Here is a 72,089-nt window from a genome sequence, read left to right on the forward strand (position 1 = left end):
TACCCAGAAGGCATTTGGGGCTCGACCCAGAATTCCAAAGGGCAGGGGGGACTGCGGGAACTGTGGGATAGCTGCCCACAGTGCACCGCTTCCAATGTCGACGCTTGCCCCGTTAGTGTGGACTCACAAAGTCTCACAAAGTCGAATTACTGTCCTTAGTGTGGACACACACGTTCGACTTAGTAATATCGATTCCACATAGTCGAATTAACTAAAATCGAAGTACTCTCGTAGTGTAGACAAGGCCTGAGAAATCTTGTTGTCCTGTTTTACATATGGCAACTGGTTCTGCTTATTGTGGTAGCAGTAATCAGCAGGAGGAAAGGCCTAGTTTATATTTTGAGTCCCCCATGTGTCCTCTGTCACCCTGTCACACAGTCCTGGTTAAAGGCAGCAATGTTTTATACTGTTATGATGAGTCACCAGACGGCACTGTAACAGTCTTAGAAATTCTGTTTCTTAATGCAGGAGCACGGTCTGACTTTAAAACAATGCTGAATGGTTGGTTTTATGATACTCTTTCTTTTTGGGAGGGTGGGGGGGAGCTGTTGCAAGCAGCAAGAGAGTTAGGTCTCTTAAACAGAGTTAGCTCTTGGGACAGAGTTGCTTCCTGGGAAGTAGGCATTTGTTTTTTGGCTGAGATTGCTGAAATAGGGGATTTCCTGCAAGCTGTTAGTGCCCAATTCTGTGCAAGGACTGGTGTTTACAGTGAAAATTAAACAAGTTGCACTATATCCTGACTCTACATCACTGATTTGTCTTCCAATGGAGAGCCAACCTGCAATGCCCTGGAATCTGCCGCTGCTTGGCAGAAGATTACAGTACTAAACTCTAAGGGGGGGGGGGGAATCTTAAGGCTAAGACATTACTTTGGTGAAGGTGCAAGGAGAAGAAATCCATTAGTGTGCAACAGTGGATTCAGTATGACTGCAGAGGTCTTTTGAGATCATCCAGGTATCAAATAAGAGAGATGGTTTGATTACCTGTCTATATTATGCGGCCGCTATTATGGTATCTAAGTGCATTCAAAGTTACAAATAGGAAAACAGCCTGAGGGATGACTTTCTCCCCATATGTTGTATCATGCTGAGAGAGTGTATAGTAATGGGGTTTTCTTTAAGGATTTTATTTTGCAAGAATAAGGTCTTTACTGTGTCTCTTGGCTAAGCAAAAATTGAGTAAGTTACACACGGCCTGTATATTACCCTATAGTTGCAATTGGATATGGATATTTTTCCTTTCCTTTCTTGAACTGTTGGAGAGTGTTACTGTGCGCTGCTGAAAGGCTACTTTTCTACCCCCAGAGGCAGCTGCATTTCAGTGATTGGATTTAAGTTAGTCATGTGTAGACCTCCCTCCACTCCCATCTGGGGTTTTGTTTTAGATGAAGGCACTAAACAGCTTCCGCAACAGCCCAGTAGCAGCTGTGAAAGTAACCTGGCAACCCTGTCTTGCCATTATTCCTCCCTTGCACAGGAACCTGGCAGGAGGCCAGGGTTCAAGCCATGCAAGGACTTTCTTCACTCCAATGGGAAAGATGATACCACAGTTGTGGACTACTATTTGTACTAGGGAAGGTTTGGCATGCTCCGGTACAAAGGGAAGTGGATGGACAGATCACCTCAGACTCGTGGAAGCACTAACTTTTGGTGGCTTTCCCAGCACTAATTGCACTGGTTTCAGAAGGGTGCAAGCTTCAGAGCAGTTGCTCTCTGGCACTTTGTCCCCGGTTCCAGCACCTGTCCCTATTCCCCTATCCAACCCTATGGGATAAGGATCTGTGACTACAGGGAGATGACTTAGTGGGGGCTTCCAGGAAAGGAGTAGCAAGTCGTGTTGCCTCTACTCTTTCCTTCCACTTCTGTTGGGGCTGCTGTGGCCTCTTTTACTTTCCTCTGCCCTCTGCATCCCAGCCAAGGGAAGCCCCGGAGCCATAGTCTGTAGTCGGTTTGTAAAGTCTGACAAGCCCTTCAAGGGCAAAGGGGCTATTTAAGTGGCAGCCGTAATTATTCTCACACCTGAGAAGGTACATCACCACCAACACATCTTGTTCAGAAGAGCCACTGAATTAATGGGTGGTTAGATGGTTAATCTTAGCTACAATAAATATTTACAGTTTCATTCAGTCCAGAGGTGGAAGGGAAGAGGGGGAAAACTGCCAATGAGGGCAACTGTGTCAGCAGGGGCATTCACCCATGAGGTGGGCGGGCAACATGTCCACTGCCAGCCCTCCTGGCATTTTGGCCAGAGGGAGGCTCAGCTGGAGCCCTGCTGTGGAAGTTGCACAGGTGATAGGTTGAATCAGCATGTCTCCTCTCTCCTGGGTGCCCTAGTCACACTCTCCATAAGCAGAGTTATGGGCTCTCTCCAGGCCCCATAGCAGAGCAGGAGTCCTAGTCAGCTTGCACTGCTGTAACCCCCCAGCCTTCAAGCAGACTCTTTATTGGAAGCCTATAGCCCAGGTTCTGCTCATGGGACTAAGAATATAAAAGGAATTCTGTGGATACAGGATACGGTAAGTAATGCCCCCATGGTATTGAGATGAATGTGTTCTGTCTGCCAAACATTAGAAAAGAATTTGGGGGGGCACGCTGCCCTCAATGCACAGCCATCCACAAGGCCAATTTGGACAGCACGAATAAGGTGGCTGTGATAAAGGCAGCATAATTTAGTTAAGAGCTAAATTATAATGCCATCACCATGATATCCTGGAAACAACAAACATGATGGGAGTTGGACTGGATGATCTCCTGAGGTCCCTTCCAACCCTGATATTCTATGATTTCTACGCTACTGTTTGAAACTCTTACTGAGAGGTAAGATCAGAGAACTGGATGAGAGCTTTCATTACACAGTCCTCTTTCATCTTGTCAGATGATGATACTTGATGAAGATTTAGGTATACTGAAAAGAAGAGAGGATGTCTTGCTTTGAGACTGAAGTTTAATAAATATATATTACGAGTTTTCCATTGGCTTTGTCAATTAAAACATAAGAGTTTATATAGAAATCTGAAATCTGTAAATATTTATGTATTTGGTGTAACAGGAAGGTAGATGGCCTGTTCTTGTATGTGTACAAGTAATCCTTTAAGTAATGGCACAGTTACATAACTGCAGAGAAATGTAAAGCTGATCTGTTTGTTCTAACAAATGTAATATTGGTACTCTGTCAGATATGACTCAAGTAACACAACACTATAGCTATATTGAGTTGTGCGTCACCAGAAGTGTTGTTTCATACTGTATTTCGTTACTTGCTGAGGGAAGGAGAGCAGCAAAAACGATTTTGTGAGCTGTGGGTTTCCATTCCCCTTGACTTGGATGTACTGTAATATGATGTGACTGGCTTTCTTATGAAAACATTGCACCTGAGTAACTGTGTTATTCCTAGAAAGGAACTTCAGTGTAAACAGTGTTCTTTACTGTAAGCACAGGCAAGGTAATGAGGTCATAAAAATCAACATGGGGAAAAGGGGCTCTTGGTGGCTGTTTTTTTTAAGCTATTTATTTAGGAAGAGTTAACAAGTTTACATATCCTTGCCATGTAAATATCAGAGACAAAACAATTACAACAGTTAGCTTTTTTTTTTTCAAGAAACATACACAAATACAGTTGTCAGATCAGAAAAAAAGGGTTTTAATGTAAAAAAGGATTTTTCTTTCTCTGTTGACCAATGTGAGAAAATAAACGTTCCCACTCTGCCTTGCTGTTGGTTTTCCTACAGAGGTGTCCTGTCACAGGAGACCTGCCATTGTTCCAGGTCTTAACCGCTGCAAAGCCACTCTGCTGCCGGAACCCCTCAGCCTTATGACAATCCAGAATCTATTTACACTTTTGGTTTTCTTTACTGGATGCTTGTGTCAGCTGCTATTTTAACTGGTATTTTATACTGGACATTTTCTTAAGTTTAATTTTGGAGGGAAAATACCTCTCAATTCTTTCCCACCCATAGTTTTTTAAAGTGAATTTTGTTCTTTCACTCAGACAAAACTGTGAAACGAATGTTTATCCTTGGGTACCTTATTCTGGGGCATGCAACAAAACCTGCAGTCAGTGCTGATGACCAAAAATGGCCCTTCGGGCACTCACATTTCTTCTTTCTTTGCCCTAACAGGAGCTTTCTCACCTTCACAACACAGACACATACTATGGATTGTTACACCAGCTTCTAGTTTATTTAGGTATTTATGAAACCCATATTACTATAGCGTATGAGCATCTCAAACATTATTTATCTTCAGCACCAGCGTGAGATAGGAAAATACTACATCCCCTTTTTATAGTTGGGGAGATGAGACTCAGCAAGACTAAAGGTATGTCTACACCAGAGGTTCCCAAAGTGGGCGATACCGCCCCCTGGGGGGCACTGGAACGATCCAGGGGGGCAGTAGTAGCCTCGGGTGCAATTGGGGGGTGTTGAATAAAAATAAGGGGGCGGTGGAAGCATAAAGAAAGAAGAGAATATAAGAAAATTTTGAAAAACCATTCGTACATGTTTCATCTGTTGTGTAACATAGAGTTAAAGTTGTAGTGATTACTTTATTTTCCAAATAAATTCACAAATTATAACCGATCAGGTGTCAAGTCCGCCAACAGCTCTTAACAAGCAAGTGTTGGCAGGCGAGCGTGTCGCGCATTGTCGGGAAGTCCAGCATGCATCGGCAGGAATATGTGCGTGTAATGACTTGTTTACAATACGATACTATAAATAGGCGACATGTATGAAATCTAATTTAGATTGTTTCTGAATTGTGTAAAAAGCAGTTAACAATAGTGCAATAAGTATTTAAAAATTTTTATTCATATTCGATACCTTCGATCTTTACGGATTACGGATCACATACAAAGCAAATTGTATTATTGTTGTTTCAATAAAACAGCAATTTACACGTGAGTATTTTTATACATTTTCTTACATATCTACCGTATGTTTCTGTGTCTCTAGTGCTTACTAATAATAAAATCGTAGCAGGCTTGTGTCGGTACAGTACTATTTGAAGTGTACAGTCAATATATTTGTCATATTTTTTATTACAATATTAACGAAAACAGGGGAATGAAATCGTAAAAAAACTGTTAACTATTAACATTTATTTATATCTATCGAATCATCTGTGTTAATTGGTGAATAAGGCGTGTGTTAATAAGGAACAATTATTTAAATAAGGGCAAACTAAATTAAAACTATTAAATGATTTTTAATTGCATAATGATTATTTTTTAAATTAATTATTTCTTGATAGATTTAGTTTGATATTTGACAATTTAATATCAAATACATATATCTAATGCTGAGCAAAGAACAAAACCCAGTTTATTAGTTTCATTAGTATTTTAGTGTGGTTGTCTTTTGCCGTCTTACGCAAAAACCACTGTATACCTGATGTCGTGGGCGATATTCTAATAACACATCTTTCTTTACTATCTTGTAGGACGTAGGTAGAAATATAGATACATAAAAGAACGCAAATTTGTCACTGCATCTTTCTGTTTGTTCGCTTAAAGAAGGTAGATTTCCAGCGGGGCGCTGAGTAATTTTTTTTCTGAAAAGGGGGCGGTAGGCCAAATAAGTTTGGGAACCTCTGGTCTACACTATTTTAAAACCCAGGGCAGCTAGTCTCAGAGCCCAGGTCTACAGACTGGGGCTTGTGCTAAAAATAGCTGGGTAGACGTTCAGGCTCAGGTTCTGATGCTCACCCCAGTCCCTGGCTTTCAGAGTCCGAGCTCTGCCCAAGCCCAAATGTCTACATAGCTATTTTTAGTGCTATAGTGTGAGCCCCAGTCTGTAGACCCTGAGATTTGCTGCTGAGGGTTTCTGCTTGCTGTGTAGACATACCCTTAGTGACTTGCAGAGGATCACATTGGAAGGCTATAGCAGAGCAGGAACTGAGGTTTCCTCTCAGGGCCTTAAACACAAAAGCTTAGCCCAGGGATCGGCAACCTTTGGTACACGGCCTGTCAGGGAAAGCCGCTGGCAGACCAGGACGGTTTGTTTACCTGCAGCGTCCGCAGGTTCGGCTGATCACAGCTCCCACTGGCCGTGGTTCACCACTCCAGACCAATGGGGGCTGCGGGAAGTGGCGTGGGCCGAGGAATGTGCTGGCCGCCGCTTCCTGCAGCCCCCATTGGCCTGGAGCAACCTTAGCCCATCCTTCCTTTCAGGGCAGTATGATAAGACAGCTTTACCAGGGGCAGATTGTGAAAAGTTTCACGACCTGTGCAATGTAATTAAGCTGACCTAAGCCCTGGTGTAGACACCACTAGGTCACCAGAATTTGTCAGTCAAACTAGCTACTGCCTCTCAGAGGCAGATTTACTGCAGTGATGGAAGAACCCCTTCCATCACTGTAGTGGCCCAGCTGCAGTACTGTAGAGTTTCTAGTGTAGACATACCCTAAAGGCATGTTTATACTGCTCCACAGTTCAAACTAAGGGAGTGTGAATAGCAATGTGCACTAAAAATGCTTCACTCTAATTCCCTTGTGTGGATCCCGTGGGCACAAATGTAAAGGTCCTGAGTTTGCACTAATGCAGCTAGGACATTTAAGTTTTCACGTGCAGCGTCCACACTTCGGTCACTTCGGTGCATGTTGCTAATCACACACCCCTATAGTCTGACCTGTGGGGCAGCAGTTACGTAGACATGCCTTTAGACCTCCTCTGGTAAATTGTGTTCCCATTCAAATCAATGGCAAAACCACCATTGACTTCAGTGGGGCTAAGATATGGCTCCCTTATTCCCACTTACCAGTGAGTAAGTACACATTATCTTGGGGTTTAGTTCAGTACCTTTTCACTACTATTATCTTAAAAAAAAAAAAAAAGGCAAAAGTTGCTTAAATCGCACCCATAAAATATGCACATGTGCAAACAAGAGATGGTTCATGAAAACAAATAAGGACACTTGTAGGCAAAAACATAACTGTGTTCAAATGTATACTTGTGAGTGAAAAAAACCAGCTGGTTGTGCGGGTGCATATCTTACAGATCCAACTTAAAATTCAGTTCTAAAAATGCCTCCTACTACATTTGTCTGTTGTCAGCCCTGCAGAAGCAACACAGATCTGACAGCATGAATTGTTTGTTTGGTTTTATTTTTTCTGGTTTGGAAATCAGTGAGAGAACTGCCCAGTTTCAGGGCCATCAGTAGTATCACACTGTCTTAGGCCTGGTATACATTACAGAGTTAAGTCGACACAAGGCAGCGTATGTTGACCTCACTACGTACGTCTCTACACTAAAATTTTGCTCCTGTCAATGTAACTGCCCCACTGCACTGACTTAATAACTCCACCTCCACAAGAGGCATAGAATCAAGGTTGATGTAGTTAGGTTGATGCAGTGTCAATGTAGATGCTACGCTGCTTACATTGGCTGTTACTGGCTTTCAGAAACTGCCCCACAATGCCCCACGCTGACAATACGATTGGCACAAGTGCTCCTGGTGAGGATGCTCTCCACTGACACAAGGAGCGTAGCGTGGAGAATTGATTTAATTTAATTGCTGCGGCGGCAGTGTACCGACATAACTTAGGTCAGCCTAATTTATTAGTGTAGACATGCCTTTAATTCTGCCCTTATTTACTCCTGTACAACAACACTGAAGACAATAGATTTGTATAAGTGTAAATGAGGGCAGAATTAGCAGACAGTTGGCTTGCACAGGTGTGAACTGGAGCAGCATATGAGCTGCAATTTTATTTTATTTTTTTAAACTGATGCATAAGCCAGAAAGAGCCCAGCTTGACTCTATTTGCAGGACTGGCATTTAGAAAGAGAAATCAAAAGCTGAGCATGTTTGATCTGGAATCACTGATGCACAATAAATGTGGATCCCCAAAATCTCATTTTTACAGTGACTTATAGAGTAAATACCATTTGAGTACCCTCTTAAAAATATTTAGCTTCAAATCTCTAGCTGGTACATATTGTGATTGCTTGTAACTTGTGACTGAGAAGGCTCTAAAACAGCCTGAGATTTAGCAAGATGACTTAATTGCTAGGAATTACTGTGCTAGGTTATTCCACTGAAGCTTTGAGTCTACAGGTGTCCTATGAGTTTATAAATGGAAGCTCAATGAAAGCAAATTCACACAGATTCCAAGAGCCAAGGCTAAAAGAAAAATTAGAATTAAGGTTGAAAATACATATCAGAGACCTGATTGTTAAAACCTTTACAAAAAATTGTAGCTATCAGCAATGAATTAGTAAAATCTAGGAAATTCTGACGTGAAGTTAAACTTATAGGAAACCAAAGTACATGCTTCTCCTATCCCACTCCTTTGCTTTATATTTTCCCATGAAACATTGTTAACTCTGCAAGGTAATAGCTCTGGACTATATCAGTTCATTCCACTCCAATCACTCATTCCATCCTTGCTTATTCATTCACTGATCACTCATCCACACCATGTCCATTTCATACCCACCCATTAACTACCCACTTCAAAATTACTCACCCACCCAATGATTCAGAGTGCACGCAGAAGTCCTGTGCTCTGAAGGCTGCCCCACTTCTGTTGCAGCTTCTAAACTCCGTGGGGCTTCCTCTCATGTGCTGGGCGTGGAAATCTTGTGGTACTGTAACTGAGGCACTCATCTCTTGAGCACCTCCTGCAGCTGCATGCAGTACTGCAGGCCTTTTGCCACTCTGGTGCCCCCTGTAGGTTGTTAACCTCACTTGACAGGCCTTCAGTGACTCAACATTCCAGCTGGATCATGCAGTCAAAAATTAGCCCCTTCCAAGGTAGTGAAACTCCAGCAAAACTGTTTATTTGCCCTCACCATGGTCTTCAGACCTTCACTTGGGCTTCCCAATGAGCCTTCTCCCCATTCTTGGGGTTTACACCACTTTGCTGGTGCCCGGTGTGGGAAACTCAGGCCCACCGACAACTCCACGTTCCAACACAGGACCCTATAAACAGAAACCACATACTGCTCACTTCAATTTGTTGATGCTACTTCCCTGGGCCTCTTCCCACCTGGCCCCTTTACCTTCACCCCTTACTTCAAGGTTGAAGTTCTCAGGTCTTCTCTCTCCCAACATAAGCAAATACAGCCAGAACCAAACTCTCGTTATCCCTTGAGTTCCTTTGGTGTGGGCCCCAGTTCCCAGCCCCACCCCAACCAGGAACTGAGCTGCTAAACCCCTGCAGCTCCTTTTATCTTAGCTTGCAGGGCTCTGATTGGCTGCTTCTGTGAGGCTTCTCTAGACGGGCCTGGAAGACCCACCTTCATTGCTCCTTTCCTCTGGTGGGGTATAGTAAGATCGCGAGACCTCCTGTAGGGAGCAGCAAAGGCCAGGAATACCCTGTCACAGGTGCTAAGGAGTCATGCAGGGCTGCAGAAACAGTCAGGATTCAGACTTGAAGAGAAGTGAGGATCCATACAGAAACTCCTTATTTAGCATGCAGGAGGAGTGCTACAGTCGATGTATGGGACTCTTCTCATGGAATCACTTAGAACTCTTGCTTCTATGAGGAATTGGATTGCATAGATTGAGGTGACCTTTCTACTGCTAAAGCATCCATGGAAGTTTGGCTCTTGAATGTTCCATCCTTTTGTACTGAGTATGGCTAGTGAATAACTGTCCATTGAAACTTTTTTGACAGAAAATTGTGTTTTCAACTAAACATTTCTGCAGAAAGTGTCTTTCCTTTCTTCACAAAATTTCAACTTTTCAATGAAAAACTGAAAACCAAAACTTTTTGGCTGAAAACAATGAAAAAATGGTGTGGGTTTTTTTTTAAGAAAAGTTGAAATTTTCCACTGAAAATTTTTTTTTTTAGCAGCTCTAGTTCTCAGTTTACCCCATGCTCTCCAAAAGTCCAGAGAGGGCACTAGCCCATACAGAGTCTGGTGATATTTCATATCTTTCTTAAAGTCCCATCTCCCCCACACAGCTGATTACTTGAGAATCTCAGCTTTTATTTTTTAAGAAAGTTCTAGCCTCTGTTTGCAGCGAAAAGCTTGAAAATGTTATCCCCTAAAGGCTTGAAAACCAGAAGGCATATAAAAAGAACCCCAAATGTATCATTTTTAAAATATCGTGATGTTTAAGCCAGTCTTAGAATTTAGGAGCCTAACTCATGATTTTTTGAATGCTGCTCAGGTTGGTAGTGCCAACCCCTAGATAAAGGAAAAGGTCTCCAACTTTAAGTAGTAGTGCGGATGTTTTTAGTTAGCCTTGGCTGTCCAAAATGCAGCTTCCTCAGGGGAAGAAGAAGCCTCACACGTCCATTTGCCGGGGTGCTGAAGTAGGTCTTGGTAGCCTCTTCCCAATGAGCTTGAGGTGACAACAAGCTCTCAGAGGAACTATAAATGTGAAGTACACCCCCGCTCCAGACTCTGGAAAGCTATCACTCTTTCCCAGACACTGGAAGCAACAATGAACTCCTAAAACAGTAAGGGTTGATACATTTTTTTTTGCAAGGTCCAAGCTACAAAATTCCTTTAAACATCTCAGATTTAGTCCTATGCTGTCTATTTCTTTGCATCTCTAAACATTAAAAAAAAAGAAAAAAGTATTTTAAATTCTGATGAGCACATCTATTTCATGTCCTATATCCCAAAGAACTTGTTCAAATAACCTGGGCAAAGAGAATATTTTTTTTAAATGTCCACTAGCACATTTGACCCTGAAACGAATTTCACTGGGAATCTTAGTAAAGGGGCCAAAAATCAGAACTGAATGAAAAGACACAATCTGAACGATAGATTGGATACTCCCTTCATAATTCATTTCTGAAATAGAAAATATAATTCACACTTACGAATCATAAAACTGTCTGCACCACAACCTTTTTGAATAATCAGGTTTGCTTAGAATCAATTTATTGAATGACTGAAGCAAATATATGTCCATCATAGTCAATGTTATGATATACTTCACATCTGTTGACAGAAGAGAGAACTCACATTTACAGATTTTAAAATGCAGGCTTCGGTATATTTCCAGGTAAAATGTATATCTAGATTTGTGATTGCTTCAGCTCATAAATATGCTGATGAATCACTTCGAGGGATCACGAGCAACATTTAAAGTTGATTTATAGATATATAAAAATAGTTTTAAAAAGCATCCTTAAAAATAGCAAAGTAGATTAAGCTCATACATTTTCCTCAGCATGGTGGCTGTGTTACATGTAGCATGTACATGTACACTGGAGAAAGGTTAATTAGCCACTAGGCACACGCCTGTTGTGGAGGCGATGGGTGTGGGGGTCTAGTGCCAGCTTTACCTTATACACAAACACTATCGGTGCCTTGGGTGGCAGGAGTCAGAAAAATAAACCAACTTCTTCCTGTATCTCCCCCTCTCAGTAGGAGCACCCGTCTCCAGCATTTGCCTGTTTCCTCCTCTCTGCTCTCCCTCCAACCTGGGTAGTCACTACACAGCCTCACTCCCCACAGCCTCCCAACTGCAACACCTTCTGCCACCCTCAACACAGACCCAAGCAGAGCCTGTGCTCAGCACCTAGTTATTCTGAGACTGAACCAGCTAGAGCAAGCTGAGCCCTTGGCCCCAGACAAGCTGCCTACATCAGGGACTGCAAGAAGGGTGATTAGAACCTGTCACCTGAGGATTTCCCTGTCCATAGGTAGATGGATCCACCAGGTGTCTGGCTCTTTTTACTGCCAGAGCAATGCAAATCTGCTGTGTGGGAAGGATTTAGCCCAATGATGTTTTTTTTTTAAATGTTACATAATTAATTGTAAAACGTAATGCCAAAATATTACATTAAATAAACCTATAAAATAGTAAAGCATAGGTTAGAATATTGCAGTTTGCCTGGGGCAGCAAAATGTCACAGCCAACTCTGTTAGAGCTCTGTGTAGGGAAATTCACCACAGAAGAGTCTCTAGTCAGTATGATAAATCACATAATAGCTTTGTGAAATGTGCAGAGAGTGAGCAATGTCCAACTGATATAAGCTTGGCACAACTCTTACTAGACCAGCCAGGAGATGTGTCTTGTTTAGCTCACCTGGTAGAACTGCTGTCTATGGACTCTATGTCTATGCTGCAATAAACGACCTATGGCACGGTGTGGGAAGGTCTCAGAGGCCAGGTTCCAGCCCAAACATCTACACTGCAATTTTTAGCCCCACAGCCCAAGCCCCATGAGCGCAAATCAGTTGACTTGGGCTCTGAGGTTTGGTGCTGCAGGTTTTTGTAATGGTGTAGATGAACTGAGGGTCCTAGTTTGACTCTTGGCCAAGATAACTGCACACTGTGAGTTGCCACCAAATGAGGACTCTGCCAAGTCCCGTCTGGTGTCTAGCCAATGGTGGGCAGATGTAAATGGCTCCTTAGCTGGAGGGTGACCATGGCATTCAAAGCCAACAGACACTCAATGTATATTTTAGTTCTCTAATATAAATTGTGGGACATTTGCAGCGAATTATTTGCTAGGATTTAAGAATAAAAACTGACTTCAGCACTTTCATCATTCTTTTTTTTTTTTTGTCTTTCCTAAAATACAATATTGATCTGGTTTTGGCCTTGAACAGTTCACATTTTATTTTTTATTTGACATCTGGCAGAACAAATTGGCTGCTGCTACTTCATATATGACCATAAGAAAACCTTTGTTTCCCAAGCAAATGTTTTACCTCTCACATATATGTGTAGTATTAGCAGAGGGCCTGATTCTGCAAGGCGCTAAGTGCCCTCCATCTACACTGGCTTCACTTGGAGTTGAGGGCATTCAGCACCTTGTGAGATTAGGCCCATAATTGTGAATGGTAGACACTATGGATTGCATATTGCAGCACTTACTGGGAGTTTTGCTGAGTCAAAGACTGCAGAAATGAGATCTATATTTACACTTCGTTATCTCTAAAATGTGGACAGTGATACTGACCTCCTTTGTTCAGCACTTTGCAGTATAAAGAGCTAGGTAGTATTATTTTATTACTATTATGGGAACACAAGTGTAAAACTAGCAAAGGTGAGAGTAGAATTTGGCTCAATTTCCAGCTTAAGAAAAAAAAAAAGTACAGAACCTGAAAACTAATCCAATGAGACATTCCTTAACAGTGCAGGTGATGTGGTTATTATTTTTTCTCCTTGATGAAAAGAATTCTTCAACTCTTACACTTTATTATCCACCTTTCTCCTTTTAAAATCTAAGTTATGACATGTTGACAGGGTTTATATGGGTTCAGTAAATGCATCAGCTTTAAATTGTTCATGTTCTTGTTGGTATTCTCATGGCACTGTAATTATAATTCCCTTTTTTTATTCCTTCCTGTTGATAATCTTGACATGTGAGACGAGGACAACAAGCTCTAGAAAGTACAATTATAGCCTACAGGCAATCTTTTGATACATGAAAGACAGCTCCAACTCATTCAAATTAAAGGGGAATGGGATACAAACCCATAGGTAACTTGCAATTCTATATGAACAGTGCCCTCAGGGTTGGTAATATTTATTTTTTATGTCTTATTTATTTGAATTTTCTATTTTGTAGTAGTATTGAAAATGACATTCTCCTAGTGTGTATGCAGTACTAACATTATGAAATTACTTTATAAATACTCTAATTTAAACAATACACTAATTATCCTAACTCAAATCATGCTGCAAGGAAGATATTGGGTTTCATGTCTGCCCAGGCCAGAACAAAGAGAGGGCTGAAAGACAGGTGGCTGGCTCTCGGATTCAAGTGAACAATCCCACAATGGCTAACTGCCTCAAAATGGGTTCTGTCTCTTCCCTGCACTGGGGATCTGCCAGGACAATTATGCAAATGTGATGGGTTTTTCTAGACATATACATTTTGTATTTTTTTTTCAAATTATGGGATCTGTCTTACCACTGAAATCTAAATGAAGAATAGTTTCAGTTTTTAACCGGTCCAAATATTCACGATTTGAATTGGTTGGTGTATCACAAGAAATCTAAATGGTGAATTTGGAGATTAAAGGCCATATATTGCCATTGATTTTTAGGCAAAATTCTCATGATTTAATGGGATTTCCATGCATGGACTAATAACAGGATATTATAGACAGAGAGTTATCTAGAATTCTCCCTTCTTCTAATATATGTTCTTTGAGAGACTCGTCCAATGCCCATTAAACTCAATGGAAATAATTCCACTGACTTCAATTGGCTTTGACCAGGGCCTGCATTTCTCTTTTCTCTGAGGCCTGATCTACATGGGGTGGGGGGGGATCGATCTAAGATACGCAACTTCAGCTACGAGAATAGCGTAGCTGAAGTTGATGTATCTTAGATCGACTTAGAATCACTTACTTCGCGTCCTCACGGCGCGGGATCGACGGCCGCCACTCCCCCGTCGACTTTGCTTCCGCCTCTCGCCAAGCTGGAGTTCAGCAGTTGATGGGAGAGCGATCGGGGATCAATTTATGACGTCTACATTACACGCGATAAATCGATCCCTGATAGATCGATTGCTACCCGCCGATCCGGCGGGTAGTGTAGACGTATCCTCAGAAACATCATGTTTGGTCTGTCTCAGTGAGTTAACTGCAGAATCCATGGCAGTTCTAACCTTGATTTAAATCTATTATCAACAGATAATCAGAATTACAGATGAAAACCTCTGGGTCAAATTCTCCTCTCAGTGGTTCCAGTGTAAATCCACAACCATACTGTGACACTAGGTGCCCCGAAGGGACACTCTGCACCCCATATTCAGTATGGTGATATGATTATGATATGATATGCCTTGTAAGGTATCATTCTAAAAGCTTTGATCTGTTGAACATCAATATCCTGTTGGACTGTCTGTGTTATCATTGTATGTGAAGTTATGACGTTTTGCTATGGATGTATTACTGAAAGATGTTGTGAAGTTGGAAACACCCACAGCTAGCCTTTAAAGTACAACAATGAAGAAGCTAGACAGTACTAATGGCCCATCAGCAAAAACAATGGACCATGGAAAAAGTTTGTCCTCACCTGGGAATGCTTCAGCCAGCCTATGAATAATGGCTGCTATGACTGAGCAAGGCATGCAAGGGCATGTGACCAAACCACATGACACTGAACTACATTTTGGTACCTTTGGTGCCTTTCCACAAACTGGGCTGGAAACATAGCGTGGAACAAAGAGTTCCCCGCCATATGGAGAAACTATATAAGGTGGGGAGTGACATTGTGTCTTGTCTTCACTCCCCCACAACCAACACCTGAAAGAAGCTCTGGAAGACACAGGACTCTGAATGAAGGAGGGGAACCCAAGCTGCAAGGCAGATGCAGCTTGTGCCTCAAGAATCTGGAAGCCTGTCTGTATCATCAGACAGGGTGAGATATTGCTGATTCAAATCTTACCTAGTCTGTATAAGGCTTAGTTTGCAATTTTGTTTATTTACTAGGTATTCTGCTTTGATCTGTTTGCTGTCACTTATAATCACTTAAAATCTATCTTTCTGTAGTGAATAAACTTGTGTTATGTTTTATCTTAACCTGTGTGTTTTTGAGTGAACTGTCTGGGAAAATCTCAGCTCAGCTAACAAAGGCTTGGTACACATCTTTCCCACATCGAGGAAGAAGCGAACTACATTAATAAGCTTGCCGTGTACAGATCCCTGTGCAATGCAAGACAGTGTAATTTTGGGTTTATACTCCAGCAGGGGTTCCAGGCTGGGAGCTGGGAAATTGGCTGGTGGTGTTGACTGGATTTTATACCTTGGCTGGGGGAACCAGTCTGAGGTTCGTCTCCCTACCCCTCGTCTATCCATGGGTTTGTTTACCCCAAAGAAAAACTTACAAAGGATAAGGCTCAGAAAAAGGGAACAGTTTATTTAACACACAGGCAACAGTTAAACACAGGTAAGTATGAATAAAAACTATAAGGACTTCCAATTGTAACACAAAAGGGGACCAAATACAAATAGGCAAGGCTATAACAGGACAAAGGCCTTGAAGCCCAGACCCAAGAACATCCCAACCCAGGTTAGGCTAGTAAAGGAAAAGATGTTGCTCCTTTACCATATTCTTGCAACTTGATGGACAGTTTACACCAGGCTGGACTCCAGATCCAGATGTCACCAACAGGTACTGGAAACAGGACCTCAGGTCAGGTAGATGACCACTCTGTTCTCTTCTTTGTAGATCTTCTCTCCCTGCGCCGTCATGGGTGGATGTGAGCTGAAGAATCAGGACAGCAGATGACAGGCTGTCCGTGCGTGCAAAGTAAGTAACCCGCCCAACAACCCTGGTGTGGTACTATGGCCTACCTATCTATTCAATAGCAGCACTAGCTATCTGATAGCAGCAGCACACGCTACCTCCAAGCTGGGCAGCCCCGCCTGACTGGTGAATTTATCTTATATACTGTCCCAGTTGCTGGGCAGACTCTCAGTCAGGTGGCCTGCCACTTTCCCACCTTTGGATGGGAAAAGGCGCCAAAACTAAAGGGGATGGAGAAGAAGGATGCCCAATATGGATTCCGAGTTGTTCTTAATGGGAATCCAAGATGGTGTTTAGGTTAACAGTGAAAATGAAAGAAAAATACCCTTACAGTTTTCCATTGCTGATCTATGAGTGGCTTAGGTAAAGCACTCAGGTAACTTGGTTGGGTGTGTGGCACCAACCTGTTGTTGTGTTGGGTGATAACAGTCCCTGAAGAGGCTGGCTATAAGCAGAGCAGTGTGAGAAATGCCAACCCAGCTGAATTGTTAGGAGGCACAGTGGTTCCAACGGCTCCCACATTGCACCCCGGGGGGTACAACCCGTCACACGTGTCTCTCAGTTGCCCAGATTTTGAGAAATAGGATTTATTTTAATCCCAAAGTTATCTATGTTTCACACAAATTTAGTGTCTCCTTGCTTTTTTGTTGAAAACTGTTTACAACAGAAATAAAGAATCACGAGATGGTTACAGAAAGAGGTTTTTATGTTAAAAAATGAATCCCATATCATGTTTCCTACCTTAATATTTTTCTGCTCCTCAATTTGGGTTTCATTTGAATCTTTGCCGTGCACTATGTCCCACTTCGGAGCCTTGGCAGGTCAAAAGGTGCAGAAGGAGGTGAGAGGTAAATCAGTTGAAAGACTCTGAATAAAGATAAAAGGGGCGAAAATAGGCGTGACTTATAACTACCCAGACATCTCTTGGGATATAAATATGGAAAACATAAAATTTTCAATATATCCTTGTAATGTATTGAGTACAACTTTTTGTTTGAGAAAATGGAAGAAGTAACTAGGGGGACAGCCATTTTAGACTTGATTCTCACCAACAGGGAGGAATTGGTTTACTTGGTCCTGTCTCATTACATGTCGTTGGATTTGATAACCTCTTGAGGTCCCTTCCAGCCCTACATTTCTATGACACTATTATTCTAAAGGTATGTCCATAAGGAGTTACTCTGGATTTCCATCAGTATACGTGGAATTTAGAAACCTCACCTCTCAATTTTAAACTATTACCAATGAAGCTGTGAATGATAGCCATGGAAGTGACTAATGCTCATATGCCAGTTGGCTCATCTGAGTTAGAGACCAGCACAGCACGTTGACCTTCTGTTAATTTACCAACAAAAATGTAAACAATGGAGTTTGTGATCCAAGGCATCCCAGGAATGGGAGCCACTGGAGAAGAATTTGTTGGATATTTTATCTTATTTATAACCTCCCAAGTCATCTAAAGAAATAAAACTGTCTTTCACTTTTTTTAGGCAATTGCTTTCATTAATTGTTTTTTTTTTAAACAAGACTCCGTGTTCAATGTACATAGTATTTAAATTGTAGTATTTAAACCTGAAATGTACAGTTCTTAGTAACAATAGTTGTATGTGAATATGCATCATGAAAGTTTAATTTATGCAGTTGTATCACATACATTCCCTAATACTTTCTGTATTTGGGGGAAAACAGATAATAAAGGCTCATCATATGGTCATAACAATTTTTTCCCATTCCACTATTATTTCTGGGGGATGTTAGACAGAAGCTACTAAGGTTAGACATTTTTTATATTAGCAGGTTCAGATAACTTGCATCTAACAGTCTTAAAAGAGCTGGCTGAGGAGCTCACTGGACTGTTAATGCTGATTTTCAACAAATCTTGGAGCACTGGAGACGTTCCAGAAGACTGGAAGAAAGCTAATGTTGTGCCAATTTTTTAAAAGGGTAAGCAGGATGACCAGTGTAATTATAGGCCTGTCAGCCTGACATCGATCCTAGGAAAGATAATGGAGCAACTGTTATGGGACTTGATTAATAAAGAACTAGAGGAGGATAATGTAATCATGCAAATCAACATGGATTTGTGGAAAATAGATGATGTCCAACTAACTTGATGTCTTTTATTGATGAGATTACACGTTTGGTTGATAAAGGTAATAGTGCTGATGTAATATATTTAGACTTTTGTAAGGCATTTTACTTGGTACCACACAACATTTTGATTAAAAAGCTAAAATGTAGGGCTGTCGATTAGTCGCAGTTAACTCACGTGATTAACTCAAAAAATTAATCATGATTAAAAAATTAATTGTGATTAATTGCATTGTTAAACAATAGGATGTTTTTCTACGTTTTCAAATATATTGATTTCTATTACAACACAGAATACAAAGTGTACAGTGCTCACTTTATATTATTATTTTTGATTACAAATATTTGCACTGTAAAAATGATAAACGAAATAGTATTTTTCAATTCACCTCATAAAAGTACTGTAGTGCAATCTCTTTATTGTGAAAGTGTAACTTACAAGTGTAGATGTTTTTTGTTACATAACTGCACTCAAGAACAAAACAATGTAAAATTTAGAGCCTACAAGTCCACTCAGTCCTACTTCTTGTTCAGCCAATCGCTAAGACAAACAAGTTTATTTACATTTACGGGAGATACTTCTGCCTGCTTCTTATTTACAATGTCACCTGAATGTGAGAACAGGCATTCACATGGCACTTTTGTAGCCTGCATTGCAAGTTATTTACATGCCAGATATGCTAAACATTTGTATGCCCCTTCATGTTTCGGCCACCATTCCAGAGCACATGCTTCCATGCTGATGATGCTCGTTAAAAAAATAGTGCATTAATTAAATTTGTGACTGAACTCCTGGGGGAAGAATTATATGTCTCCTGTTCTGTTTTACCTGCATTCTGCCATATATTTCATGTTATAGCAGTCTCGGATGATGACTCAACACATGTTCATTTTAAGAACACTTTCACAGCAGATTTGACAAAATGCAAAGAAGGTACCAATGTGAGATTTCTAAAAATAGCTTCAGCACTCAAACCAAGGCTTAAGAATCTGAAGTGCCTTCCAAAATCTGATCGGGACGAGGTGTGGAGCATGCTTTCAGAAGTCTTAAAAGAGCAACACTCTGATGCAAAAACTACAGAACCCGAACCACCAAAAACAAGAAAATCAGCCTGCTGCTTTGGATTGTTATCAAGCAAAACCCGTCATCAGCATGGATGCATGTCCTCTGGAATGGTGGTTGAAGCATGAAGGGACATGTGAATCTTTAGCAGGTCTGCCACGTAAATATCTTGTGACGCCGGCTACAACGGTGCCATGCAAACACCTGTTCTCACTTTCAGGTGACATTGTAAATAAGAAGCAGGCAGCAGTACCTCCTGCAAATTTTAACCAAACTTGTTTGTCTGAGCGATTGGCTGAAGTAGGACTGAGTGGACTCGTAGGCTCTAAAGTTTTACATTGTTTTATTTTTCAATACAGTTATTTTTTTTGTACATAATTCTACATTTGTAAGTTCAACTTTCATGATAAAGAGATTGCACTATAGTACTCATATTAGATGAATTGACAAATACTATTTCTTTTGGTTTTTACTGTGAAAATATTTGTAATCAAAAATAAATATAAAGTGAGCACTGTACACTGTATTCTGTGTTGTAATTGAAATCAAGATATTTTAAAATGTAGAAAACATCCAAAAATATTTAAATAAATGGTATTTTATTATTGTTTAAGAGCACGATTAATTTTTGTAATTGTGCGATTAATCATGATTAATTTTTTTAATCGCTTGACAGCCCTACTAAAATGACATAAAATTAACATGGCACACATTGAATGGATTAAAAGCTAGCTAACTGATAGGTCTCAAAATGTAACTGTAAATGGCCAATAGTCATCAAGTTGGTGTGTTTTCAGTTGAAGCTAGATAAGTTCAGACTGGAAATAAGGTGGAAATTTTTAACAGAGTGAGTAATTAGCCATTGGAACAATGTATCAAGGTAATAGGTTTTTCTCCATCACTGACAATTTTAAAATCAAGATTGGATGTTTTTCTAAAAGATACACTATAGAAATTATTTTAGGGAAATTCTGTGGCTTGTGCTACACAGGAGGTCAAACTAGATGATCACAATGCTATCTTCTGGCCTTAGAACCTATAATCCTATAAGATATAAGTCATAATGGAAGTATTGGTTCAAATTAACTAAAAATCAATGGAAAGATTTTCATTTTCTCCATGGAAATTGGGTCAAGAAGACCTGCGTAAATAATAGGCTAAAAGTTTTCTATATCTGTTGTATGATATAAAAGATTTATTGGCAAGAGTCTGATGATTACATTACTTTCAAATGGCAAAGCCACACAAGTGGTTTGTAGATCATCCCAAATGAGTGCCAGTAAAACTGTTATTAAAGCATAGGATGCATGTTTTATAGCAGGGGTAGGCAACCTATGGCACGCGTGCCGAAGGTGGCACATGACCTGATTTTCAGTGGCACTCACACTGCCTGGGTCCTGGCCACCGGTCCAGGGGGCTCTGCATTTTAATTTAATTTTAAATTAAGCTTCTTAAACATTTTAAAAACCTTATTTACTTTACATACAACAATAGTTTAGTTATATATTATAGACTTATAGAAAGAGACCCTCTAAAAACATTAAAATGTATTACTGGCACGCGAAACCCTAAATCAGAGTGAATAAATAAAGACTCGGCACACCACTTCTGTTTTATAGGAAGACTAGTTTGTAAATGTTTTAGAGAGTTCTAAAAATGCTTACTGATATTGATCCTTTAAACTGTCCCTTGATTGGCTTAGTATCATGAATATGTGTATATTATGTATCTCCAGTAAGTCTCCAAAATAATTTTTCAACTAACTGCAATAATGCATTTTTAAGGTTCACTAGCTCATGATGATATTACTATGTGTATATATGTAGAGAGAAATAGCAGCCTGTAAGAAAAAACATTCACAATTGGGTATATTATCAGTGTTCCTAGTATAACATGCTAATTTTGGCTAAATTTTTCTAAAACTAGCAGTGTGAAGTCAAGCTTCTAAATCCATATTTAAGTGACCAGTTTTACAAAAGTACAGAGCACCCAGCAATTTCCATTACGATCAATGGGAGCTTCTGGGTGCTCAGTACCTCTGAAAATTAGGCCATTTACTTAGGTGCATAAATATGGATTTAGAAGTAGAACAATATGTACCGATTTCTGAAAACCTGATGTATTTTCCTTCCAATGGCTGCCCCACAGATAGGATAATGGTACTTACTACTGTAGTTGGCTAGTGGTGATATCCTTTAGTTCAAATGGTAAATGCCTGTGGTTTTTTGAAGCTAAAGGACCAGTCTGTGTGATTCATAGTGTGACAAAGTTCCTCCTCAATCTTGGTGGGTCCTGCGCTTATTGGCGGATTTTCTTGCCTCAGAGATTCACCATGTGGGTTGGGGAACAGCCCAGAGACCTTCCCCTCTGGAAGAACCCACGGTCCAGGTCAATTGGGAGATTTGGGGGGAACCCGGGCCCGCCCTCTACTCCGGGTTCCAGCCCAGGGCCCTGTGGACTGCAGCTGTCTATAGTGCCTCCTGTAACAGCTGCATGACAGCTACAACTCCCTGGGCTACTTCCCCATGGCCTCCTCCAAACACCTTCCTTATTCTCACCACAGGACCTTCCTCCTGGTGTCTGATAATGCTTGTGCTCCTCAGTCCTCCAGCAGCACACCCTCTCACTCTCAGGGTACGTCTATACTTACCTCCGGGTCCGGCGGTAAGCAATCGATCTTCTGGGATCGATTTATCGCGTCTTGTCTAGACGTGATAAATTGATCCCGGATCGATCCCGGACGTGCTCGCCGTCGACGCCGGTACTCCTGCTCCGCGAGAGGAGTATGCGGAGTCAACGGGGGAGCCTGCCTGCCGCGTGTGGACCCGTGGTAAGTTTGAACTAAGATAGTTCGACTTCAGCTACGTGAATAACGTAGCTGAAGTTGCGTATCTTAGTTCGAAGTGGGGGGTTAGTGTGGACCAGCCCTTTGCTCCTTGCGCCTCTGGCTCCCAGCTCCTCACACTCACACCACAAACTGAAGTGAGCTCCTTTTAAAACCCAGGTGCCCTGATTAGCCTGCCTTAATTGGTTCTAGCAGCTTCTTCTTAATTGGCTCCAGGTGTCCTAATTAGCCTGCCTGCCTTAACTGGTTCTAGCAGGTTCCTGATTACTCTAGTGCAGCCCCTGCTCTGGTCACTCAGGGAACAGAAAACTACTCATCCAGTGACCAGTATATTTGCCCTCTACCAGACTCCTGTACCCCACTGGTCTGGGTCTGTCACAATAGTAACTGTCTATAATCTGCAGAACATGAATCTATTTCAGCAGTTTAAAGACTATATTGTGATACACAAATATATTTCAATATACTGATATACTCTCACTTTCTTAAACACTTGCATGCAAACAATGTGAGGTTTTGTTGCAGTTTTCAGAAAAGATAAATCAATTGCTTACATATTATATGGTTTTTAGTACAAAGCAATCAAATTCTATCCCCTGGGTATGTATTCAGGTTTAATGCTTAAGTACAATACTGTGTAACTGATTCCGTTGATCTAACTTGCTGTAATATGGTAAGCAATTGACTTAATATCAAATGATTCATTCTGTACTGTATGTGAAGTACAGATAGAATTCGGGAACACAGCACATAATGTTCCCGGATTGTAAAAGTAGCAAAAGTTCTGAAGCCGGAAAGGGTTTCATAAGTAAGCACAAAAGTGTTTTAAAACAGGATTATGAAGTGGCAGGCGTAACCACTTCATATTTAAGGTTGCTGTGACTGAAGTAGAAACTGACCCCTGCCATTTGACAGGCGTGTACCTTTTCTATACCTGGCCTATGTCAGGTGACTAGGTCCAGGAAAGAGTCTTTCAGCTGTCCTGTGTACCATGCCTTTATTACAGTTGCACCTGAGTTTCTATGATGAACCCAATTTTGCCCTTTCTAAAGTCCATGACAAATAATATCTTTCTCAAAATTGCTACATTAAGTCTGTAGCAATTTTCCTACCAAATTTTAAGGGAAATGGACAGGTGATCCCTCAGTTATGGACTCTATAAAAATAGAAATGTTCACCAGAATTCAAAGGGGGGGGGAGGGTTATGCCTGTTTTTAGCAAAGAATGCGAGTGATAAAAGTTTGTTTACTGGACTAATCTAGCTGAGATCTAACACAGTTTGACGAGTAATTGAATTCACTTTCATTTTAAAAGCTATTAAGATTTTAAACAGAATATCAAAATGGCTCATCAATCCCAAAGAGTTTAAGACTTATTTGTTACCTGTCACAAGATTCCCAAAGAGTGTACTGAGGAAGGATTTGTTCTCAATAACATAAAAAGGTTCTATAATCCTTTGCCTATTTCTCCCCCCATGAGCCTTTTGGACAGATTTGCAAAAGTAATGGACTAGTGCCTTCTGAGATTGCCCTGTTGGTTATCACATTTTTCAAGCTTGCACTTTCTAATAGACTAGTTCGTAGTCATCAGCAAACTAAGCATGGCTATTTAGATTGAGGTAACAGATCAGGTGAAAAAGGCTCTGCAGAAATGACACGCTTGTTTTCAGGGAATCCTAGTCACCATGCCAGTTTTCATAAACAAACCGTGGGACCATTTGGTACCAACTGGCAGAGGGCATGAAGGTGCCTAAGGGCTACAGGGATCCCCTAGATTTGGTCTCTACATAATAGTTCACGAAAGAGTCATGTACAGTCTCCTGCTGAAAGCCAGTGCCATACTGGTCCTCATAATCGCTGTGAAGTTTATGTACAGATAATATGGAAGGAGTTGTGTATATACTGAAAATTATGTTCTTGAGATCGGTGACAAGGGGCTGGTCACCAAAAGGTCAGAAACAGGTTTTTCAGGGAAGAGATGTTTATCCAGCTACATGTAACCTGACTATTGTATGGTTCATAATAGGTGCCCATTTACAATATGACCCAAATGCTATTCATGTGATTGCAAAGTCTCTAGGGGAGACTCTAGACAGGAAAACACAAGCAGAGGGGATTATCCTGTATGCAAGTCATGACAATGGATTTCTGTACTATAACTGGAGGGGCAGACTCACTCTGTATCTTTCCACTGAGGAGGGAAGAGACGGTGTGATTTCTTATGAACAGAAGGTCACAGACAAGCCTGGCTGTAACATGCAGGATTTTGAGTGAGCTTTGGCTCTGTGACAGGACAATGTCTTTTTAGTTAAGCTGAGGCTCTAGAAAGCATGTTATTTTACATGGCACCATTTGTTTCCATTATTTCTACTTGCTTCTCGAATCTCTTTGTTAAATAAACTTTTTGTTTTTAATGTAAACATATCCAAGTGCTATGTGTTGAGTGGAGCAGTGATCCTGAGGTGCAACTGGTAAGCTGTGTACTATTCCTTTGGCAGTAGCAAATCTGTGAACACTGCGAGTGTCCAGTTGGTGTGTGCCTATCATTAAACTTTAATGAGAGAGTGGGACCTGCAGGGGCCTGGAAGGTAGTGTTTGTGTTCCAGAGGCTGGTTTGGGGGCTGACCCACAGTATGCACAGACACCATCTGCCCTTCTCACGCTAACGGCAGATGGTAACAAGGTGCCCCACAAACCTACATACCTCCAGAAAGCATCACAACTTGAAGATTAGAGAAATATGATCAATAGGTAAGTCCTCCAGTACAACAAAATCCAGAAATAATTCACTTCCATGAGTTCTAGGTTCTGCCACCCTTACTCACATTGCGTAGCATCTTAATCTGCAGGTCCTCTTTGGTAGGGAATGGAGGAGTTGAATAGGAATCTGTACATATGCTATTGAAAAAATAATTCCTATAGGCTTTTTTAGGGGGCTGTTTATTCACAGAGCTTTATGGGTCAGCTGATGCAAACTTACACCAATGGCCCTATAAGGCAATATTTTCTTTGTTCTAAAGGTGCCTTATTAGCTTCTTGCCATTTAGTTGTAATAAACCCAATCTATAAAGATTACAGAAACCCAGGACACCACGGTCATGATTAGTGCAAGACCGTCTTTATTTCCTATTTATGCACTCTGACCTCCTTGCTCTATCTCCCCTAATGGCCACTTTGAATAGTGTCTCTAATTAACAACTAACACCACATCTCCCTTTCTGAAGAGATGGGTGTCAAAACTTTTATCCAAACGTTTCATTAAAGCAGAACATATAACAGGAATGACATATCAACACAAAACAAGAATAAATAGCCCTATCTAGAACAGGAGTCACTGCCTGAACCTTCAGCCTTCTGTTAGGGATATATTCTGCCCTTTTAAGACATTCTACTACTTGTCCTCTGACTTTCTTGAATTCTCAAGATCTTATGTTATCCTCCGGGAATTCAGGAGGCTGTCTCTAGCTGGATATCTCCTTGCAGGGAGAGGATCTGGAGGACAGACTGGCGGTTCTCTGTGGACATACCCATGGACATATCCACTGGGTGTTGTTCACAGATTCTGTCACAGGCTACTGCTCAAGGTGCATTAAATGTCCATCTGGTGACACAAGATGCAATTGGTTGCGACAATGATTTCTACTGGTGCCTTAACAAAGTAGGATTATGGGGTTCCGGCACATCTTGACATCGTCTCATTTTCTTGATAGTCTTTTGCCCAAACAACCTCTTGGATTCAGAACTCTCAAGGATCTGACTATGGTACTTGTCAAAGTCCCTCTTCAGATGTGTTTTATATTGCTCTTCTTTCTTCTGTAGTCTCAAAGTCAGTCAACAAGGGCTTAGTTGGGAAGGGATGGTTGGGATAGTGGACCTCAACTGCCTTCCCATCAACGTTTCTGCGGGGCAGAAGCCATTTGCTACAGGTGTTAACTGGTATACCGATGGGGAAAATCAAGATGTGAGCATTTAGAAAGAAGTTATTTTATTGTCTTTACCTCATGTTCTGCTTGACCATTTCTCTGGGGGAACTAGGGACTAGATGTGGGAAACTGTAGGTACCCACAAACCTCTTAAAGCTCAGAGAAAAATTGATGACTAATCTCACAGATGACTTGCTCTGGAATCCCGAAACAGGCAAAGGTGGGTTTTATCATCTCCACAAGTGCTCTTGATGTGGTGTTGAGCAAGCTGGCAACATCACTGAATCTTGAGAAATAATCAGTCATCAAAAGATAGACAGTATTTTTCAGCTAGAAAAGGTCAGTCCTAACTTTCTGCCATGGTCTGTCTGTCTGGTAAAACAGAGGGTATTAACGGTTAAGGTGGGTGGCTCTTATGAGAGCACAAACATCACATTTATCCATTCTGTTCCAACTGTTTGCTCAGCCAAGGCCACCAAACAGACTGTTTAGCTCTCCCCTTGCATTTTGTAATGCCTTGATGTCCCTCAGACAGTCTGTCAATGATTTCCTGTTGCACTGATGCAGGGAAAACAAGTCTAGATCCTTCCAACAATAGACCGTGGTTTATGGTAAAATCCTCAGAAACAGCCCAAGATGTTTCTAACAGCCCAAAGTTTCCAACTTTGTTTTGTCCAGCCCTCTTTGGAGCATGTCATGACTTAACTCAAATAATTCATCTGCCTCTTTGCTGCTTTTTTCAGGTCTGGAAGGTGTTTTTCTGTGATTGGTACAGCACTGAGTACTGCATCTACAAAACCTTCTAAAAGCAACTCCTCCTGTTTGCTTTTGCTGTGGTGTGTCTGGGATCGGGGACGTGGAGAATGCATCAGTTGTGGTGAGATTCTGCCAAGGTACATGAGCAACTGAAAACTCAGGAGACTCATTAGATTAGAAAACATTGTATCTTAGGTGGTAACTCCTAGGTTTTCTTTGAACTTGGAAGAGTGACTAGCGGTGTGTGATCAGTTGGGTCTTTATTCAATCCCACTCTGACACCACGTAGAGATTACAGAGACAGGACACAGTGGTTGGGGTGAACACAAAATTGCCTTTATTTCCTATTCACACTCTTACCTTCTTGCTCGATGTCCCCTAGTGTCCACTCTGCATAGTGTCTCTAAACATTCACACCACCACACAGTCCTGTTTATAGAGGTACAAACAGTTCTCAATTCTTACTGATGTTGATGGAAACTAAGGGCACTCAGCACCTCAGAACATTGAACCTATGTTTTAGCAACTAAAATGACCCATTTTATGCCCATTCCATACTTATTAGTAACTAGCTCTTACCTTATGCCTTGTTAGCTTCATGACTCATACCGGGGAAGCTGTGAACACTGCCCTTGACCATTAATAAAATAGAGAGTTTTCATCAGTATTTTAACATGGGCAGTGATGAGCCACATTCAGAATGTTTTTTTTAAAACATTGTGTATCTTGTGTTGAATCTGCATGAGCTAATATTATTTTATAGCTACAAGTTGTAGCAAAAGTATATCTATTTAGACAGTTTTATTGATTTTCCTGGTTATAAATTTAGAAGCACAGGACAGCCTATGCTTTTTATAAACTTTACAGCTTATAAAGCTGTTGGAAAACTGGCTTAAATCCACAGCTTCTATGTACTTTATTAATAATTCTCATGCTGCTGTTCTGTGTATCAGGGAGTAGAATTTCTGCCAAATGTCTCCACAAAACAATTAATTTATTTCACATTAACTTCAGTTGTTCTCTACATAAGTTTAGACACAGCCTTAAACTATGCAGTCAGCATTGCCAATGAAGTTTGGCAGCCTCTAATTGATTTGTTTATTTATGGAACTCACTACTTTCCTACAGATTTTTTTCTCTCTCTCTCTCTCCATCTCTCTTTCTCTCTCTCTCAACAATGTACTTAAAACAAACTATTTTGTCTGACCTCTACCCCATTTGGTTGGCATAACTGATCACTGGGAGTGGTATAAACAACGTCTGGAGCTGAATATTCTGAAACCTGTTTTTTTTTCAGTGACAATTAATTTTCAGTGTCTCCGTTTGAGTGGTCAATTTGAGACACCTATAAAGAGTCCTGATTTTGAAAAGAACCTTCTACACTTTCTGAAAATCAGGCTCTGTATGCTGTCTCAAGTCAAGCACCTGGAAACAGAGATGTTCAAAATCACTAGTCACTTTTGAAAATGTAGGTCTCATAGTTCTAGCATTCTGGAGATCATCTTGCACAGTTTTTTCCCTATCATTAACATTAAAATAAACGTTGATCTTTAAACTCGGTGTCCCACTATACTACATAGTTTTAGAGCAAATGTTCTTGGGGTCTCCCTATAATTATGATCGTGGAGTTTAGAAATGATAAATTGTGAAGGGGTGGCAGGCTCAGTGAATTGGTAATGTTAATATAGAACTTTTCACCCCCCAGCAGTGGGATTAGATTAAACTAAAAATGATAGGGACCAACATTTGTTAGCACCGGGTGGGTGCCTTTGTGAAGTTAATTTGGCTGTCTGGATTTGAGATTGTAAACTCTGTGGGATGTGAATCCTCTCTTTGTTATATGCATGTACATTGCCTAACTTCAGGGCCTCTGGATGCTAATGCAATAATTATAATATCATTAATCATGTTATGTTATATTAGTGCCTCGGCACAACCATGATCAGGGCCCCATTGTACTAGATAGCGTACAAACAGTAGATAGTCTGTTTTCCAGTGGCAGGTGTCCATACTGGGGTGGAGGGTGGGTCTGATCCTGCAACTGCTTACTACTGGCCATAGAAGTCAAGGGGGCTTCTGAAATTAGGAAGCACTGTGCTAGGAAGTGTTTTTAGGAACAGGCCCTGAATAGGCATGAAGACTGAAATTCTGTACTGTGTCTCACTCTCCTATAAGGAGAGTTTGTTCCGTCAAGTTGTTGAGGCACACTGGCAGGGTAACCTAGGGGACAGGGAGGCTTGCACTGCCATTGTCCATGCTGTACCTGTTTTGTGGCTAAATAAAGGACGTCAGTTTCCAGGGCTATGTCATCTCCACCCTATTGACATACACTAAAGCTACACTTAGACCAATCATAAATCTTGACTTTTTTTTTCAGAGTGGCTTTGATAAGTCCAAAAAGACACTATCCCCAATTGGGATATACAGAAAAACATAAAGTGTCTCCTCACAGAACAGCTAGATTGTGAATAGTAATGTCCGCTCATGCCTGGTCACACAAAAAATACAATTATCCTCAGCCTTTAATAGAAGAATTACCAGGGCAATTAGAAATGAGTAATTTATTGACATTGATTCTCCTCACAAAAGGTTGTGAATTGATAGCTTTTTTCTGTCAGCTGGAGAACCTCTGCTTAAGGCCCAGTCCCCAAAGGATTTGTACAACATAGTTCTAACTATATCTTCATTAATACCATTAATAAAATCATTAGTCTTTATCTGTGGATTTATAGGACACTTGCAACATGACTGTTCATTATGAGAAAGTTGACACAAATAGATGAAATAATCTGTTTGCAAGTCCATAAGAGATGACAAAAGGATAATGTAAGCTAATGACATTTTACCAAAGATTTTTACAGCTATATGATTAATATAGTAAATGAGTACATGTTTTGAATTACAATTTTACGTGTTGTTGATACTTGTGCTAAATAAAGAAATTACAGATGGGTCACTCAAATGTTGGGTGGTGGAGTTGTTTACTTGACAAACTGATGTCATTAAATGATTAGTCCAGATCACTGGGTAATCATGTAGACTTTTTACAAAGACGACTCATCTCTTTATTGAGTCAGTTGCTAATTCAATTCCTGAATTCATTTAGTTCCAGGTCTTTTTTAAGCACAAGACATTTAAAGGTCCACAAGTGCATTTGATATGCTTGCTACTTTTTGTGTGAAATAAAAGCACAAATGCATTCTTTTGGCCCTCCGATTTTAGGACCTGGTCCAAAGCCCATTGAAGTTGATGGAAAGACTCTCAATGACTTAAGTAATCTTTGGATCAGGTCTTTAGTGCATTTTTACTACTGGGTCTACTTGTATGATATGAATGTTATATGAAATATACGTACTATAGGCTATGATTTTCAGAGCTGCTTAGGGAATCTGGATGCCCAATTTGCATTACATTTAATGGAAACTGAGTGCAAAATCTTTTATAGGGGCTTTGAACATTTCAACTATTTGGTTTAATCTCAAAAGTAAGATAAATGTTGGTTTTGGCTGGTTGAAAGATAGTGCCATAGGTACCATGAAAATAATGTCTATAAATAAACTCTTCCTGTTAAAATATTGCTATGGAACCATAGATATAGCATTAAAATTCATTATTGTTCAAAAAGATAAAATCAACTCATTTCACAAAAATTAGGAACGAGACATACTCAAGCTTCTTTTTGGGGTGTAGCTGTGTCAATTCAAGGCAGTAAGACCAACAGCTAGATTCACAAGGGGGACGTCAGCACCCACCCCCAGGTGAGGGCCCTGACCACTGGGCTGTAGAGTCACTTTCACTCCCTCTCGTTGAAACAGATCTTCAATGGCCCACAACTGGGCGGATTGTTAGTGGTACCAGTGAAAATTTGGAAACAATATGCTTAATGCATAGTAATTTATCTGAGAAAGAATCACACAAGCAGTAAAGGTTACATAATACACATCTCCCTAATAAGCCTCAATTCCCCAAGCATAAACTGTCAGTAACTATGTTGGCCTTATACAGTATCCTGATTGGCAAACAAAGCAGGTATAGCTACCAGTGCTAGATGGAGACTTCTTTTTTTCTTCTTTTCTTTCCCCCTCTCAGGCACTTGGTCTGTCAAATGTCCCCCAAAGCAGGGTCTTGGTTACCCCGAGGCTTCTGTCTCATGGCATTATGGACCTCTTCAGATGTTAATTAGGGAACTAACTAACTAATTTACTCTGCTTAGCATTTACACCTTTAGTTCTCAAAGGAGTCACATGTCCCAGAAATATGCCCTGTGGGCATTCATTACTGGTTTTCTCTAATTAATATTTTAGAAGGGGGCTGCAAAATGGAGACAGACCAAAGCTCAATCAACATTTACCCTCTCATCATTCGTTCACTTGAGCTCCTAGTGTGATGCCATCCAAAAGGGTCATTTTGATCTGGGTCAGCCTGTACCAAGCCCACTGATCACGTGTTTTTATGTTTTCTTTATCTGGTGAGCTGGTCTCCTGGATGATATATTCCAAAGTTCGATGTTGAAACATATCTACAAATTGAGCCATCTCAGCACTTCCAGTAAATTTCCACACCATCTATCTAATGCTAAGAGAATCCTGCTCCCAGAATCCTCTAGCAAATACAGACGTACCAAACCATACCAAACTCATGCTTAACACAGTCATTCATATCAGCCACAGTAATTCATAATTCAGCACCATCACAACACCTGTCTGTCCCAATTATTATTTAAGTACTTTGACGGGATCCCTGGGGTGCAACCTGGAAGGGTGGGACTGCTGTGCCCCCTTATCTCTCCAGCCTTTAAAAAAGGGATAGATAATAAGACAGAAAATATCATATTGCCTCTATATAAATCCGTGGTACTCCCACATCTTGAATACTGCGTGCAGATGTGGTCGCCCCATCTCAAAAAAGATACATTAGAATTTGAAAAGCTTCAGAAAAGGGCAACAAAAATGATTAGGGGTATGGAGCGTCTGCCATATGAGGAGAGATTAATAAGACTGGAACTTTTCAGTTTGGAAAATGGACGACTAAGGGGCGATATGATAGAGGTCTATAAAATCATGATTGGTTTGGAGAAAGTAAATAAGGAAGTGTTATTTGCTCCTTCTCATAACACAAGAACTAGGGGTCACCAAATGAAATTAATAGGCAGCAGGTTTAAAACAAACAAAAGGAAGTATAATAACTTCATAAAACGTACAGTCAGCCTATGGAACTCCTTGCCAGAGGATATTGTGAAGGCCAAGACTATAACAGGATTTAAAAAACAACTTAGATAAATTCATGGAGGATAGGTCCATCAATGGCTATTAGCCAGGATGGGCAGGAATGGTGTCCCAAGTTTCTGTTTGCCACTACATGATTACCTGTTCTGTTCATTCCCTCCGGGGCATCTGGCATTGGCCACTGTCGGAAGACAGGATACTGGGCTAGATGGACCTTTGAATTGTAACTCCATTGATGGACAATGGCTGCTGATGGTTGTTCGACACCAGCCCTGGTGTTGGTTAGCAATCTTGTCCTTGTCTGCAGGGATCTGATATCTGGTCAATTCCCCAACTCGTGGCATATTTAGTGACAAACATGCAACAAATCTCATAACTTCATATGCACTAATGATATACATATTTAGATAGAACAACGGCTTTCAGCAAATCATAACCTGATACCTCACATGGCATAGTTTATGTGAAATATCACAATTATATATAAATGATGAATATGGGGGTTACAGGGCACTCCCCCGACATATAGAGTATCACAAGAATGTCTCACAACATGGAGAAGATTGAACAGGAAACACTGCGAAAGATTCACCCCAAAATATCCTCTTATAGCCACTGGTCAGTACACATAGTCACTGGTCAGTACACTTATCCAGAAGGTGGGAGACCTGGGTTCAAGTCCCTGCCCTGAATCAAGCACCATGGGAATTAGAAACTGGCTATTTGGTATAAGAATGGCATCTCCTCCTCCGGCTGTTTTTTGTGGAGGTGTCATAACTATAAAAGGAAGGGTAACAGCTCTCTGTGTACAGTACTAAAATCCCTCCTGGTCAGAGACTCCAAAATCCTTTTACCTGTAAAGGGTTAAGAAGCTCGGGTAACCTGGCTGACACCTGACCCAGAGGACCAATGAGGGGACAAGATACTTTCAAATCTTGGGGGGGGAAAGGCTTTTGTGTGTGTCCTTTGTTTAAGGGGTTGTTCGCTCTTGGGACTGAGAGGGACCAGACATCAATCCAGGTTCTCCCCATCTTTCTAAACAAGTCTCTCTTATTTCAAAATTGTAAGTAAAAGCCAGGCAAGGCGTCTTAGATTTACTTTGTTTTCTCAACTTGTAAATGTACCTTTTACCAAAGTGCTTATCTTGTTTGCTATACTTTGAACCTAAGACAGAGGGGATTCCTCTGAGCTCTTTAAGTTTGATTACCCTGTAAAGTTATTTTCCATACTGATTTTGCAAAGATGATTTTTACCTTTTGCTTTAATTAAAAGCCTTCTTTTTTAAAACCTGATTGATTTCTCCTTGTTTTAAGATCCAAAGGGGGTTTGGATCTGTATTCACCAGGAGTTGGTGAAAGGAAGGAGGGGGGAAGAGTCAATCTCTCCTTGTTTAAGATCCAAGCAGTTTGGATCTGTATTCACCAGGGAATTGGTGAAAGGTTTCTCAAGGCTTCCCAGGGAGGGAATCCATCAAGAATGGTGGCAGCGGGACCAGAGCTAAGCTGGTAGATAAGCTTAGCAGTTTTCATGCAGGCCCCTACATTTGTACCCTAAAGTTCAAAGTAGGGATACAGCCTTGACAGGAGGGGTAGGCATATATGGAGCACACCCATGGGCATCAGGTAGAAGAGGCCAGGGGAGGCTAAGCCTCCCCAAAGAGGATACACTGCACCTCCGTCTGAAGGCGTGCCAGACCACTGCCTTTGGAACACCACTACCGAATGGGTGCCTGTGAATAAAGGAAGGCTTCTGGACAAGCCACCATTTGGACACCCTCTCTGCTTCTGTCTTCTTTGCTCTTACACAGGCCACTGAGAGACCTTCCTTTTGTAGATACCACTATGTAATTTATTTACAGGGCTTCACCTCATCACTTTTTACATACTCATGCAGGCATGCTATTTACAGAGTCATTCAGCTTAACTACCCCTTCTCCCAAAAGGCGGGAAAGGTCTCTCCATGCACAGAGTTCGCTTTGCCTGTCCGCTTCTGAGTGGTTCCTGCACACTCCCCCCCCCAGCCTGCAGTTCCTTCCTGTGCTCTTTTATCCAGTCTTCTTGTTAATAGGCTAATTAGCTCATTAGCTCCCCAGTCCCAATCTGATCTGGTAATCAAGAACTCCTCTCCTTATTCAGGCCCTCCCTGGGGGCCTAATTGGTTAAATAGTGACCAGAGGGCTGGTCCAGTCGGTGATTCCCAGCACTCTGTCACACCCTTCTATAGGATGGCTTCCCCAGGTGACAAAGAGCTGGTACAGCCAAACCTGCCGCAACACTCCTGCCAGTATTTGACAAAAAGAGGTGGGAATATGGCCAGAATGTTTCTTCAGGCTCTCTGCTGCAAAAACATAAAGAACATAAATTAGAGCAGCCCACTTGTGGAACTCCTTGCCTGAGGAGGTTGTGAAGGCTAGGATTATAACAGGGTTTAAAAGAGAACTGGATAAATTCATGGAGGTTAAGTCCATTAATGGCTATTAGCCAGGATGGGTAAGGAATGGTGTCCCTAGCCTCTGTTTGTCACAGGTGGTGATGGACAGCAGGAGAGAGATCACTTGATCATTACCTGTTAGGTTCACTCCCTCTGGGGCACCTGGCATTGGCCGCTGTCGGTAAACAGGATACTGGGCTGGATAGACCTTTGGTCTGACCCATTATGGCCATTCTTATGTTCTTATGTTCACTAATTGCTCTAGATCAGGGATCAGCAATCTTTGGCACGTGGCCCATCAGGGAAATCTGCTGGCGGGCTGGGCCGGTTTGTTTACCTGCAGCATCCGCACATTCGGCCAATCGCAGCTCCCACTGGCCGCAGTTCGCCTTTCCAGGCCAATGGGGGTTGCGGGAAGTGGCACGGGCTGAGGGATGTGTTGGCTGTCGCTTCCCGCAGCCCCCATTGGCCTGGAACGGCAAACCGTGGCCAGTAAACACACTGTCCTGGCCCACCAGCGGCTTTCCCTGGTGGGCCGCATGCCAAAGGTTACCGATCCCTGCTCTAGATTATTCTGGGCACTGTTCCAATGCCCAGCGGGGTCTAGAATCTGGGGAGCCGCAAATGTATTGCTCCCTTTCCCCCACTCTGAGCAGCACTGAGCTTATCTCAGCCAGGGCTCAGAATCACGGCTACTATTCCTATTGCAGCACTAGCTGATGTGATCATATAAACCAGGAAGTAAATGGGGGTTGGGGGGAGAGAATGTAATCTTAATTTTCTTAGTCCATTAGAAGCATGGGACAAAACCAATCGTTTTTTGAAAAACAGAAGAACAAGTGTTAAACCACAAAGGAATTTAAATTAAAAAGTACTTGGCAGTCCCTTTTCAGAAAGTACAACTGAAAGAACTAAATTATGAATGGCCTAGCTTCTCCCAGGGTTTGTGTTTAAACTTGCATGGGTTTAAACTGCAATGCAGAGCCTCATCCTGGAGAGTCCGCTGAGGGAGGAGGAGGTGTAGCCATAGAAAGTAGTCACAACTCTTCAGTGGAGAACCAGCACATCCCAAAGGAAAAGCACAGCTTGGTGCACTGTGCACTCACTTCCTTAACTTCAGCTGGAGGCACCGGCTACTGTGAACTGCAAGAGAGGCTGATGGCTGGCGTCCTGCACTATCCTGAGGCAAAGTTATTCATTTGGACCTGTGTGTTCATAGGTAATTTACAATGATCTTTAAGTAAAGTGGCATTGATGTGCTATCAGATGGACTATCCCTGCTCTGCTAATAGCTGGCTGAGCTGCATTCCTTTGTGCTTCCTCTATCCACTCCTGTGGGAACCATCTCCCTTGCATTCACAAATGTACAAAACACAGCAGACAAAAATAAGAAAGGGAATGTATTCAGCAGCATTATCACTGACTCTAGGGGGCATCTTCACTTCTCCTTCAGCTTTCAAGAGGCACGTTTTTCTGTTTGTTTTTATCCATTAGAAATTTCACGAATGTCAAGCAAAGTCCACTCCCCCGCCCCCTTTTTTTGGTTGTTGATTTGTTGAAGGAGACTTGGATGACTCAGAAGCATGTATTAGCACTTTCTTAGCCCTTACATGAAGAGAGTGTTGCCCTTAAGATTTAATTAATCAGTCTTCCTGGCTGAGGATGTTAGGGAGAGTCCCAAACCTGAGCCGTCCTTTGTAAGTGACAAATCTGAGGAATTGTCACAGATTGATAAACTTAACAGTAACAAGTCACCACATGGCATTCACCCAAGAGTTCTGAAAGAACTCAAATGTGAAATTGCGGAACTGTTAACTATGGTTTACTTGTGGCACCTTAGAGACTAACAAATTTATTAGAGCATAAGCTTTCGTGGGCTACAACCCACTTCTTCGGATGCATAAAGAAGTGGGTTGTAGCCCACGAAAGCTTATGCTCTAATAAATTTGTTAGTCTCTAAGGTGCCACAAGTACTCCTGTTATTTTTGCGGATACAGACTAACACGGCTGCTACTCTGAAACCTGTAACTATGGTTTGTAACCTGTCCTTCAAATCGGCTTCTGTACCCAAAGACTGGAAGATTGCTAATGTAACACCAATATTTAAAAAGCGCTCTAGAGGTGATCCTGGCAATTACAGACCGGTAAGTCTAACGTCAGTACCGGGCAAATTAGTTGAAACAATAGTAAAGAATAAAATTGTCAGACACATAGAAGAACATAAATTGTTGGGTAAAAGTCAACATGGTTTCTGTAAAGGGAAATCATGTCTAACTAATCTATTAGAGTTCTTTGAAGGGGTCAACAAACATTCGGACAAGGGGGATCCAGTGGACATACGGCTTCTCTTCACTACCTGCCTCGATTGGCGGGTAAAAATCGATCTCTTGGGGATCGAATTATCGCGTCTCGTCCACCAGCCCAGGTAGGAGTAAGCGCCATTGACGGGGGAGCCGTGGCGGTTGATTTGCCGCCGTCCTCACAGCGGGGTAAGTCGGATCGGATACGTCGAATTCAGCTACGCTATTCGCGTAGCTGAATTTGCGTATCTTAAATCGATTCCCCCCCCCCCCAAGTGTAGACCTAGCCATAGTGTACTTAGATTTCCAGAAAGCCTTTGACAAGGTCCCTCACCAAAGGCTTTTACGTAAATTAAGTTGTCATGGGATAAGAGGGAAGATCCTTTCATGGATTGAGAACTGGTTAAAAGACAGTGAGGTGGCAAAGTTTGCAGATGATACTAAACTGCTCAATATAGTTAAGACCAAAGCAGACTGTGAAGAACTTCAAAAAGATCTCACAAAACTAAGTGATTGGGCAACAAAATGGCAAATGAAATTTAATGTGGATAAATGTAAAGTAATGCACATTGGAAAAAATAACCCCAACTATACATACAATATGATGGGGGCTAATTTAGCTACAACTCTTGGAGTCATCATGGATAGTTCTCTGAAGACGTCCACGCAGTGTGCAGCGGCAGTCAAAAAAGCAAACAGGATGTTAGGAATCATTAAAAAAGGGATAGAGAATGAGATGGAGAATATCTTATTGCCCTTATATAAATCCATGGTTTGTCTACACTGGAAAATTTACCAACATAGCTATTTTGGAATAATTATTCTGGAATAGCTATTTGGATAGATTTCCAAGTGTAGACAAGCCCTTAGTACTAAAATGCTCATGCTACTATGTCAGCCACTCCGCCATGTCATATTAGGAACAGTATGGAATAACCTCTACTGTGTCATTCCAGCCATTGGTGATTCAAACAGCAATAGATATATCAAAGCAAAATACAAAGTGCGAAAAACCTGGAATTCATGAAATCACTTGGATCTTTTTCATAGTCTTTGCTGCCTAGTCCTTAGCTATTGGGTTCTTTATTAGGTTGGTGATCTGTAAGGTCCTCTTCTCTGGTTTAAGGCACGAGGAATGAAATCATGTCTCCACTGAAGCCAAGGGTATCCCCATTGGCTTCAGTGGGTTAGGATTTCACCAAAGGAGTAGCCAAATAGCAGGTATGTGGAGTTAGAGTGGCCTCTTGGCACTGCATGGGGCTGGCGTAAGAGATTTTTAAAATAACCATAAATTGTTCATCATTGTAATTTACATGGTAAGGAAATGGGCTAAATGCATTTAAATTAACATTGCTTTTTAATAATGGGTTTAAATTACTATTTAACAGCTGAAAATAATTCAGATTCTAGTCTGTTATTCAGTTACTGTTGCACTGTAATTAAGTTTGTCATCATTGCCTTGCCCTAGAATCTTCTAGAAACACATTTCATCTACTTGACTGGGTGTGTCTTAGTTAACTTTTGTTAGTGTCAAAACTGGCTATGCGAGCAGCCTGAGTTCTTGAAATGCAGAATCTTGCCATATTTCACCCAGAAGATGTTATAACATTCATATTTGCTGTCATTAGAAGTATTAGTTACTTGCCAGTCTTTTCTTCATTGTCATTTTACTGAGGTCAGTCTGAGCTTTAGTCATAAGCAAAGATAATTTAGGTCTCAATATTGCTAGAATTAACTCAACTTAAGACATAATGTACTTGTCAACAGATATTTGAATTACTGTCATAGTTAAATTATTGCAATAATATTACAAAAGCTTCAGAATTGCTCAAGACAATACATTCTGCCCAGTTCCCCATCAAGTTATTTCTACTGAAAACCAATGTAAATGATGTGTGGCATCTGATGACTTAGATGTTTTTCTTTCCTAATGCAAGATTGAATTTCTCATTATTAAATGGTAGCAAACCAGGATAATTGGTGAGATAATGGTCAATTACATTTAAAATTGACATTATTTCCTTTATACTTTCAATAATTTAACAACTAACCCCTTGAACCATTAAGTAGTATTTTGTGTTTCACTGTACTTCACCTCCAATAGTGTGTGATAAATAATTATGAGACTATCTTTTCTGCAATTTTTTAAATAACACCTTTTACTATGCGCATAATCCATTGTTGAATGGAGACATTTAAAATTGTTTAAAATTAAAATTGAATTACCGTATATACTCGATCATAAGCCGGTTCGTTTATAAGCCGACCCCCGCAAGAGGATAAGTAAAAATGGAAAAAAAATTATAACCCGTTCATAAGCCGACCCTATAATTCAGGGGTCAGCAAACTTTGGCTCCCAGGCCATCAGGATAAGCCGCTGGAGGGCCAAGATGGTTTGTTTACCTCGAGCGTCCGCAGGCATGGAGGTAAACCTAAGTAAACAAAGTGTCCTGGTGTGCCAGCGGCTTACCCTGACGGGCCGGGACAGCAACTGATGGGGAAATTTTTTGGGGGGGAGAAGCTGGGTGTCAGGGGAGTAACCCCTATGACCACCCCTCACATGACCCCACCCCTCGCCCGGGACCCCCACACTCTCCCCATCCCATCCCTTCCCACCTTATGTGGGGAGGGCCAGGGGAGGATGTCTCTGACCTGGCTGGAGCTGCTCTGGCAGGCTGGGCAGCGCAGCTGCAGCCTGCTCTGCCGGGCCAGACTGGGCGGCGCAGCAGGCTGGGCCGGGCAGCACAGCTGCAGGGTGCTCTGGCGGGCCGGGCGGCGCGGCCACAGCCTGCTCTGGGGGGCGGGGCCGAGCGGCACGGCTGCAGCCTGCCAGCCCCAGAGCTGCAGCTGCTTCGGAGGCTGGGGGGAGAACAGCGTGGCCAGAAGCGGAGAGACTCTGGCTCCGCCTCTTCCCTTCTGGCTCTGCTGCCTCTCCTTGCTCCCTCTGTTTGGGGGAGGGGCTGTGTCCCACCTCTGCCTTTCTATACCCGTTCATAAGCCGACCCCCTTCTCGGGTGCTTCCCTTTTTTACTAAAAAAATTTGGCTTATGAACGAGTATATAATACATATTCTAGCTTTTCTAAGTTAAAAATAGTAACTTTTTGTTTTTGTTTTTGTTTTTGGTCTTGCCTAGCAGTGCCTTAAAATTATTCTAGAATATTGCAAAAAATTTGTATTTGTCATAAAGAAATATACAAAAATATATTCCTGTAAAGTAGATTTTGTTTTATGGCTCTACATGAATGTGCTACTCTACGATTCAGAAATTAAAGTGTTACATTTTTTGAATGCCTAATTAAAGAAGCCTTTACTTTGAAACTGGATCTTTTTAAATAATACAGAAAGTAGTCCACATTTGTGAAACCAACATATTTTCGTCAAGCTATGTTCTAGTTCCAAAATGAATGCAAAATGATTTCTTATACAATTATCATATATAATTGGAAAAGTTCAGATAAAATTAGAATTCAGTTAAGATGAAAAACTACTTAACATGCACAGAAAGGGACCCACAATTAGAGACTGGAAGAGGATTAGACATAATAGCATGAATACATGATTCAAAATGTCTCTCAGAAATGTACTTTGGAATAATATTAGCTGTGTACTGATTCTCCTATTTGGCAGCTAAGCACTTGTTTTGGTTCAACACAGAAGGAAAACAAAGCTTCCTTCACATAGTCCATTACATAGCCATAGTCACTAGAAACAATGTGAAACATTGTTCTAGTTGTTTTGGGAGAAGAGAGACTGTACAGAAGAGATTGGACAACTCAGTAGATTCAGTTCATAAGGGTTCCTACAAAGATCTTTGAACTGGTAGAATTCTAATCCCTGAGTTTTGCTCTGAATAAAAATGTTGCTTTTCACCTGGTTTCCACTCAAAAAACAAAACTAAACTAAACTAAAACAAACAAAAAAACCCTCATTCTGTTGACTCAAAATTGGCCCAAGGTTTTTTGAAAGCCCTTAGTGAATCTGGCTCAAAATTTTAGCAGATTTGTTTTATAAATAACCCTAGTTAGCATGACTAGGTTTGGCATTTTGGGCAAAAAGTTTCCCACAGTTCTACCGTACAGTAATCAGTGTTGATGGAAAGAAAAACACATATGGAAAACTGTCAGATCATGGCAGGAGAGCCAGTCGAAGAGAATGAGACAACATTAAAAAAAATATCAATATTAAGGTTATGGAGCATGGAGTAGAACGTTTACCTGCTAACCAAAATTGTTTATTTAATTTTGATTTATAACTGTGTGTCATGAATCTCAGCTTCAGTTAACCACATTATATAACATTTCTTTTCAATCCAGAACTTGCCAGCAAAGTGTCTGATTTTCAAAACAACCTTTTAGATGGGGAATATCATAACACATAGGAGTGATAAGTAACTGTCACAGTATATTAAAATAAATAATTGAATCCATTTATTGTGTCTAACATAGTTAACCACAGTTTAGATCACTGTTTCACTATCAAAAGTTAAATAATGAACTGATCTAAAATATTTCACATATTTATAAAAGGCAAGCTAGACCACAAACAGCTCGGTCACACAGACATGTACCTTATCTAATTATCATTCAAATATTTTGGCCCATTCACATAAACAGACATCATAGAAACAGTGATGGCAAATAGCATTACCCTCTGTGACTGACCACTGTCTTTCCTAGATAGTAAAAGAGTAAAAAACACCTTGGACCCCTATTAGCACAGAATGGCAACTCCTTTGATGAGAGCAATCTAACACCTGCCCTGAAACTTGCAGTAGTTCAACCTCAGAGCGCTCTACCCATTGCAGGGGATCAGAGAACAGCAGCAGGATGCAAAGGAATGCAAACATGAGCCTCAATGGCCTGATCCAAAATACAGCAAAGTCAATGGGAAACTTTGTACTGACTACAGTGGGTTTTAGATAGGACCCCAAGTCACCTCTGCCCACTTTCCCATTGACTTGTGCTCTGTGCAGTTCAGGCCCATGGTATCTAAAGCAGTCTGAACTTCAAGTGATATTCAGGTAAAGTTTGAGACTTGGGCTGCAGCTGAAGCCATTACTTATTTTGTCTAAATTAGATTGCTAATTTTCCCAAAAGAAAAGGGGATTAGCTATGGGTCCATGCTTTGATATCCAAGGATTCTCTTCCCAAGAAAGTAGAAAATCTGAATTATAGAGGGAGCAGCTGCAAGCTACGTTTGTATAAGTTTCCATTCTCATCCTCTGTTTTCATTTGCTCGTAACATTCTAAAACATTCCCCTTTTTGGTCTGCTGGAACAAGTGGTTGACTGCCCCGTATCCTGTGGAGTCATTTATACTGCAAAGTGGGAGTAAAATGCTAACATATCAGAATAGTAGTTTACTTCTCCTCTGCCAATACTTTGCGGAGGTGTAAAGGCAGTGGAGAATGAGGCCTTTGGTGTGTTCTTGAAGATGAAATATTTGGAATGTTTAAGTGAAAATGATTCATCTTTTTTTTACTACCAGGAGAAGGAAAACAATCTATTCCCTAGTATAAACCTTTCTTGAAATATTATTTTGAATAGTTTTACAGCAGAAGTGAATACGAAAGCACTTTGGTATTGAAATAGCTGTCACTGATAAGAGAGGTGCCTTTGGGTGTTTCCAGTCAATTTGGAAAGCCTCTTTCATGGTCTCTAGGCCATCATGATCATATCAAGCCTGTGCTCAAGGCACTCCTCTGGCTCCCAGTCAGTGTCAGATGCCAGTTTCAGACCATGGTCCTAATCATCAATGCATTTAAGTGGATCAAGCACCAGCTATACTAAAGATTGAATTTCAATCTATGAACCACCACCACAGTTGTGCTCCTATGGGACAATGCACATCACAAAGCCCAGGATGACTTGCATGAGAGGTGGAGAAAAAGCATTCTTGGTTGAGGGTATCCAGCTATGGAACAAACTTTCAGACATGATTAGCTGAGTTGGGTCTGGCCATCTGCAGGAAAAACTGCAGATCCTTCCTCTCTGAAAAAGACTTCCCACCATAGTAAGAATGGCACAAGATTGACTCCCCCTTTCTACCCAAACACATCCTTTTCCTCCCCCAAAGAAACCCAAAAAAACTTGAGACAAAAACCAAAAATAAACCCTACCCCAAGCAGAGTTTGGACACCCAGAAAGAGAAGAGCCCACAAAGAATTCACTAGGCACTTCTCTATCGCTATGGATTTTACATGAAAGGTGTTCAGATACTACTGGGTGGCGGTACAAAACCCTAAGAGAAAGTTCAAATAAGGAAGATTATGCTATGCATGCACATATGTCTACTAGAAGTAGACAAGGGCTGTGGAAAGGGCTCCACAGGAGCCTTTGGCTTGGTTTTTGTAAACCAAACAATTAGCCTCCTAAATACGTATTAAGGTCACTAAATAAGTTGCCTGAGTTTCAAAAGCATTGAGCATCTAGCAGCTGTCTTTGAAGTCAGGTGATTTGTCCTTTAGGAGTCTCTGCCGTTTATTTTCAGCCTTGAGCATGGGTTGCTGTAAGGCTGCTCAACGTATTCTGGGGCTGATGTATTTGTATAATTGGGTCCTTGGTCCCCCAAAGTGTTTGGTGAAGGAAGGAAAGAAATGAAAAGAAGAGTCTAGAACTGCAACCTTGAATTTTTGTTTGAAAATAAAATATGGAACTTTAGCTACCAGGAGAGTTTTCAGGAATAAATATTAATATTAGGAAGAGAAGTAGGGAAGATTTGCATTATGCATGCAACTTGTCCCCAGAGTGCAGAAACTGAGACAGATTTGTGACTGCATGCCTACATGGACTAAAGCTAATTTTAATTGAAGATGACTGATTGTTGAGCATTCTATTAATTAACCTTTTCATTCTGCTTTTTCCTGCAGAATCTAAAATACCTTTTGAAACTAAGTTTGCCAATTTTATTGGAAAAGAATAAGGACATGGGACTGGATTCACAAAAGAGACCTCTCTAACATGAAGGCACCGCAGACAAAGGTACTAATTATCAATATTATAACAATGGATTGGAACTCAGAACAGGCTAATTATTATTATTAATTATTCAGATACTAATACCCATACCTCAGAAGTAAAGAAGTAATGGGAGACTCAAGGCCAGCGACATCCACTCATTGAGCTTTACTTCATGAACAAGAAGAAAATAAATGTCAAATAACACAAGCAAACACTTTATCCCATGAGGGATTATTTTCTTTCAATTAAAAAAGTTGCTATTTTCTTGGATTTAAAAAAATTCAAATACAAAATGAAATTCTTCTTCTGATTCCATAATGTTTGCCAAAATTCATTTGATTTCGCATCTTAAAATTAAAAAAAAAATCAGATTGTCATGCAAATTACTATTTGGCACTTAACTATTTGAACACATTAAACAGCATGATGTTTTTTTGCTGGAAAATAGCCTCTTTTCAAATGCATGCATCTTTTCCAAAAGATCACACATACAGTGAGGTAGCTTTTTACTTAGTACAGGATGAGGAAAAACAATTATCCTCCCTATACAAGTAGCTTTTTACATCTAATCTGATCTCACTCCATCTCTTTCCAACTGTCACGAGTGGCACTTTCTCTTTGAAGCTGCTTATCGTTAGTATTGTAATGTTAATTTCAGTACCTACACTAAACCAGTATAGGTAAGATTAGGAGTGATAGAAAGGTATGATTTGGAAGTAAACTAAGGCCTTGGCTACACTTGCGAGTTGCAGCGCTGTAAAGCCGCCCCCAGCGCTGTAACTCACTCCCCGTCCACACTGGCAAGGCATTTGCAGTGCTTTATCTCCGTGGTTGCAGCGCTGCATGTACTCCACCTCTCCGAGAGGAATAGCGAGTGCAGCGCTGCCGCTGCAGCGCTGCGGCGCCAGTGTGGCCGCCCAATGCGCTGTGAATGGCCTCCAGAATTATTCGGCAGTATCCCACAATGCCTGTTCTAGCCACTCTGGTCATCAGTTCAAACTCTACTGCCCTGGCCTCAGGTAACCAACCATGTGACCGACCCTTTACATTCCCCGGGAATTTTAAAAATCCCCTTCCTGTTTGCTCAGCCTGGCGTGGTGTGGAGTGCTATCAGCGAATCTTTCCAGGTAACCATGCCTCCACGCGCCAAGCGAGCCCCAGCATGGAGCAATGGCGAGTTGCTGGACCTCATCAGTGTTTGGGGGGAGGAAGCTGTACAGTCCCAGCTGCGCTCCAGCCGTAGGAATTACGATACCTTCGGGAAGGTATCAAAGGACATGATGGAAAGGGGCCATGACCGGGACCCCCTGCAGTGCAGGATTAAAGTGAAGGAGCTGCGGAGTGCCTACCGCAAAGCCCGCGATGCAAACGGCCGCTCGGGTGCTTCCCCTGCAACCTGCCGATTCTACAAAGAGCTGGATGCAATACTTGGGGTTAACCCCACCTCCACTCCGAGCACCACCATGGACACTTCAGAGCCGGTGTGGGGGGGGAGGAGGAAGAGGAGGAGGAGGAGGAGGAAAACGGGAGTGATGGTGGTGGGCCTGATGGAGACACCCCGGAATCCCTGCAGCCATGCAGCCAGGAGCTCTTCTCGAGCCAGGAGGAAGGTAACCAGTCGCAGAGGCCGGTACTTGGTGGAGGACAAACAGAAGAGCAGGATCCCGGTAAGCAGTTTTTTTTTTCGGGAAGGGATTTTTTCGGTGCGGGCTCTTTGGGAGAGGAGGGTTAGGCATGCATGCCTAGATGCGGAATAGTGCATTGATGTGGTTTATCACATCGCGGTAATCGGCCTCGGTAATCTCCTCGAATGTCTCATCCAGAACGTGTGCAATGCGTTTGCGCAGGTTTATCGGGAGAGCCGCCGTGGTCCTTGTCCCAGCCAGGCTAACATGTCCGCGCCACTGTGCCGCGAGGGGAGGGGGGACCATTGCTGCACACAGGCAAGCTGCATATGGGCCAGGGCGGAAGCCGCATTGCAGTAGAATACCCTCCCTTGCTTCCCAGGTCACCCTCAGCAGCGAGATATCATCCAGGACGAACTCCTGTGGAAAATGTTGGGACAGTGTTCAGTGTAGGTGCCCCCTGAAGCTGTTGGCTCTCCCCAAGGCACAGAAACCCAGAGGACAGTGCAGCCCTGAAACAATCAGTCCCCCTTACTCACCATTGTGAGGCTCCCGTGGGATATGTGTGCTCTGTTTCGGACGGGAAAATTATGCTATTGTGTAGACCCTGTGTGTTTTCTACTCCTTAAGTGTGGGGGGGATCATTACTCTGTCTGGTATGAACAATGCTGCCTCTGTTAAATGTTGCATTTTGCCTATACAGCTGCATCAACCTTGAGACCTCAGCCGTCCCTCTTATTGCCTGCTCAGAGACTGCAAAGACTCAGGAAGAGACCGCGAAAAAGCAAAGAAGACATGCTGCAAGAAGTGATGCGGCAATCTATTAAAGAGAATGAGAAAGCACAGGACTGGAGGGAGAGAGAAAGCAGGATCCGCCAGGAAAATGCAGCGCACCGGCGGCAAAGCACCGCGCACCGGCAGCAAAGCACTGATAGGCTCATAAGCATCCTGGAGCACCAAGCAGATGCTATCCAGGAGCTGGTAGCCATGCAGAAAGAGGAGCAGTACCGCAAACGCCACCCCCCCTACAGCCCTTGTCCCAAAACTCTTTCCGTTGTGCCCCACTGTCACCTCCAACCCACTTTCCCCAACTTCCGTGTTCTTCACGCCACCCGCTGCCTCCAACACCAGTATCTTCACCACCCAGCCCTGAAAACCATGACCCTTACCCTCTGCACTCAACCCCCATCACCATGCAGTATAGCTATCCTGAAGTGCAGCACTCACTGCACAGCACACCAGACAGGACATATGCGAATCTGTGATTGTACTGTTCCCCACTCCACCCCCTTGTTTCTTTTCAATAAATATTTTTTTTTTCTTTTCAATAAATAATTTTTTTTTCTTTTCAATAAATGGATTCTTTGGCTTTGAAAACATTCTTTATTATTGCATAAAGTAAAAGACTCCTTAGCCCAGGAACTAAACAGGCACTGCAAGTCTGCTTGTCTGCTAAGCAGACACTGATTCCTAAAGATTGGAACTACTGCACTTCACTCCTGTGCAGGGCACCAGATATCACTGCTGGTTTTCAGCCTCAAATTGCTCCCTCAAGGCATCCCTAATCCTTGCAGCCCCCCGCTGGCCCCCTGTAATAGCCCTGCTCTCTGGCTGTGCAAATTCAGCCTCCAGGTGTTGAACCTCGGAGGTCCATGCCTGAGTGAAGCTTTCACCCTTCCCTTCACAAATATTATGGAGGGCACAGCACGCAGATATAACTGCGGGAATGCTGTTTTCAGCCAAGTCCAGCTTCCCATACAGAGATCACCAGCGGCCCTTTAAACGGCCAAAGGCACACTCCACAGTCATTCGGCACCGGCTCAGCCTGTAGTTGAACCGTTCCTTGCTGCTGTCAAGTCTCCCTGTGTAGGGTTTCATGAGCCACGGCATTAATGGGTAAGCGGGATCTCCAAGGATCACAATGGGCATTTCAACTTCCCCTACCATGATCTTCTGCTCTGGGAAAAAAGTCCCGGCCTGCATCTTCCTGAACAGCCAAGTGTTCCGAAAGATGCGTGCGTCATGCACCTTTCCGGGCCAGCCTGTGTTAATGTCAATGAAACACCCACGGTGATCCACAAGCGCCTGGAGAACCATAGAGAAATACCCCTTCCGATTAACGTACTCGGATCCTAGGTGGGGTGGTGCCAGAATAGGAATGTGCGTCCCATCTATCGCCCCTCCACAGTTAGGGAACCCCATTTGTGCAAAGCCATCCACTATTTCCTGCATGTTACCCAGAGTCACGGTTCTTCTGAGTAGGATGAGATTAATGGCCTTGCAAACTTGCATCAACACGATTCCAACAGTCGACTTTCCCACTCCAAACTGGTTTGCGACCGACCGGTAGCTGTCTGGAGTTGCCAGCTTCCAGATTGCAATAGCCACCCGCTTCTCCACTGGCAGGGCAGCTCTCAATCTCGTGTCCTTGCGCCGCAGGGTGGGGGCGAGCTCCTCACACAGTCCCATGAAAGTGGCTTTTCTCATCCGAAAGTTCTGCAGCCACTGCTCGTCATCCCAGACTTCCATGACGATGTGATCCCACCACTCAGTGCTTGTTTCCCGAGCCCAAAAGCGGCGTTCCACGGTGCTGAGCATGTCCGTGAATGCCACAAGCAATTTCGTGTTGTACGCGTTACGCGGCTCGATAGCATCGTCGGACTCCTCACCCTCACTCTCACTGTCACTTTGGATCTTAAGGAATAGTTCGACAGCCAAACGTGACGTGCTGGCGAGACTCGTCAGCATACGCCTCAGCAGTTCGGACTCCATTTCCCGCAGACAGATCGCGCTGCACTCTGAAACCGTTGAAAGATGGCGCCAAAGGTGGACGGAAACAAAGGGATTTCTGGGATGCGAAGCGATGCATCACGGGGCATTGGGACAGGACCCAGAATCCCCCGCACCCACGCCCCCTTCCCACAACCCACGGCGCCAGAATGGGAAAAGGTGCTCTGTGGGATAGCTGCCCATAATGCACTGCTCCCAACAGCGCTGCAATTGCCGCAAATGTGGCCACGACAGTGCGCTGGGCAGCTGTCAGTGTGGACAGACTGCAGCGCTTTCCCTACTCAGCTGCATGAAGTCAGGTTTAACTCACAGCGCTGTACATCGGCAAGTGTAGCCAAGGCCTCAGGCACTTAAAGTGAGACACAGTAACACTCCATTGAGATTAGCATGTGTTGTGTGATATGCACACCCTGTCCTCCTTAGGGGTGGGTCGGGGAGTGACACCACCGTGGTTACAGTCTCTCGAACTGTCCTTAGGCTGAAAGCAGCACAGCTCAGAGGCCAGAGTCAATATGGCAGCCCTCAAGTACAGGGCTGCGCAGCCTAGTGGCCAAAGTCTATCCAATTGCCATTGGAGTCAGGGCTGTGGGGCCTAATGGCTAGAGTCTATGCAGCTGCCCTTGGTGGAAATGGGCCACCACCTAGGGGCTGGGCAGGGGGACCCGGGGCCTTCCTCTCCACTGGACCCGGGGCCTTCCTCGCCCAGCCCATGGCCCTGTCAGCGGCGGAAGTGGTCGTAACACAGTCAGCGGGGAATCCTACCACAACACACTGACTTTGCTTGGGTGGTAGATACCACTCCCTCCGCCTCCCTGAGCCACTTCTTTCTGCATCTCCTGAGGTAGCAGTCCATACAGGGTAGGGGTCTCCATGTTCCCTGCAGGGGGAAACTCCCTAGTAGGGTGACCAGATCACCCAAGTCAAATATCGGGACGCAGGGGGGTGGGGACATGGCGGGAGAGGGCAGGGCAAAAAAAAAAACCAAAAAAACCCCCCCTTCCTCCACAAGCGCTGGAGGGAGGCCCAGGAGACGCAGGGGAAGCGCGGGGCCGGGGTGAATGAGAGTCCGGCCTGGCCCCGAGTGCAGGCAGGACTCAGACGGGCGGTAGGGAGAGTAGGGGGGTGGCCCGCGGGGCCAGGCGGCGGCTGTTCTCCCCCCCTGGGCAGCGGGACTCGGGAGCAGCCGCTGCTGCAGCTCCCACTGCCGCGGGGGGAGGAAGCGGCCAATGGCCAAGCTCGGCGGTTGCGGCTCTAGCGCCCGGGCCCGAACCCCCCGAGCCCGGGCCTGCTGCGGGGACCTAGCAGCGCGCACGCTGCGCCCAGCCCCTGGCCAGTCGCGTCTGGGCTGCTGCCCAGCTGGTGCTATCCCGCGGCGGCCCCGGAGTGGGGGCAGTAGGCCCCAGCCCCCCTGTCCTGCTTGGGTCCCGCAGGGGAACGAATGGGGCTGGGCTGCCGATGCCTCCGCCCCGGGGCCGCCGCGGGATAGCACCAGCTGGGCAGCCAGCCCAGACGTGACTGGCCAGGGGCTGGGCGCAGTGTGCGCGCTGCTGGGTCCCCGCAACAGGCCCGGGCTCGGGGTGTTCGGGGGCGCCAGAGCCGCAGCCGCCGAGCTTGGCCATCGGCCGCTTCCTCCCCCCGCGGCAGTGGGAGCTGCAGCAGCGGCTGCTCCCGAGTCCCGCTGCCCGGGGGGGAGAACAGCCGCCGCCTGGCCCCGCGGGCCGCCCCCCTACTCTCCCTCCAGGTACCGCCCGACTGAGTCGTGCCTGCGCTTGGGGCCAGGCCGGACTCTCACTCACCACTTCCCCTGCGTCTCCCGGGCCTCCCTCCACAAGCGCCGGAGGGAGGAGGAATGGCGAGCCTGGGGAAGAGGCGGGGATTCGGGGAGGGAGCTAATGGGGGAAGTAGGGGCCGGAGTCGAGGCGGGGGGGGGGCGCGAGCACTTCCGGGCTCCGGAGTATTTGCTTGTTTGTCCAGTGTCCTGACCTAACATTGGTCAGGACGCGGGACAAACAAGGAAATATCGGTACAGTCCCGATAAAATCGGGACGTCTGGTCACCCTACTCCCTAGGGGTCCACCTTCCGACAGTCCACTGGAGATAGCAGTTCACCAGTCTGGTCCCCAAGTTCTCTGGTTCATGAAGTCTGTCGCTATAGCAGCTCCTGGCCTGGAGCCACCACCAAGCATCTTCTCCCCTTGGTGGTCAGCCTAGAATAAGCTGGGCTGCTCCCTTTTATATTGAGGCAGCAGTTGGAGCATGCCCATTACAGTCTGAGGGGCGAGACTTCCGCCACCCATAATGTGGGGTTAACCCTCTCTTGTCCAATGCGGGGTATGCACACCCTGTCACACACACACACACACACCCCCTTAAGAGGGACCCCGATGGATGGTCTGTCTCCCTCTCCCCCCCGCAGCCTGGAAAAGAAGTCCGCATTGACGTGAGCCTTACCAGGTCGATGACACATGCAGAAGTCATATGGTTGGAGGGAGAGGTACCAACGCATAATCCTGGAGTTGGTATCCTTCCTGCTGTGTAACCATGGGAGGGGAGCATGATCCATAATCAATGTGAAGGTGTAGTAGTGTAGGGCGTAGATGACCCACTTTAGCGCTAAGGCCTCCTTCTCAATCGTCGAATAGTGTGTCTCCCTGGGGAACAGCTTAGAGTTCAGATATAAAATAGGGTGTCTTCCCCGTTGATTTGCTGGAATAGGACGGCCCCTAGTCCCACTTCTGAGGCATCTGTTTGCAATATGAAGTCTTTTGAGAAGTCTGGATGTACGAGGACTGGTTCCTGAGCTAGCCATTTCTTCGGGGTCTGGACCACCGCATTTGCTGGGGTTGGGAAGTTTTGGTCAGGTCAGGGAGGGGAGCTGCTATTGTCACGAAGCCAGGCAGGAAATGCCAATAGTATCCGGCCAATCTCAGGAATTGGCGTACTTGCTTATTCATTGTCAGCATTGGGTATAGGATAGAGCTTGCACCTTATCAATCAGTGGCTGTAACTTGCCTCCTCCCACTATATACCCAAGATATTTCGCCTCTTCCTGCCCAAAATGGCATTTTGTGGGGATGACTGTGAGGCCCGCCTCCCGAAGGGCCTTGAAAACTTGAGAACTGGCCAGATGTTGACGGTGGTCCTCCCAACTGCCACTATAAATCACAATGTCATCTATATAAGCCACTGTGTATCGGTCATGAGGCTGCAGTACCCTGTTCATCAACCGCTGAAAGCTGGCAGCTGCTCCATATAGTCCAAAGGGGATTGTTGTGAACTGGAAGAGGCGGTATGGTGTGGGAAAGGCAGTCTTCGCCCTGGTGTTTGGCGTCAGGGGTATTTACCAATACCCTTTTGTTAAATCCAGTGTCGACAAATATTTGGCTCCCCCATGTCGTTTCAGGAGTTCTTTGATGCGTGGCATCATATACGCATTGATCTGGGAGATAGCATTGACCTTTCGAAAATCAATGCAAAATCGGATGGCCCCGTTTGGTTTCAGGACCAGTACAATCAGGTTTCGCCATTCACTTCAAGATTCTTCCACCACTCCCATCTCAAGCATCATCTCCAATTCCTGGAGGACAGCATCCCACATCTTCCTGGGGAGGTGCCGATGGTCATCCCTCACCCTCTGTCCCAGGGTTGTTGCAGTGTTGTGGCTTATGATATCGGTCTGCCCTGGGTGTGTTGACAAGACATCCAGGAAGTCCTGTATGAGATGTTGTATGAGACGTTGTAACTGTTCTCGTTCTGTGGGGCTAAGGCCTTCTCCCATTACCACTGGCTTCGGATCCAGAGGTTTGACCACTAGTTTGACCCAGTTCCATTTCAGGGGGTGAAGGCGTGATCTCTCAGGAGGTTGAGGATGCCCCAAGTTGTCTCCCATAGAGGCGCTCAAAGGGGGAGAACCCAGTCGAGGCTTGGGGGACCTCCCACACAGCAAACAGTAGAGTGGGCAACAATAAGTCCCAATGTCGGGGATCATCTCCTACGAACTTGCAGAGCATTGACTTGAGGGTTCCATTAAAGCATTTGACTAACCCATCAGTTTGTGGGTGGTACACTGAAGTCCTGAGGGTTCGAATGTTCATGAGGCGGCACAGCTAAAGTATCAATTTGGAGCACACATTGGTATCCTGATTGGTTAGGATTTCCTTGGGTATCCCGACCCAAGTGAAGATCTTCACTAGCTCCGTCACGATGTTAGGGGCTGTAGCTGTACGTAAGGGGATGGCTTCGGGGTAGTGTGTCGCATAATCAACAAGTACGAGGATGAATTGGTTTCCTGTCTGGCTCTTCTCTAGTAGTCCCACGAGATCCATGCCAACTCATTCAAATGGTATGCCAACTATGGGGAGGGGCACGAGAGGGGTCTGGGGTGCCCCTTTCGGTCCGGTCCTCTGGCACTCGGGGCAGGTGGCACAATTATCTTTTACCTCCTGGTGTATGCCAGGCCAAAAAAACCCTGTGTGCTATCCTCTGGAAGGTCTTCTCTCTACCCAGCTGCCCTGCCCAGGGTACTGTGTGAGCCAGCTGCAGGAGGCTCCAGCGTAATCTCTGGGGCACCAAGAGCTGTCGGATAACGTCCTGTGTTTGGGGTTCCTGCACCGCTCGGTAGAGGCGGTTTCCCCAGATCTCAAACCAGGGACTCTGGGGAGGTTGTGACGTATTGTCTCCTTCTTGGTCTGGGGTCGCCACCTGTTTCCAGGCTCGACTATAGGACGGGTCCTCCCTCTGCTCTTGGATGAAGTCCCTGTCACTCTCAAACTTCACCTGGGCATCTTCTACAGGGTGCTCCGTGCCTGGATGCGACTCGGTGGGCAGGTCACGGGGTTTAGACAGCCCTTCTCTGGGGTTGGGTTCCAAAGGGTGGCCAAATAGTTCCTCCCTCATTGATCCTGCTTCTTCCCCTCCCAAATGTTGTTGGCCATGGTCCCGCAGGATCTCCTGGAACTCTGACCAGTCTTGCCCCAAGATCACAGGGTAGGCCAACTTGGGAGCTACGCCAACCTGGAGGGTTTCTTCCCAGCAGAAGACCTCAAGTCTTACCCGGGTGGTTTGGTATGGCCGTATATCCCCATTGATACACTGTAGGTATATCCTTGTCTCAGAGAGTTCAAGGTCGACGACGATTCCCCCCACCTCCTTTCAACACTTTTTTATGAACATTATATTTACTCGTCTTCCAACTTCTGCAACACGTGGCAAGAGTCCTACAGAGAACAGACTCCTTCACTACACAACCCTGAATCATCCCCAGAGCATGTCTGTCCTGTGCTCTGAATGAAGCAGGGGTCCTGTGGAAAAATAGCATGAGATCATGTGGATAAAGACCATCAAATAATGAATACACACAAAGGGGCAGGATTAAGATTGCACAGTCAACTTTAATTCAGGTATTTCATAACGTAACGTAAGGTTTGCAACAGTTCACAGTGTTCTAATTCCACCCCCTCGCTCCTCTCCCACATGCACACTGGTTTTGAGATTATGCCCCCTCAAGTTATTCAGACCCCTTTTATTTTCAAATGGCTACAATTGTAAAATTCAGTTTCACAAAATTAATGAAAATGTTGAGGGTAACAAAATATGCAAGACAGTGAGGACATTTTGCATAAAAACACGAAGTGACAGGTTACAATCCCCTTACTCATACTGGTGAGTAATTTCTCACATGAGTGGTCCCACTGAAGTCCATATGAGTAAGAGGGTAGAGTCCGTATATGGGGCAGGGCTGCAGTGTTGCTCAAAGTATGGACTAGCTTGTGCTGGGGATGCACTGGCCTGCTCGGGGGGAAGGGGAGCAGGAGGAAGGGAATGTCAGACCCATCCTGTAGGAACTATATCAGTAGTAATAAATAAGTTGGCAGGAAGGCAGAGAAAAGAAATCTTATTATTATTAAGTTATGCTGCGTGGCCAATGTTACATGCTGAGGCTCTGCAGTTTGATAGCAGCTTGAATTCTGCTTGAAAAATCTATGAACTCCCTTCAGTCTCCCCTGAAACCTGAGCCTCTTTCTCTCCTTCCACTTATCACACTACAGGAACTGAGGGAAGGCATGCACAAGGGGGGGGCGCACAAGTTATACTCTCTTTTAGAATGGTGCAGGCTGCTTCTTCAGTCAGCTGAGCTAACCCACCCGTTCTCAGGGCCAGTGCTGTGGAGAGAAGCATGGGTGCCCATTAATGATATACCTGTTCTATGTTCCAATATAAATTTTAGGAAAAGAACGCTTTCCCCTTTAATAAAAGAGTTACAGAAAATCTCTGTCAGAAAGATAGAAAACATTCAATTGATTTATATTGGGTCAGCCAAATTCTGCTTTCATTTATTTGGACAACCCTGCCACTGAAATCAATGGAAGACACGCACATATACATGAAAACAGAATCTGGGCAGCTGTGTTCATGAAGAAATAACATTAACATGAAGAAGTAATTTTGCTTTTCTCAATGTTGTAAACATACAGTATTGCCCACATTGTGATATTGGATGTTCTTCTTAATGCCCCCCCCTCCTGGAGTCAAGTGATTGCATGAAAATCTCAGCTTTCATTTTTTTAAAAGTGTTTTTATTTAAGCTCATGGTTGCAGAGAAGTGTTTGAAAACATTATCAGAGAAAACATTATCTGGCTCAAAACCCAGAAGGCAAACAAAAAGAATCCCACATATATTATTTTTATAAAACTCCCTGGCTTTTAAGTCAATCTCATGATTTTGGAGGAGGAAGGAGTGGTGGAGCCTGACTCATGACTTTTGAATGCTTCATGTTGGCAGCACTGAAACGGTGCCATTGCAAAAACAATGGATTAATTGGCAAAATGCAGATTAGACATTAGATCTCTGTATCAATCCACCATGTCAGTAAAGTTACATTTTATATTAAACCTCTGTTCAAGTTAGTTGAGCGAATACAAAACCAGACCACAGAGACTGAGCTTAAATCGTCAGATTCAAGTGATTTTGGATGCTCTTTTATTCTGACCATTGAACTGTCAAAGTTAAATAAAATATGCTTTTTTTAGACTCATCAGTTGAGAGACTTTAAGGCCAGAAGAGATCATTGTGATCATCTAGTCTGACCTCCTGCACATCACAGACAATGTTATTCCAACTTTACATTTGAATTTTAAACCTTTTGGAGTCAGGAAAAACCCTGGAAATTTAAGATGTTTGGAAGTTTGCAAAGCAATGAATGAGCACTTGCTGCTCTCAAGTACGGACAATGGGCGATGCCTTGTGATTGTACTGTTGCCCCTTTTAGCCTGCGCAGAGAGACAATATTTGGGGCCTTGCTGGCTTATTTGTTAGGAGGAGAAACAGATGATATGAGTCAGGTATTTCTTTGGTGAAATCATGTTTATTTACAAAGAATGTACACAATGTCCTGTTTCCCTGAACACAACAGAAACAAACAAGAGGAGGCCGTTTCCTTGTTTACAATTCCAAGCCTGCTTTTCCAGCCAGTACTCTGCCCCAAAGCAGCCATCTCTTTCTTGGCTTCCTTCCACAGCCACGTTACCAGTGATTCTCCAGCTTTCGCCTGGCTTTTCTGAGTCTGACTACTTTCTGCTGGCGTCTTGCTTCTGACAACCACCCACACAGCTGTAATCCAACCACATCATCTTATGCATTTGCAATTGGTTCCCAGGTAAACGCCTCTTATTCTCTCTGAGTTAGGGCATAGCTACAATAGAGAGTTTCCAGTGGCGCAGCTGCATCGTTGTAAGCTCTCTAAGGCCTTGTCCACACTACATAGCTTTGTAAACAAAAGTCAGCGTTCGCTGACAAAACAGTGGCGGTGTACACACTGAAAGGCTCCTCCCGCCGATGTAACTCCCCTGCTACGCCAACAAAATAAAACCACCTCGATGAGAGGCAAAGAGCTTTCTGCGACGTAGATAGAGTGACGCAGTGTCAGTGTAGACACTGAGCTAGCTTATGTTGCCTTAACTGGCCCCCAGGAGGTGTCCTACGATGCCCATCATGACCGCTCTGGGCAGCCATTTCCACTCTACTGCCCTGCAGGTACACAGGCATATGCCCCTCCCCCAGTTAAAGGCCTGGGAATTTTCAAAATTCCTCTTCCTGTTTGCTCGACATGGACTGTTCACACAGCATCTTCCCAGCTGACCATAGCGGCTTTCTGCAACAGACGTGCTCCCGCATGGAGTACGCTGGAGCTGCTGGGTCTGTGGGGAGAATAGGTTGTGCAGTCGCAGCTTTGCTCCAGCCGTAGGAACTTTGATATCTACAGGCAGATTGCTCATGGCATGCAGGAGAAGCGACATGCAGCAGTGTTGTGCTAAGATCAAGGAGCTAAGACAGGTGTTCCAGAAGGCAAGGGAGGCCACCCATTGCTCTGGTGCAGCACCGAAAACGTGCCATTTCTGAGAGGAGCTGCACCCCATTCTCGATGGGCAACTCCACTGCCAAGAGTCCTAAGGATACTTTGGGGGGGACTGGAGGAAGTGGCCAACAGAGTCAACCCTGAGGACGAAGTGGTGGATGAGGAAGTGGAGTTGGAAGCAGATGTGGGCTATGCGATGCAGTCATCCGGTGGCGTGGCAAGCCAGGACCTATTTTTGACCCTGGAGGAGTCTAGCCAGTCCCAGCACTCTGGCTCAGGCACTCATGAAGCAGGAGAGGCAAGCTCTGGTAGGCACACATTTTGCTTTGATACTGCACAGTGGTAGGAGATTGAGGTCTCATTTACTTTGTTATATGGTAGAGGAGGGTTAAAGGATAGAAATTAAGAACAGAACCTATGCAGCTACGCAGTGGGGGCCCACCGGAAAAGTTTGTTAATGCACACTGGTTTTTCCCAAGAATCCTCCAGAAAGATCTGTAGGAAACTTTCATGTAGCTACTCTGCAATCCTCTGCCAAAGGTTCCTTGGCAGAGCTGCTTTGTTTCTCCCCTCACCCCGCTATAGGAAACTTTGCTGCTCCAACCGGCAATTATTTCTGCAGGGACCAACCGGCACACAGGCAAGCAGCGTACGGACCTGGTTTGAAGCTGCATGCATGCAGAAGATGCACTCTGGCATCCTAGGTTACCCTCAGGAGTGAGATATTGGGTTTGATTACTCCAGCCTGTGGAAAAGGGTACTAATATCACTGGTCTACAATTTTTGAGAAGTCGTCTGCTTCAGAGATAAAATGTGCTATTTATTATGTATTTTGATGTGCTGAATTCAAATATGACAATTAAAACAACTGATTGGCTACTGTTTCTCAGATATTTAAGTTTTTACATTTTATGTCTATGTATATTGTGTAGATAGTAGAGTTTTAGTCATAAATTGTAAACCTAGGTCTTTTCATGTGTTTATGGTTGCTTTACATGAGAATATTTCACCTGTCCTGTTTATGTAACACTTTAAAAATCAGCAAAAGGGTTATATAAATAAAATTTATTATGAAACAAAAGGCAAAAAACTATTATATACATAGTTTAGTCCTATTCAGTGTCTACTCGGCGCTTCTTGGCTTGTCTCTTGTATTCATTAAATGGAGCATCTCTTGTCACTGTCCAGCAATAGTCTGCAAGCATTGATGGGCTCCATTTGCCCTGATAGCGTTTCTCCATTGTTGCAATGTCCTGGTGAAATCGCTCGCCGTGCTCGTCGCTCACTGCTCCGCAGTTCGGTGGGAAAAAATCTAGATGAGAGTGCAAAAAATGTATCTTTAGTGACATGTTGCAACCAAGGCTTTTGTATGCCTTGAGGAGGTTTTCCACCAACAACCTGTAGTTGTCTGCCTTGTTGTTTCCGAGAAAATTTATTGCCACTAACTGGAAGGCTTTCCATGCCATCTTTTCCTTGCCACGCAGTGCATGGTCAAATGCATTATCTCGAAGAAGTTCACAAATCTGAGGACCAACAAAGACACCTTCCTTTATCTTAGCTTCACTTAACCTTCGAAATTTTCCACGGAGGTACTTGAAAGCTGCTTGTGTTTTGTCAATGGCCTTGACAAAGTTCTTCATCAGACCCAGCTTGATGTGTAAGGGTGGTAACAAAATCTTCCTTGATTCAACAAGTGGTGGATGCTGAACACTTTTCCTCCCAGGCTCCAATGACTGTCGGAGTGGCCAGTCTTTCTTGATGTAGTGGGAATCTCTTGCACGACTATCCCATTCGCAGAGAAAACAGCAGTACTTTGTGTATCCAGTCTGCAGACCAAGCAAGAGAGCAACAACCTTCAAATCGCCACAAAACTGCCACTGATGTTGGTCATAGTTTATGCACCTCAAAAGTTGTTTCATGTTGTCATAGGTTTCCTTCATATGGACTGCATGACCAACTGGAATTGATGGCAAAACATTGCCCTTATGCAGTAAAACAGCTTTAAGACTCGTCTTCGATGAATCAATGAACAGTCTCCACTCATCTGGATCGTGAACAATGTTGAGGGCTGCCATCACACCATCGATGTTGTTGCAGGCTACAAGATCACCTTCCATGAAGAAGAATGGGACGGACACGGAACATGGAAACCCTAACATCACCTGTCAGGAGATTCCACTGCTGTAGTCTGGATCCCAACAGCTCTGCCTTACTCTTGGGTAGTTCCAAATCCCTGACAAGGTCATTCAGTTCACCCTGTGTTATGAGGTGTGGTTCAGAGGAGGAGGATGGGAGAAAATGTGGGTCCTGTGACATTGAGGGTTCAGGACCAGAAGTTTCATCCTCTTCCTCTTCCTCGTCTGACTCAAGTGAGAATGATTCTGGTGCATCAGGAACCGGCAGTCCTTCTCCGTGGGGTACTGGGCGTAGAGCTGATGGAATGTTTGGATAATGCACAGTCCACTTTTTCTTCTTTGACACACCTTTCCCAACTGGAGGCACCATGCAGAAGTAACAATTGCTGGTATGATCTGTTGGCTCTCTCCAAATCATTGGCACTGCAAAAGGCATAGATGTCCTTTTCCTGTTCAACCACTGGCGAAGATTTGTTGCACAAGTGTTGCAGCATATGTGTGGGGCCCACCTCTTGTCCTGATCTCCAATTTTGCAGCGAAAATAAAGGTGATAGGCTTTCTTAACCATAGTGGTTATACTGCGCTTTTGTGATGCAAAAGTCACTTCACCACAAACATAGCAGAAGTTATCTGCACTGTTCACACAAGTACGAGGTATCTCTGCTCATTTTGGCTAAACAGAAATGTGTCCCTTTGCAAAATCAAACACTGACAAATAAGAGAGCACGACACTGTATGATTTCTAGAGCTGATATAGGGCAATTTGTTCAGCAGAGTGATGTAAGCTTCGTTATGATTGCATCATCCATGACTTCTAGGAATAACATGATGCAATTCATATCATGTATGACGCAATACCAGCTTCAGATTGCATCATTCATTGTTTTGCCTAAAAAGCAAGTACTGTCCAAACCCAGTCATAGATTTATTCATAGATCCAGTCAAAGATGTATTTTAGTCATTTCTGGTTTAAATTGAGATCCCTTCCCTTTATAACTCACTTATCCTCCGCCATTCCCAAGTCAAGGGTCGTATATACTGACCCAATAGCATATCTTGAAAACTAGAGCCAATCAACAATTTTAAGCATCATTTTCATTCTCAGTGACCCAGAATTAGTAAAGTTTGACTACATTTATTTCAGAAGCATTTTGGCTGTAGAGCAGTGTATTCAAAATATTCTCCCTAGGTGCGTGTGGTGACCCTCTTCACAAGCCATGCAGACCCTTTGTCCCTTCTTGCCCATTCGCCCTTCCCAATCCCCACTTCCCCATCCTCCCACTGAACTCACCATATTTGGTACTCTCGCTGACCGGTGTGCTAGCCAATGGACAGTGAGAAAGAGGTGTATGTGTATCTTTTGTCATTCATGGCTTTGAGTGCATGCTCAATACTATCTCTGTTCATTGTTCCTTTGGCTTATTCAGATGTGCCCTTGAGGACCAGCTCCTACACACTGGCAGAGCAACTTTGTCAGATAAGGAGACAAACTAGGAGGAGTAAGGAGGTTATGTTTCAAGAAGTGCTGCAGCCAACAGATACAGCAGATAGCAAGAATGTGGAGGGAGACAGTTAATGAAAAATTCAGGCTGTATAGCCTGGGAAGGAGACGGGACAGGAACGGATGATAGATGGACAGGAGTGGATGATAAAGCTACTGGACAGAGGTGCTCAAGTCCCTCATAGCATGGCAGTCTGAGTACATCAATGCACGACTCCCCCTGCAGCCAATACAGAATGCCATTCCATGCCCTCGTCAAACTCCCCCAACACATCTGTCGCAGTACCCCTTGCCAGATGTGACATAAGGTTTCATGAGGCTCTGGACTAGCGACCTCCCCACCCCTTCTGCCTGCAGTCCCTCCCCATCCCGCCCCTTCTGCCTGCAGCCCTGCCCATGGCCCCACCCTGTTTTGTTCCTTCCCTTATTGGCCCCACCCTTGTTCCATCCACAGTCCCACCCCATTCTTCCCCACCCACTGCGGTCCCACAACCTGTTTTCTTCTTTCTTCCCCCCACCCCCCTTGCAATCCAGCCCTAGAGTCTGGCACTGAGAGCCTTAACCAAGAGACTATTCCTCATTGCCATGTCCCCTGTTTGCAAAAATATGTGTTTTATCCTATAATTAAAAAAGCTCTCCAGACGACATAGCAGTGTCCACACTGGCGCTTATGTTGGTGCAATTTATGTCACTCAAGAGGGTGATTTATTCACACCCCCTGAGTGATATAAGTTGTGCCGACATAAGCTGTAGCGTGGACATAGCCTTAGTGCTTATTCAGGCCTTCCATGTGGCCAGTGTTTTGGCTTCTAGTGTTTCAGGTATCTCACTCCATAAAGGAAGTTAATTGCTTCTTTCATTTATCCAGACTGAAGACTGCTTAGCACACCCATCAGCTTCAATAGGGTCCGTGACTACCCTAGATCAAAGACACTTGCTGGCAGCTACCAACCCCTTCTAATATAACAGTATTTATTAATTCCCTAACAACAGGGCCCGCATTATTCTGCCACATGGGAGGAGCAACCCACCAAGATCACATGGGAATGAGGGAGGGCAGGAGCCTTTCTGCACAGTCTCGGCATCTGCAGGTCTAGTGGGCTAAACCTTCTTCCTCTCCTGGCACAAACCTTGCCACCCCTCGACAGACCAATAAGGGGGACATAATGGTGAGTTGGAGGGGGCATGCGGGCCAAGAGTTACCCATAGAACAAACACTGACAGTAGCAGAGCTGACACAGTTTTTAAAGCATTCGGATACTCACGCTTTTCTTCGATAGTTTCTTTTGTCTGCTTTGAAATGAAATGTCAAACACTTTGCAATGCTGTCTAATTTTACTATAACTTTTCAATATTTCTACAATCTCTCCAATGTTTTTTTTAATAACTTCCTGCTGCAATATTCTCCTAAAGCAACAGCATTTCAGCAGGACTATTTTCCTCTCTCCTGCATGGTGGAAGCATACGAATGATACAAAAACAGTCTTCCAGGCCCCAGTGCATTGCTACTAGGTCCCGCACTTGCAGTGGAGAGCTATAAATGACAGAAGAATGATCTCTCTATGACTTTGTCTACACATGCGGTGGCATGTAGGGTACGTATAGCTACATGCCCCAGTGAAAAGCAGGCTGCATCTGCACTCATGCAGTGTGTAACTACACATGGCAATGAAAGGCTCTGGTAGGGAGAAGGGGAAGGCAGCAAAGAAAGGCTCTGACCGGGGAAGGCAGCAGGACACTGGACTGCTAAAAACACCAAAATAGATGTGGGAGGCACTGCCTGGGTGTATAGAAAGCCATGTGGGTATATCCCCTAGGGTTCAGGCATGTAGATCACTTTACTCTACTCATCTAAGCCAGTGGTCACCAACTGGTCGATCGCAATCGACTAATCGATCCTGGAGACTCTCCCAGTCGATCGCGATCTCCGGTGGCGCAGTGGGACGGATGCTAAGGCAGGCTCCCTGCCTGCCCCAGCCCCAAACCACTCTCAGAAGCGGCCAGCATGCCCCCACGGCCCCAGGGGAAGGGAGGGGGCAGGGGGTTTCTGCGCACTGCTCCTGCCTGCAAGCACCACCCCTGCAGCTCCCATTGGCAAGGAACGGCGAACTGTGGCCAATGGGAGCTGCAGGGGTGGTGCCTGCAGAGAGGGCAGCGCGCTGAGCCATGAGCCAGGGGCCACAGGGGCATGTTGGCCCCTTCTGGGAGCGGCATGGGGCCGGGGCAGGCAGGGAGCCTGCCTTAGCTCCACTGTGCCGCTGACTGGGAGCCGCCCAAGGTCAGTGCCACCTGGCGGGAGCCCACACCCCAACCCCTCTCCCAGAACCAGCACCCCATACCCACTCCTGCACCCTGAACCCCTTTCTGTACCCCAAGCCCCAGCCCTGAGCCCCCTCCCAGAGCCAGCACCCCATATCCCCTCCTACACCCCATACCTCCTCCTGCAACCCAAACCCTGTCCCAGCCCTGGCCCCCTCCCAGAGCCAGCACTCTGTACCCCCTTTTGCACCCCAACATTCTGTCCCAACCCAGAGCCCCCTCCTGCACCCAAACTCCCCCACAGAGCTTGCACCCCTCATCCCATCCTACACCCCATCCCCCTGCCCCAGGCTCAGCCCGGAGCCCCTTCCCAGCCCCAGTCCAGAGCCCGCACCCAACCCCCTGCCCCAGCCCGGTGACAGTCAGTGAGGGTGGGGGAGGAGGAGAGCGAGCGATGGGGGAGGATGGAGTGAGTGGGGTGGGGCTTTGGGGAAGGGGTGGCACCTCAGAGTGGGCGGGTAGATCCTGGGTTGCCCTTAAATTCAAAAAGTGATCTTGGGCGTAAAAAGGTTGGAGACCAGTGGTCTAAGCTGTGCCTCCTTGTCTACACTGCTATTTATACCCGTGCCAGGGGGTGTGCAGTGTCGGTAGTATACATGCCACTGTAAGTGTATACGTACCCTATATTCAGCTGATGGCTGTACTTCTCTCTCCTGTCTTTCCTTTCCTCAGCTCTTCTTGTATAGTCTCAGACTCTGCCATGTTATTAAAGAAAATTGGTTTCAGAACAACAAATGCCGTTTTACTATTTTATTTTGAAAACAGGCCTCTCTGTGTAGAAAAAGGCCAAAATCAACTTTTCTGAAAGTGTTCCTGCCAGAATAATAATTTTTTTTCAAAGACTGTCGTCTGTCCAGGCTGCAGGCCAGTAATATACCAACAAGAACCTAGTGTGGTAGCTGAATAAACCCTTTTATTTCCATAAAATGCAATACTATTAGTAAAATAAAAAAAGATATTGGTCTTTAATAAGAGCAGTAAGGAATATAGTTGCATTTATAGCTAAAATCATCCGTCTGATTTTAAGTTTTGTTATGGTAAATTAATATTGGGAAAATAGATACTGTTTGCAAAAATCAGCAAAAGTTCTGGTTTCTAAAGTTAACATAAAAATTATCAGTGCTTTGGATATTCATTATTGTCCAAGACAACAAACTTCTCAACTTAAAGATGGGATGAATCAGAGTCACTTAATCATCACTTTTTGTCCAACAACTCCAAGATATGGAAAAACCATTTTTTATTGGCTTCATTGATCATTGTTACCGTTTGAACTTCCTACAGTGCTCCTTGCTGCTAAATTCATGCTTTTAATCAGACTGCTTTGTGTGCAAAACTGTGTGAAGAAATAGACTTGACACTGGACTGCCTCTATCTCCACATCCCCTTCTTTAGCTCTACATTCCCTAGCCAACAGTATGCATTATCTGGAGTCACTTTAATCTGGTTTTGACACCAAAGATACAGAAATTTATACACGGAGTTCTGTCCTTCTACATAAAAAGCCTACTTCATAACGTATAACAATTTACAGTACGAGGTTATTAACAGTAAGTATGATGCTGTTTAAAGTACAGCAAAATCCCATGGAATTGCATGTAGATATATCTTTGTTAACACCAAAAATGTATATGGTTCCATGTTTTTTCATTGAGTGCCCAATAATGAATAAAGCAAGCCTTTCAGCAAGTACTAGACAATCTTGCAAACAATGAAAGGTCACGACTGTTCAGCGTGTGCACTGCGGAATGAGTAAAATTAATTTACAAATGGCAAAGTCGATAACTGCAATATTTGATCGTATTTCCTTTCCGTTTTTAATATTGCTCTTTTAGATAAATGTTGAGATCCTTTGAGTGAGTGACAGGCTAATTTTATGAGCTTTGGCTTCAGTCATCATGGGTCCTTATCCTTCCAGTTTCACATTGGCTTCATAAAGATGGGGCAGAGGGAAGCATCTAGGGTCCACCTCAACTAGCTTACTTGGTTGTAAAGGTGCTAAATTGCATCTACAATAGGCCCGTGGTGTTTCAAATGGAGTTAGCTAGTGCAATTTTTTAAAAATAACACTTTTTGTTCTAGTGTAGACAAGGTTTTTCAGCTTCAGGTGAACCCAAAAATCACTCTGTTGAATTTCAGAGCTGAGTTTCATTGGTTATCCCTTGAACCTGAAACCATGCAAAAACATGTATTTCACACACGTTTCTTAGAAAACCATCAGCTAGTCTTGATCTGTTTGTGTGGTTCACAAACCTTGAATGTCCACTTCCTCTATAAAAACAACTGTGCAAGAGACCTGATTATAACATCATTCTCCCCAGCACAGTGAAAACATGGTTTGGTCTTATATAGTATAGACAGAGAATAATTGTGTTTTATCCATGTTCCCAAATCATGCTTCAGTCAGCATTAGAAGTCATGTCTGCTCTAGCATTTTTCTTCAGATTGCCCCCTGTTGCACTATCCCTGATGCAGCTCCACTGGGAGTGCTTGTGTAGACAGGCAACCACCAATGTTTTTTAACCAATGTACTGTCTAGACCTGCTCTGAATACATAAGAACATAAGAACTGCCATGTTAGGTCAGACCATCCTCCATCTTGCCCCGTATCCTGGCCCGTACCAGAGCCTCAGGGCACTGAAATTATGGCGTGATCTACCCCTGTCTTCCACTGCCGGCTTCTAGTAGTCAGAAGTTTAGAGTCAATCTCAGCATGGGGCTGCATCCCTGCCCATCTTGGCTAAAAGCCATCGATGGAACTATCCTCCATGGACTTATCTTGTTCTTTTTTGCACCCAGTTATACTTTTGGCCATCACACCATTCTATGGCAATGAGTGCCACAGGTTAGTTGTGCATTATGGGAAAAGTACTTCCTCTGGTTTGTATTTAACATACTGCCTGGGTGACCCCAGGTGACCCCTCATTTTTGTATTGTATGAAAGGGTAAATAACACTTCTCTATTCACTTTCCCCATACCACTCATGATTTTATAGACTTATAGTATATCCCCAGTTAGCCATTCCATACCCTTGATCATCTTTGCTGCCCTTCTCTGAACCTTTTTCAGTTCCATTATATCCTTTAGGATAGGGTTGGACAACACAGTTAAAATGCGGATGGCTAGACTACTCTATACTCCCACCGTTGCTGTCACCAGTGCTAGAGCAACAGGGGGACATTTGAAGAAAAAAGGCTAGTGTAGGCTTATCTAGAAAGAACAGTGCTATGGTATTTTCCAGGGACAAAGTTAAAACATGGGTTGGTCCCATTGATGCTGCAAGACCAAATCACGTTTAACTAGGTCCCTGGACAGAGTTTTTACACTGTGGAATGTGCCCTTAGTAAACCTGGACTGACTTGTTCCCAGACGTGTTCTTTAGAATATAAACCTGTGTGCTATAAGATTACACACATTTCTTATTAGGGCTTGTCCACACACAAACTTAGACCAGTTTAAGTAAACTTATATTGGTCATTTATCAGGAGAGCATGTCTAAATGTACAGAGGAAAGCTAACCCACACCCAAAGTTACACGAATGTGATTTAAGTCAGAATAAAATCACATTTTAGTTAAACCAGTGCAATTTTGTGTGAAGACTATTCGTTGAACACAGGTGCTGTGAAGTAGCAGGTGCTCTGAAGGTCTGGACAGGGACTCAGGAGAGCTAGATTCTGGGCCCAGTTCTGCCAGATGTCCAGTGTGACCTTGGGCAAGTCTCTTAAATTCTCTGTGCCTCTGTTCCCCATCTGGGGATAGAGGGCCCCAAACCTAGGGAGGGGTGACTCCCACAATGGGAGAGGGCAAAAGAACAAGATGGCCACGGTGCTGCGAGATTTCCAGCCCCCACAGGACTTCTGGGGTAAGCTACAGGTCTCACGAGATTTGGAGCCATAAGGTCTTGCAGGATTTGGCATGAGATTTGGAGCCATGATAAGAGCCATGTGCTCAGAGCCACCTCCTCTTTCCTGGTTTCCAGCATTCAGCTCACTCTCTCTCCCTTATCTAGGTCACTCAGGCTGTGCTAGTAGCTGCTTTGGGGGCTGGGAAGGAATTTTTCCCCATACCAGCAGATTGGCTGAGGCTGGTTCGGTTTTAGGCAGCTGGGGGGCTGGAATTCTCCCCCTCCCAGAGGTCACCATTTGGACCTACATGAGAATCATTTAGTTGTCGCAACTTTTGGCAGGCACCCAGTTAGGGTGACCAGATCACTGACAGGAAATATCGGGACGCAGGAGGGGGGGGGCAGAGCAAAAAAAAAAATAAACCCACCAAAAAAAAAAAAAGTAAAAAAAAAAAAAAGCCGTTTTAGAGGTGCCGGGGGAATTAGCAGGCCCCGGCCACGCCGTGGCCGCTGTCCCCCCCCCCCCCCCCCAGGGCCCTGGGCACATGCGGCACATCCCGCCGCCCCGCGGGGAAGGAGCCGCTGGAGCGAGAGGCGCGGGGCTCCGAAACCCGGCAGTGGTGGGGGAGAGCGGCTCAGGGCCGCGCGAGTGGGCACGTAAAGTTTATCGGCTGGGGGGGGGACCCCGGCCGGCTCCTCGCCCTGCCCTGTAGGGGTGTAGCGTCCCTGCCCCGCGCCAGCATGTTTCGCCGGCCGCCGCAGGCCAGGTACGGAACCCAGTCCCTCCCTCCCCCCGGCTCCTCAGCTGAGCGGCATTCCTCCTCCCTCCCAGGCTTGCAGCTGTAATGCCAGCGAAAGCCTGGAGGGAGGGGGTGGTGGCTGGCTTCCAGTTCCTGGAGCTGGTGAGTAGGGGCACCGGGCGGGCAAGGGGGGCTGGCAAGGGGGCTGCTCCCCCAGGAGGGCGACGGGGGGGGGGGCTCAGCTGAGGAGCCAGGACGAGGGGGGAGGGGGCGACTCAGCTCCTTACCTGGCCTGCGGCGGCCGGCGCAACATGCTGGCGCGGGGCGGGGATGCTACCCCCCTACAGGGGCGAGGAGCCGGCCGGGGTGTAACGACACACACACACAAAAAAGTGAAACAGCATGCCTGAATCGTCCAATAGATCAATTTGGCACATTAGCCAGGAGGAAGCAGATCGTGAGTGTTTTTGACCACAAACCCCATCCCTCCTGATTCACAACCCCATGGACCAGGCAGTAGCAAGTAGCCCAGATGGTCACGTTGTTGGCGGAAACCGCACCCAGTTGCAAAACGGGAGGGTTTCTATATGTGTTGTCACACCTGCCACCACCACCCCCTCCCTTCAGGCTTGCCCCGCCATTACAGCAGCAAGCCTGGGAGGGAGGAGGAATGCCACATGCTTGGGGAAGAGGCGGGGCCGGGGCGGGGATTTGGGGAGGGAGCCAATGGGGGAAGGAGGGGGCGGAGTCGGGGGGGGGGAAGAGCCTTTCCGGGAGGGCAAAATTGCTTGTTTGTCCAGTGTCCCGACCGCACATGGGTCGGGACGCGGGACAAACAAGCAAATATCGGGACAGTCCCGATAAAATCGGGACGTCTGGTCACCCTATGCCCAGTGCAGGAACTCTCTGATTTAGGCTCCAGCTCCAAACAGGTAACATAGTGGGCATCCCAAGGACATCTCCTTATGACATGGGGGCATCATGTCTAACCCCTTGGGGGCAAATGCAAACCTGGGTCAAGGCACAACCCCAGGGGACCACCCAGACAATACGCTTGATGGCAGTGCTGGCTGGGAGTCAAGGTCCCCTCCTGCCTCAACTCCGGACAGGGGGAACAATGCTAGTGGAGGCTCCCAGAGACCCTCGCAGTGTGATGATTGGCTCCCCCGCTGGGGGGGCCCCCAAGAATTGGCAAAGGATCAGTGGGTTGCAAGTGACTGCACTGGGCTGTCCCCCCAACAGTAACCTGGGATGCAATTTGACTAATAAAGTTGTGGCCTGGTTAAAACCCATACCAGTTGTCCTTGCCTTCTTTTATGCAGCAGGCACACCAATAGTACTTTCAAAACCTCACCAGGGTGCTGTGAAGATAATTCAGAAATGTCTGTAAAGCACTCAGCTATTACAGTGATGTATATGCCATAGGAAAGCCTAGCAATACTTCTCAATTGGCAGCAGCCTTCCTTGCATTCTCCTTTTTAAATTATTTCCCCCATTTATGATAAGTGTATTTTGCATACTTATTGCACCACATTTTTTCTGGCTGCTGCCTTCTTCTTTTTAGCTTGGGAGTGTGAAGCTAACTAACATCAGAGAGATGAGGGCTTGAATAAATAATCCAGCATGTTTATGAATTACACAGTATTTACACATACATTCCATGGAAATATCCATAAAGGGTGTATTCAGTCTGTGGCTAGGATTCCAACAAAGAAACAAGAATCGTACAAACAATTCCTTATTCAGAGAGCAAGCAGCCAGGGCTCACCTACTGTAGTCAGATGTTATTTGTCCTTCCCACTGCTTTGTGTTAAGCACTCCTTAATGATAACATGGTTTTAACTTGCCTTGATCGCTATTCCAAGTACATTCTTTTGTTATGCTTAGTTTTTTGTGGCGCTGTAATGAGAGAGTGGATTTCTTTTATATACACATTTAAATACAGCTCTCTTCAGGAGTTGCTACTTTACAAATAGGTATCTGAATGACTTTAGATAAACCAGTCCATTTATAGTTGACAGTGGGGGCGGGGAGTTGGGGGTGGGGGTGGGGAGACAGCAGCCTCACCAGAGTCCCAGCAAAATTAGCAATGGAAATGGCAAAGAAAAGGAAACAAGTTCAGCTAAGCCATCAAATGAACAAACAAACATTCTGTAAGCAAGATGGATTGCTGTGACTTGTACAGGTACAGAAACCAAGGACCAAATTCTATGCTCAGATGCAGCCCCCAGTGACTCAGTGGAAGATCCAACTGGGGGCAGAAAGCAATAAGGAGTCCTCTGATCTGGGGCAGTTTTTAAATCACCTTTAAGGGAGTTAAGCCTAACTGATTTTTAGACTGGTTAGAGCCCTAGTGTAGATCCAGATTTAGGTAGCTTAAATGGCCTGAGCCATTTTTATTGTGTCAATGTGAAGACTTAAGACTCCTAACATTAAGTCTATACTACTGTTTTAATTAGTTTGAAAATCAGTTTAGCTGAAACTGCTTTTAAAGCTGGTTAGAAAGTTCCTCCAGTGTAGACAGGCCCTAAATGGAAACTGGGCATAGTGGGTTAATTGAGTAGCTTTTCATCCCGGAGAGCTGGGAGCCACTATGGTCACCAATGGGGGAAAAAAAGCATAGTGGTCTTAAAAGTTTGTTATATTAAATTTTATTGGTCTTTCATATAAAAGGAAAACCATTTACTATGCCTAAAGGTCAGTGAAAACTAATCAGCATAAAAATATAGCAACCAGTTCGCACACAATGATAGAAGCAGAAATCTGCCATGTTAAATATGTAGTTTTAAGGCCTACTCCTGCTCTGCGTATCTGGAAGGGAATCTGATCTACTGTCAAAAAATGTCCCAGAAGAATTTTAGAGTCACAGTTACATAGGAACATAAGAGCTACCATACTGGGTGAAATCGTGGTCCATCTTGCTCAGTATCCTGTCTCTGACAGTGGCCAGTACCAGAGCTTCAGTGGGAATGTACAGAACAGGGCAATTCTGGAGTGTTCTACCACTGTATCCCACTCCCAGTTTCTGATAGTCAGAGGTTTAGGGTTGCCCTGAGCATCCTGACCATCTTGGCTAATAGCCATTGATGGACCTATCCACCATGAACTTATCCAGTTCTTTTTTGAACCCAGTTATACTTTTGGCCTTTGCATCAGTTCTTGCAAAATATGTTTGTATTCAAGTCTAGCGCTCATGTCTGCTCCCTGCTCCCACTGACGTTCCTGGATAAAAACAAACACAAAGAACCGGAGTCTATACTTAACACTTCCCTTGTGAGTGGTTCACCTCATCTGCTGGGCCCATGTTATGTATTAACACATCACTCCTAGGTGACCTGAAAAGGAAAGCGTCTTGTGTCCTTTGTGTTTTTATGAGGAATAAATGAAGCCTTTCAGCATTATTTTTTAATATAGAGGTGGTTTGGGGATTCTGCTTGTATTTTACATTAAAAATTCAGATCCTGTCTCCTCTGGAAGACCCTATGGATAATGGGAGAACTAATCGAATATTTATATCACCTGTGCCAAGGAAATCAAGCCTAACTGAGAGGGGAACATAAGAATGGCCATACTGGGTCAGACCAAAGGTCCACCCAGCCCAGTATCCTGTCTACCGACAGTGGCCAATGCCAGGTGCCCCAGAGGGAGTGAACCTAACAGGTAATAATCAAGTGATCTCTCTCCTGCCATCCATCTCCACCCGCTGACAAATAGAGGCTAGGAACACCATTCCTTACTCATCCTGGCTAATAGCCATTAATGGACTTATGTATGTATCTCTATGAATGTATCTAGTTCTCTTTTAATCCCTGTTATAGTCCTAGCCTTCACAACCTCCTCAGGCAAGGAATTCCACAGGTTGACTGCACTGTGTGAAGAAGAACTTCCTTCTATTTGTTTTAAACCTGCTGCCTATTAATTTCATTTGGTGGACCCTAGTTCTTATATTATGGGAACAAGTAAATAACTTTTCATTATTCACTTTCTCCACACCACTCATGATTTTATATACCTCTATCATATCCCCCCTTAGTCTCCTCTTTTCCAGGCTGAAAAGTCCTAGCCTCTTTAATCTCTCCTCATATGGGATCTGTTACAAACCCCTAATCATTTTAGTTGCCCTTCTCTGAACCTTTTCTACTGCCAGTATATCTTTTTTGAGAAAACGGGGCTTGATTCATCACTTTGTTATGTGATGTACATTTAAAAGTAACATATGTTATATGTGAACATTTAGTCGTGCTGCCCCTTTGCTGAACAGTAGCAGAATTAGTAGCCTTGAAGGTTAGTTTTCTGTTTGGAGACAAAATTTGTGACACAGATTTAGAGATTCTCTCAGAGTGATTTGTTTATATGTTGTACATGAGTCCTGATTCCTTGAAAAGAAGTTATCAGACTGCACATGGGTAGCTCATTTTAGCAGAAACCTCAGGTCAGGCACCATTGTCCTGTCCCCAAAAGCTGTCTTGGACCTCTATATCACCACCACCTTGAACAAGTCCTATTGGTTAACAATCTCTGTGTGCTCCTTTTTCTCCCTCAGCTCCTGCTTTTTATGTCTGGGAAACCCCCAGACTCAGGCTATTCAGCTAGAGTTGACCACATGGCCGAGAAGAGTAAGCCTGGATGTCTACCCTCCTTGTGTGCCACTGCTCAAAGGAATCCCAGGCTTGGTCTACATTTAAAACTTAGGTCACCATAGGCCCGATACTTGGGATGTGAAAATCAACCATAGCTGTGCTGACCTAACCCCTGGTGTAGACGCAGCTAGGTCAATGGAAGAATGCTTCAGTCAACCTAGCTACTGTCACTGACGAGATGGATCACCTACTTTGATGGAAAAATCCTTGCGTTGATGTAGCAAGCATCTATACCACCGCACTACCATAGCATACTACTGTACTGCTGTAGCCCCCTTACTGCAAATCTTACAGGCAAAGGAGAATGCTTTCACCCACACAGTACCCATAATGATTCTCTGGGAGTGGTTACTGCAGGGCATCTTCATTCTTTCCATG

This window comes from Emys orbicularis, chromosome 1 (genome assembly GCF_028017835.1).
Source record: "Emys orbicularis isolate rEmyOrb1 chromosome 1, rEmyOrb1.hap1, whole genome shotgun sequence".
NCBI classification, from domain to species: domain Eukaryota; kingdom Metazoa; phylum Chordata; order Testudines; family Emydidae; genus Emys; species Emys orbicularis.